The sequence below is a fragment of the Malus sylvestris genome, chromosome 16 (assembly GCF_916048215.2).
Source record: "Malus sylvestris chromosome 16, drMalSylv7.2, whole genome shotgun sequence".
NCBI lineage: Eukaryota > Viridiplantae > Streptophyta > Magnoliopsida > Rosales > Rosaceae > Malus > Malus sylvestris.
Window position 1 is genome coordinate 32,475,742 of NC_062275.1, and position 72,089 is coordinate 32,547,830.

Here is a 72,089-nt window from a genome sequence, read left to right on the forward strand (position 1 = left end):
AATTCCAAAGCTTTACCTACAAAAGCTTCAACACAAAAGCTTCACCTACAAAGCTTCAACTCCAAAGCTTCACCTACAAAGCTTCAACACAAAAGCTTCACCCACAAAAGCTTCACTTACAAAAGCTTCACCCACTACAAAAGCTTCACTCATAAAAGTTTCACCCACAAAAGCTTCACCCACCACAAAAGCTTCACCTACAAAAGCTTCACCCACAAAAGCTTCACCCATAAAAGCTTCACCCATAAAAGCTTCACTAACAAAAGCTTCACCCACCACAAAAGCTTCACCCATAAAAGCTTCACTTACAAAAGTTTCACCTACAAAGCTTCAACACAAAAGCTTCACCTACAAAAGCTTCACACTATCTTGATCAAGAAAGTGTGAAGCAAAATCAATTGATGGTACCCAACAAAGCTTCACCTACAAAGCTTAAAATATATATATATTCGGAAATTCAAAAATTCAAAAATTCAAAAATTTGAAAATTTGAAAATTCTAAAATTCAAAAATTCAAAAAAAAAAATTCAAAAAAAAATAAAAAAAAAATTGCCTAGGCCTCCTTTTCTTTAGGCCTAACAACTTTCATAACAAATATATATGAAGGAGGAGTTTTAGGCTACCACTTAGAAAGGAAATGCCTCATTCGTCAACTCCCTCGACCGGAGATTTGGGGGACTCCTACCATATGCTACTACACCTTGATACTCGGAAGTCTCACGACCACTCAGTGACTTGGATTTTTCAAGTCTCTAACCGAGAAGTTTTCCTCACTCGGGAAATTAAGGGAACACTACCTCAACCTACATGCTTCACTCACAAAGCTTCAACATACAAGCTTCAACAAAAGAAAAAAATCAAAGAACTTAGTGAAGAAGGCTTTGGTGTATTTAACACAATACGCTGAAATGAAGCAAAGCTTATTTATTGATATCTCCGATAAGTTACAAATATATACATATACATGAGTCAAAATAAACAAACAAGAGGGAGCCTTCACAAAGGTTGCTTAGGAGAAGTCTCAGTAGTCGTAAGAGCCCCAGAAAGAGAAGGCACCGGAGGGTGATCATTCGGAGCCTCAGTACTGGGCAGAACCCCAGAAGGAAGAGGCACCGAAAGTTGATCATTTGGAGCTTCAGTATGCAGTACAACCCCAGAAGACAAAGGCAATAAATGCCTTTGGAACAAACTCATAAACCTCTGATGATCAAGTAAAATCTGACTATCAGATTCCTGCAGCTTATCAAGCTTCGTCTTCATGTTTGTAACATAGTCATGTGCAAGCCTGTGCAAATGTTTATTCTCATGCTTGAGCCCTCTGATCTCCTGTTTGAGACTTATCACTTTAGCCGCCAATGATTCAACTTGGCGGGTTTGAGCAAATAGGCGTTTAGCCATATTAGACACAGAATCTGCATATTGAACACTGAGAGCCAGAGAATCCTTAACAGCCAACTCATCAGACCGTTTGGACAGTAGTCTATTATCTTTAGGAGTGAGAATGTTCCTGGCCACCACCACAGCGGTTATATCATTTTTTATCACAGAGTCTCCAACGGTAAGATGACCAGTAAGGGATAAGAAGGATGGGCGCCATATGTTGTCTTGAGGAGACATGGCTACCTCTTCACCAAAGTTCAAGTCAAAATGACGGTCGGATAGGCCAGACATTTTCAGAAATGATGAAGGAGAAATATGGTCCAATAAATCTCTGAAGTACAAAAATAAGGGGAAAATACCCACAAGCAATAACTCTATGAATGTACTTCTTGCACACAATTGTTGCCCTTATAAAAGAAAGGGCAACATGGTCGTTGGTTCAAAAAATCGAAGAGGCACCATTCTTCGGATTTCGAAGAGGCACTACTTTCCACACGCAACATCAGCTCCTCAGGTACCACAGATAACTTTGCCAAAGATCTATGACAAAGTTTAGACACATAAATTTTGAAAGTCCAGCTACCCTACTATTACCCACAAGGGTAAATGAACAGCACCACTGCTTGATAACTGGAAGGTCCTTATGTGTGTCAACCTCCGTGCTCCGTGGCAAGGCAGATTGGCAAAAATGCCTAACCTTTACTCACATTCGAGAAAACACTCCCAACAAGATTGCTTGCTCAAAAATCGAAGAGGCACCGCTCTCCGATTCTTAAGGGCCAGACTCCCAACAGGATTACTTGCTCAAAAATCGAAGAGGCACTGCCCTCCGAATCTCAAGAGCCAAACTCCCAACAGGATTACTTTATCAAAAATTGAAGAGACACCGCTCTCCAAATCTCAAAAGCCAGACTCCCAACATGATTGCTTTCTCAAAAATCGAAGAGGCACCGTTCTTCAAATCTAAAGAGCCAAATCTTCGACAGGATTGCTTGTTCGAAAACCGAAGAGGCACCGCTCTCAGAACTTCGAGAGCCAGATTTCCTTGGATAAAGCTTGTCTGCAATCTTCACACGCAACATCAGCTTTCCAGATACCACAAACCTCTTTTTCAAAGTGCTCTGACAAAGTTAAAACACGTGAAGCTTGAAGCTTCTACTACATTGCTATGACTAAGAAGGGTAAATGAATAGCAATACTACTTGTTGTTAGGGAGACTCCTATATACGTCGACCTCTATCCTCTACGGACAAGTAGATCTGTAAAAATGCTCAACCCTTCCTCATATCTGAGAGGGCACTCCCAACGAAGTCTCTCGAAATACTCAGCTTTCTCCCCCCCCCAATAATACCTATGCAAACCAGCCACACAAGAGCAAGAGTATCTCATATCATCAGGGTTAAAAGCAAGAGTATCCCATATCATGCTTTTTCCCTGTCTTTTCCTTTGGCCTTGTTCTTCCCTACAAGACAAGGAGAAAGAGAGCAATCAGTTCAGCACTTAGAATCAAGCTTCCAGTCAGGAACTGACTGCCTGGAACCCCTTGCCTGATTACTTACCTGGCATTGCTCTCGAGTACTCATCTTCAACATCTTATGCTTCCAGAGAAGATACCACATCTGCCTGATGAATAGATAGGACAAGTGAGAAAGATACAAGGAAGCATGTGGAAACAAGCGTAACAAAACACGTGCCGATACATCCACTACTTTGTCAACAGCAAAAGTATCCCATATCATCAGGGTCGAACGTACTCTAGATTTGATGAACTTGTTTTAACCCTCAAATTCTTGAGTCGGCCTTATACTCTGGAGGAAACCATAAAACCCTCTAGCCCAGTTCAAGAATAAGCTTGTGGAAAGTTACTTCTTCAAAAGCAAAAGTATCTCATATCATCTCTTCTCCATTTGCTTATTCTTATCTGTGTTGTTGTTTACGACACAAGGAGAAGGAGAACAATCAATCGGAAGCCGAAGTTGAACCTCCGATCCAGGTTGCTTGCTTGGAAGTTTGATTGGTTACCTTGTTTGTTACCTCATTCGGTAAATCTCCTAGCTCGATGACTTGGGGGACTCCTACTATAGGGTTTGTATCGCACTTGACCAAGCCCGAAACTACAAGTAAGCTTCAAGTGAAAATGATACATTACCTTGTGCATCTTCATCGATTAGATACCACCCCTGGATAGAGGAAAACTACTTCTAGAGAAGATGCCACATCGACATATGAGACAGATAAGGCAAGTGAAAATGATACCACAATTTGGTACTTAGAAGTTTCATGATTACTCAATGGCTTGGATCTTGCAAGTCCCCAACCGAGGAGCTTTCCTCACTCGGGAACTTAGGGGAGCACTGCTTGTACCAAACTTGACCAATCCCAAAACTACAGAGCACCGGTCAACGTTATACCGTCAAGGACCTAAAAGAGTTTCCCTCAAACCGAAAGGCCAATCACAGCGCGACACGTGTCGACATCAGAAGCCAATCATAGCGCAACACGTGTCAACATCAGAAGCCAATCACAACACGACACGTGTCAATGTCAGAATGAAACTATAAACTCTCTTTCATAAATAGAGATCATTCTCTCACCATATTTCCTAATGTCATTTGTACTAAATCATTCACTAGTACTCACTAAATGAGAGCTTGAACCTATGTACTTATGTAAACCCTTCACAATTAATGAGAACTCCTCTACTACGTGGACGTAGCCAATCTGGGTGAACCACGTACATCTTGTGTTTGCTTCCCTATCTCTATTCATTTACATACTTATCCACACTAATGACCGGAGCAATCTAGCGAATGTCACAAACTTAACACTTTCTGTTCTACCAAAGTCCTTACTGATTTTGTGCATCAACACACCTTGTAAGAGTAATTGCAAAGGCTTATTGGTTTGAATTGCTTCATGTTTTTTGGGTGTAGGACCTTGGGAATTAAAATAATATGCGTTGAATTTATCAGGTTTGGGCAAGCTCCCCTACTAAGGCATTCAACAGCCATCCCCATCACCTTCGAAGAAATAATATCCCAAATATTTTGAAAAAAGACCCCTTGGAACCCATCCGGACCAGGCGCATTCATCCCTCCCATTTCAGCCGAAGCCTCACTGATCTCCTATTCATCCACCGGCTTCCCTAAAGCAACATTCATCTCAGCAGTAACAATTGGGTCAACACATTCCAGAATGTCCCCCCAGCATCGACTCCCCTCCGTTGAGAACAACCGCAAGAAATGGTCGTCAATCATACGCCAGATACTTGAGAGATCATCCGTCCAATTCCCACTTGCATTTTGGAGCCTCCCAATATGGTTTAATCGCCTGCGTTGAACCGCAGATTGGTGGAAGAAAGCAGTGTTTGCATCACCCGCTTGAAGCCACCGAACGTGGGACCTCTGAAGCCAAAATTGTTCTTCATGCTCCTTACGTTTGTTAATCTTCTCTGTGATCTCCTTAATCTCATCCATATTTACCCCCAATTCATTTGCAGCCTTCCTAGATGGTCGGAGAAAGAAGTAATCTCATTCTTCCGGCCTCTAAAAGAGGCAGTGCTCCACCTCTTAAGGTTTCGTTTAGTTGCTTGGATTTTCCTATGCCATTTGTTCAACCACGAAGCTTCAACATCCATGTTCCTGGTTCTTTCAATAGTTTATTTGCACCCCGACTTCTTACACTATAAAGCTTCGAACTTGAACAAGTGCTTGGTCTGCATACCACCTGGGTTAGAATTAATGATTAAGGAGGAATGATCAGAGGCGCAGGCCGTCCCGTGGGTGACGGTGGTGCGAGCCACCAGGCTTGCCAAGTACCGTTCACCAAACCCTTATCCAAACGCTCTTGAACCAGGGAATTGTTACGGGTTCCACGCCAAGTGAATTTCAGACCCATAAATCCCAAATCAATCAGCTCCATGGTGTCCATGAAATCTTGTAGATACTGAGGTCTAGAAATGTTCATAGAGACCCACCTTCCTTCTCGAAATCCCATAGAATTTCATTCAGGTCTCCTCCATAAAACCAAGGCCTTCCCACTGGTTCCAATTCCTGAGAGATCCATCTCCAAAAATCCCTCTTCTCAACCCTATATGGGTTACCATAGACCCAGGACACTACGAATCAATCTGACTCACCCCTAACCCTCAACTTAGAATGGATCAGGTTCTTTGACAAGCTAAGAATGTTGACTTCTATCATTCCATTCCACCATAGACTGAGGCCTCCCGCAGCACCTATAGGGGGAACATCAAAACCATCTTGATAACCCATCCTTCTGTGCACACCTTCAATCCTGTTATTTTTCATTTTAGTTTCTGAGAGAAAAATCATAGAGGGTATATATTGCCTAATCAGCCCATGAAAGGCTCAAACCACTGTGTCCGACCCAAGACCACGACAATTCCACATAAGAAAAATCATGAAGATCTTGCGGCTGTTTCGGGCCAGTCGTCACCGCTACAGTTTGATTCCCCTACGTCAATAGCCTTTTGGTTCCAGTCGACCACATCCTAGATTGAGACCTCCAAAAGATCCTCCTCCGCCACAAGGATACCCACGTTGTGCTGATCCCCCTCCTTGATAGTTGTCCCCCTCGACGATTTCCTCCAACCTTTCCTCCTAACACTACCCGAACTGCAACCTTCGACCTTCGCTTTCTTATTATTCTGCTTTAAGTTAATCCTCAATCCTTCGGTTGCCCGCTTTATTCCCAGCTTCCCAAAGACTGTAGTAAGGTGGTTTTTTCTCCGAACATCCTTCACCTATTTCTGGAATTGAATGATGCAAAGTAGGAAGGCTGCAAACGATAAGGCATGTCCTCGAGATTTGAGACTCCAAAATTGGCTTACTTGGGCTAGTCTTGGTAGTTCCACTAGGTCTAGTCACACCCAACTCCTCACAACTGACATTCCTATTTTGGGCACTCCTGCATCCTCCCATAGATTGCCTAACCTACCCTTGAGACTGTCCATCGCTAATCACTAGTTGAGGCCCAGCAGAATGAGGCAACCCCTACACCTGATGCCCAGCAATGCTAGCAGCGTAGGCCCTGGAAGAGCGTCCCTCTAAGGACATGGCCTGCCTTCTCTCCCTACTCGCTCCAGCACACCTCCTCTAGCCTTGAAAGATCACGTCATGTCTGGTAATGTTCAGCACGTCACGAATAATCTTCGTTCGAGTCTAATCCCCATACCCCGCGGCACTATTCGTATTTGGTTGATAGGAGCATTCAGTACTATCATGCCCGATTCTCCCACACTTATAACAGAAGTTCTGCAGTCTTTCATATCGGAATTCCACCCATGAGTCTCGATCCTCATTCCTAGCCAACCAACACACATGTAGTAACGGGTTAGTGGTATCAACCATTACCCTTACACTAAGGTACTCCCTAGCATGTGTCAAGTCTTCCACCTCTAGGACTTCCCCAATTTTTTCGGCCAAGCGTTGAGCGTTCTCAAAGGAGCTGAGATACATATGGACCCCTCTCATCTGGACCCAAAATGGGACCATATGCATCAGAATTTCCTCTATAGCTAGGTCACAAAGCCATCTCTTCACAGAGAAGTTTTGCTTCATTACAGCCCAAGGAACCTGGTCAAGAATTTTGGATGCCATGTCCTCGTCTCTAGCTATGATGATAAAAGTATTCTTTTTGACCCAGTTTATCTGAATCTCACCAAACTCCTTCCAAACATTTCTTAAGATGTTCCTAACCCCCCACTTGTTAAGGGAGTGGTTGACCAGAGCCTCTCCCATCAGTTTGACCCCTTGCTATATGTTATCCAACTCCATAGCCCCTTCAAGTTGGACGGAGAGCTCCTCAATCTCTGTCTGCACCATGTCGCGGAGCTCAGTTTTTGTCACAGTGAGTTGCGATTCAGCTTCACAAAGTTGCCAAATATTTTGACCCCCTTGAAACAGACTTATGCAGTGAATAAAGCTAACAATGGGCAGAAAGAACTTCTTGCTTATTCTCCAAATGTACTTCGAAACAAACCAATTAGCCATAAATGTTGCCAATATGGAAGTAGACGTATTCGCCATAAAGACTATGTTCAGAACTTTGCTCAACCCTAACCACCCCACCCACCATAGAAGCCTGATGGGGGTTTATATTGACCCCAAGAACCAGATCACGAAATAAAAAACCAAACAAACTAAATCAAGGGATGAAGATTCGCCGCTCAGAAAAGTACCAAAGATTCGTCCCTTAAAGTAAACTGAGCAACAGAGTAGTTAAGTCCCTGACACCCATCTGAGAAAGAGTTTGAAAATACCTGGGAAACAGATCTGACAGATAAAAGCCAAGGGAAGAAGCAAACCACTGCAGCAGGACATTAAGTAGCCACTCGAATTTAGATCTGAGAGATAGATCTCTTTTCCTGGACAAACCATCAAGAAAACCTGCAGATTTGACAGCCAATATCCACCCACCGACCAAAGCAGAGAGTAAATGCAGGGGTGATAGAGAGTTAAGAGAGAGGGAAGACCGAAATCTAATATGGATTCACTGGAAGAAGCACCGAACACAAAAATTAATTGCAATCAGAAGACGGGACACTCACAGATGAGGGAAGAGCTCTCACAGGGGAGAGAACATCTCTCACGGCAGAGAGAAGATCATTAAATAATGATTGCTCACCTTTTCATCAACCAGTATACAGTGTAGACCTGTATATTTATCAGTCGTTTATGGAATTCTCGCTCTCCACATTCTACCCCCTAGTTTAACTAAAGTAATGTTTGGTTTCTTAATTTTGTATCTAATGCTCATCTTAGGATAACATTTGTTTTCTATGATTTTAGAATCAGTGGAGATGTTTTTGTAATGTTTTCCTTATATTAATGAATATTATCGCTAGATAATTGCATGCATGACCAGGTATGCAGACCGTGACAGATATTGCCTTTAGCAATCAACACGTGTCTTTTCAACGCGGCATTGTACAGGAAAACAGAAAAATAACATAATTGTGTAGGATGCAGATTTGTATGTAACATTCTTACTCACAGTCACACACCGCAACCGCAAACTAAGTTCTTATATCGGAGAGAAGATAGCTAGCTACACTCTACAGAGAGAATTGAAATTGATCAACCATGTCGGCTGCTTCCCAAGTCGATCCACACGACAAGATGAGAGCCAGAAATGTGAACAGGGTGGCTCGGGGAGAGCAAGATCCTAGGCCTGCTCACGAATACGGCTCCATCAAGTCAGCACCCTCTCCGCCACCGCCGTCCTCGGCCTCAACAATCAAGGATCACAGCAAAATCGAGGTCTCTTTAATTCTCTTCCTTTCTCCGCATTTGTAATGTAAATACTAATGTTTTTCATCAAAAACATATGTTGTCAAACAAATGCTTATTACGGTTGTCATTTTCAAGGTTCACAGTATGAGAACATAAACATTTTATAACTAAAAATGAAATGCGTGCCCAAGCAGAAAAACTACAAGAGATTATGACTAATTGGCATGAACGCTCCTCAATCGGGTGCCCAAAATTTTTGTTTACGATATAGCTAATAATTATATGGATGCTAATTGTTGCTACTGATAACAACGAATAAAACGATGGTATGTTAATGATGTTGATCATATTGGCAGGTTGAAGATAACCCAACAGCGAGGCACTGTTATGCAAGTTACATACAGTTCCACAAGTGAGTAGTACCAGTGGCGGATCCAGGAAATAATGTTTGGGGGGTCAACAAGGATAGTGCGCGTAGCGTGAAATTTTTTTTTAACAGAAACGGCATGCATATCGTCATTTCATCGGGTCTTGGTAGGATAGCGTGATCAGCCTCTAACCGATAGTTACCATACTAAAAGGTGCCTTCACTGTCCCTGACAACCAAAAATAAACATAAAATTGGGTTGGATGATTCATAATAAACATAAAATTCTGATGTCAATATGGTGGTTCATAATAATATTTTTTAGAGATCATATTAATTTATGTTGAATATAAAGAGAAATAAAGTTGTTAAATATGTGGATGTGGAAAGGGCACACACATCATTACCATTAATTTATGTCAAATATGTGGATGTGGACGCATGGGAACTTTGCAATCTGCACCAAGACTTAATGGTGACATCTTCAACTTGACACACGAACCGAACTGACAGCCTATGGCTTTTTACACAAAGCAAGCAATTTGATGCTAGCTGTACAAATTTGATTGGAGAGAAACTAAGAAAAAAAATTAAATAAGAAGAGTGTGTGGTCACGTGGTGTGAAAGGAAGAGAGAGAACGTCTTCGTCTTCGTCTTCCTCTTCCGCCAAACCGAAGGAAAACCAGAAGAAACCCGGAAAAATGCAGCAGCTCCAAGAGGTCGCACCAGCAGCTTTAAGGGGTCGCACCAGCAGCTCCAAGGGACCTCTAAGGTTATTTCCATGGCTTCCAAGGGGTCGTGCGACCCCATTGACCCCACTGTGGCTCCGCCTCTGAGTAGTACCCCTATATATTAAGCTTTTTATATCTCTGTAAATGTTGATCGTATATTAAGGGAGATTTCTAGTTTAATTATGAAGTTCAAAATAACCTTAAGCTAAAAGTCATATTTTAAGTCCAGGTACGTACTAGATAATTAAAACAGTTAATTAGAATTAGATGCCTCATTTTAGATTTTTCTAAATTAAACATTTGTTACTTTTCAACTTTTGATTAAAGTGCTTTTACTTTTAATTAAACTTTATATTCCAAGTATATTCTTAATTTAAGTATTTTATAAATTCTTTTAAATCCATTTCTATGTTAAAAAAAATGCACTCAATAATATTCATTAATTTATTGTTATTTTTATGGAATCTCATCCCTTCCTCAATTTAAGGATTCAATTATATCTACTGGGGTTCAAGATTAATTGGATGAAATATAGTTTTTCCAATTTCCAACTCAACATTTTATATAGATTATAAAAAAACAAGAGTTCGTTTATATTTAAAATTGAGATGTAGACTAGACTGCCTAATTTTATGCAACTGAAAATAAATTTGAATTTTTTAACAACTACTTGTAGTAGCAACGTGAACTAAGAGTTTTCACTTTTTTATTTTTATTTAAAATGAGTCCTTATTCCAATAATTAATTATTAAGAGTTGACAAAATATTTTTTAGTGCAATGTTTTAATGTGAAAAGTTATCTTTTTTTTGGGTTACACAACTTACACATAACATACCATAAGTTTTGTACGTACCAAAATAAGGATAATATAACGTACTAATAACTTGGTACGTACTAAATAAAGAATTGCATAACGTACCAAAAGCAATATTTATAACGTACCAAAATACTAATACGTATCCAGATTAAATTTATATAACATAACAATAACGTACCAATATGATTGGTACGTTATATTTAATATATCTGTTTAGTACGTTATATTTAATATATGTGCATGTTATATTTCATAATTGTATGTTAATAGGATGTTTATGTGTTTTTAGAATTTAAAACAACAAATTATTTGAATAAGAAAAATTCATTTTAAACGAATTATGATAAGATAAGATAGGAAGTTTGTGGTGATTTTAGAATATTTGTTATATTATTTTCTGAACTAGTTGGTTAATTAAATACAATAAAAATCATAATTTTTAATTAAAAATTAGTAGAAGAATGTTTGATCAAAAGTTTAAAAGTTATAGATGTTTGGTTAAAAAATTTTAAATTTGAGGCATCTATATCAAAATGCCCCTAATTACAATGTCAAACTGATTTGTTAGTTAAAGTGCCCAACAATCACAAGCAGTGGCGGATCCAGGTTTTCAAGATCGGGGGGTCCCAACATAAAAGCTCAAAAATATATATATAAGACTAATTTGGTTCCAAATCACTATTTTCTACTGAATTTGGTTCATTGAATAAATCAAGATTAATCTGAAGGGTAATAAAACCAACAAATTCTCCTCAACAACATAACGCAATTAGTGACTCTACAAAGATAAAATTTGCTAATGTAACACATATCTTATAATTAGGAGTTGGGACTAGAGTCTAAGATTAAAAAACTTATATGAATTTGGAATAAATTAAATTAGGTAGCTAAAGGCGGTGGAACGGCAAATGGTGGTGGGGAATAGGGTAACTTGGGTTTAAAGTTGGAAGGTTGCGACAATTGGGGTTGAGAGTTCTTAAATATAATTTGGGGATATTGGAAAAGACCGGGGTTCTCGGGCTCTGTAGAGAAAACAGAGATATTTTAGTTTTTAAATTTTTTATAATGACCAAGCTAAAAAACGCTGTCGTTTTGGCTTGGTCTTTTAAAACAAAAATTAAAAACCTCTTCTTCTTTGTCATAAGCACTGTGCCTGCACATTCATGGAGGCAACAAGCCTCTCCATTGCACCTGCCCAAATTGTTGGAGGGTCCGGAAGGTCGATCACAAGTGTTTCTTCAAACTTCCGAAGGGTCCTAGGATCCCCGGGTCCCTGCATGGATCCGCCAGTGATCACAAGGTCATATATATTTTTTTCTTTTAAAGTAAATTGAATGAAATAAGTGTCTGAGCCCGGGTTCGAACCGGGACCCCTAATGTGTGAGACTAGCGTGATAACCGACTACACATTAACCTCCCCAAGCCTACCAGTATGCATACGTAATTTGTTTTTAAATAAAACATTTCACTGCAAGTGGGTCTGGTTATTGGTCTTCCTCATCACCATTTAAACCCTTCCCTTTCTTTAGTGTAAGTTAGTGCAAAAAATTTGCTTGCAATAAAAAATAAAACATAAAAAAGTCCACTGCATTAATCAACTATGGAGTATATTCTAATTCACAGATTTTCCTTAGATCTGCACCCCAAGCCATAACTCCTCCCAAAGACCCCAAAACCCTAGATTTGCACCCCAAGCCCTAACTCCTCCCAAAGACATTCTGAAATCCTGAACTCAAATTGATCAACCCTAGACCTTGACCGATCCAAAACAATAAAAGTCAATCACGGACTCTAATGAACCTCTCAAAATCCTAAAACAAATCAACTTGAGTACATGATGGTAATTTTACCCATCTTTTAATTAGTATAGGCCTTCTTGCAATAAAAATTGTGGTCTATTCTAAATATTTAGTTGAGCTTGGTAATTTTCCCTAAGAGTTTTTATTACAAATGGTCATTGAAATTGACCTGTACCGTCAAAATGGTCTCTAAAATTAAAAATCGATCAATATAGTCTGAGAAATAGATGTCTCAAATCAATGTGGTCATTCTCTAACAATTCTATAAAAAAAATTCTATAATATGCTGATGTGATATATAAATGGTCCCACAAGTCTAATTATCAAATTCTTGAAATTGACTTGTACCATCAAGATGCATCTTGATGGCATAGGTCAATTTTGGGACCATTTGTGTTAAAACCCATTAAATCTTGTGGCCCTGTTTATGTGCCACATTAGTACATAACAGAATTTTTGACAGAGTTGTAACGAAATAGCCATATTGTTTGCGACACCTATTTTTAGGGATTACATTGGTCAGTTTTCAATTTCAATGACTATCTTGATAGTGTGAGTCAATTTTTAGGACCATTTGTAATAAAAAAAAAAATTATGCAATTTTTTCTTTAAACCTAAGTTATTTATACAGCCTTCAAGTTATAATTAGGGTATTAAGTAGCTAGTTAAGGAAAAATTAGTCTCGAAGATATATAAATTTTCCCAACCATAAATAATGAGTACCTCACAAGTTAAGGAAAGAAAATAAAATTAAGGGTGTCTTATCACCTAGAGATAGGGATGGGCAAAATACCCATGGGTTTGGGTAATCGCGGTTACTTGCCCATTTAAAGTTAACGGTTATGATTACGGGTAACCGTTTAGATGAACAAACAGTTATGGGTATAACCGTTTATTCGTGAAATTTAAATGGGTGGTTATGGTTATGACCCGCAATTATAACGGGTATCCATCTGTTATGAGAATTACCCACGGTTATAACGGGTGTCCATTTATCTGTAAATTGTAGTTATGGTCCCTTAACTTTAACTCAAATGGAGCAATGGTCCCTTAACTAAAAATTCATTACCATTGGTCCCTCAACTCATCAAAACGTGCAGCTGTGGTCCCTCAACTAAAAATTCATTACCATTCGTCCCTTAACTTTAATTCAACTGGAGAAATGGTTCCTTAACTTTAACCCAATTGTAGCAATGGTCATTCCAACATAACTTGTTTTAACAAAAAAATTTACGTAGTTGACAAAACGGACCATAATTACACATTTTGATAAGTTAAGTTAAAGGACCCTAATTATATAAATGGTTATTCCAACATAACTTATTTTTTGACAAAATTGATTAAAATGACTATACCTACACATTTTGATAAGTTGAGGGACCAATGGTAATGAATTTTTAGTTAAGGGATCATTGCTACAATTTACTTTTTAATTTAATATAGGGTAAATTACATAGTAACCCCTCATGTTTGAGGTCTATTACAACCTCATACAACATCTTTAAAACATTTCACTTTCATATCTCACGTACTATTTTATTTCAATATAATACATCTGTTACATTTTTCATCCATTGATCTGTTAAGTGCTGACGTGGCTGTCAACGTGGCACACCACGTGGTAAAAATTTTGAATCTCCTTTAAAAAAAATAAAAAATAAAAAATTGAACACCACCTCCCGCAACCCCCCACCCTTGCAAAGAAACCCAAAAACATTACCCCTCCCCCCCCCAACCCACCTCCCTCTCCTCCCATCAAAAAACCCAGCAAACCCCCACCCCACCCCCACCTTCATGATCCCTTTCTCCTCTTCACCCTCACCCCTTTTCTTCCTTCTCTCATCTGCAATCCTACCCACCCTTAGCAAACCTAACTCCACCACCAACCAAGCATCGAAAAAATTCAAAATTTGAAGGACAAAATTAAATACATACCTCGTTGTCGGAGTCGACCGACTCACCGACTTGCAGGGTTCGAATGGGAGAGAAAGTGAGTGCGAGCGAGTTGCAGAGAGTAGAAAAGGGTGGGTGAGGTTGTAGATGAGAGAAGGGTAAAGGGAGTGGGGGTCGGGTTGTGGGTGAGCTGGGTCCCGAGGGAGGGGGGAGGGTTAAGGGGAGATGGGTTTCATTTTTTATTTTTTATTTTTTTTATTTAGGGATCTGAGTTTGGTTTGTGGTGGTGGGGAGGGGGGAGGGGGGTATACAGGGAGATGGGATGGGTTTTGGTTTATTTTTTATTTTTTATTTTTTATTTTTTTAGAAAATTCAGGTTTGTTTTTTAAAATATATATTTGCCATCTGGAACACATTTGGCAGACACATGACACAAATGTGGCAGCCACGTCAGCGCTTAACAGATCAATGGATAGAAAATGTAACGGATGTATTATTCTGAAATAAAATAATATGTGAGCTATGTATAGACATCGAAATTTTAGCAAAATAAATGTTGACCAATAAGTTACAATTTCAACGCTCACGTGTCACATAAATTTTACATGTAGCGTGTGACTAAATGAAAATAAAAATAAATCGGAAAAGTCATCAAACAAGACACGTGTCAACACCTGGCAAAAACAACTTATGTCATCTGAATATTATATTCAAAATTAGGCTTTGGAAAATTCTATAAATAGAAGCCATTTCATTCATTTTTTGGGAGGCATGGACATTACACCAAAACGTTGAAGCTTTGAAACTCTAAAACTCCCAAGCAAATCCCGAAGGATCAAAAAAGCTTTCTTCGTTCTTTGTCAAATCCTCTTTCAAAATCAAGCCCCAGAAACCCCTTGAAGATCCGTTCCAAAGACCCTTGAAGATCCGTTCATTAACAGTTTTTCAAGATCAAGCCCAAAACCCCTTGAAGATCCGTTTATCAACTGTCCATCAAGATCAAGCCCCAAAGGCCCTTGAAGATCCGTTCATCAACTGTTCATCAAAATCAAGCCCCAAAAGCCCTCAAAGATCCGTTCATCCTATTTTATTGAGACCTGCAACAACGCGGGGATGGAAGGATACTACCTCGCTAAGCAGTTTGTGTGCTCGCTGAAAGAAAATGCCTTTGAGTGGTACACGGACCTCGAGCCTGAGTCCATAAATAGCTGGGAGCAATTGGAAAAGGAATTCCTCAACCGCTTCTACAGCACCCGTCGCACTGTGAGCATCCTATAGCTGACGAGCACGAAGCAATGGAGGGATGAGCCAGTAGTGGACTACATCAACCGATGGCGCAATCTAAGCCTTGACTGCAAGGACATGCTCTTGGAGATCTCTTCAATTGAGATGTGCGTCCAAGGCATGCAATGGGGGTTACATTATATCTTTCAAGGCATCAAACCACAGACCTTCAAAAAGTTAGCCACCCGTGCTCATGACATGGAGCTAAGCATTGCTTACCATGGAAAAAAAGAGCCAATCACCAACTTCAATAAGGACAAGATGTTGGCCCCAAATGTAGATAAAACTAGAAAGAAGCCCGCTAAGGAAGCGTTCACCGTCAACGCTGCGCCTATCAAGATCTCCTCCAAAACCAAAGCAAATGAGATAAAAAGAGGTAAGCCTCCCGGTACCCAAGACAGGTACAAAAGCACCTTGAGGGAATTAGACCAGAAGGCGTACCCTTTTCCTGACTCAGACATGGATGCAATGTTAGACGACTTGCTAGAAAAGAAGGTAATCGAGCTACCCGAATGCAAGCGGCCTAAAGAGATGAATCGCATAAACGATCCTAAATACTGCAAGTACCATCGAATCGTGAGCCATCATGTTAGCAAGTGCTTCGTCCTTAAATAGCTTATCATGAAGCTAGCAAAACAAGGGCGAATCGAGCTCGACCTCGAAGACACGGTCGCAACACATACTACTACAATTGCATTTGAATCCTTCGATCCCGTGCCTCTCCAAGCGACACCTGACCATTCCTATCAATGCTCAAGTTGCACAATACCTTCTGCGCAACCATCGCCGAGGGCAAACGACCAGGGTGCACTTATCAATGATGAAGAATGATGGACGTTGGTGACCTATAAGAAGACGAGGAAGCCAATACCACAAGCTATAAGGTCAAAAGGAGAGCAAGGGAGAAAGCACCGTCACCGCAATAGTAGGAAGCCTAAAAGAAACGAAAAAGCTGCCAAACCAACGTATGATGGGGAACCTATGGATTAAGAGCCACGCATTCCTGTCTCATTGCACGAGTACTTCCCGAAGGACTTTTCCAACAGTGCACTACCGTCGCCTGTCACATGATTGAAGTAGAGATGGAAGAGCCCTCAAAAGGCAAAGCTATCGTCACCGAGGAAGAAAAAACTCTCACGCTCGAAGAAGGTCTACCAACACACTTTAGCGTCGAGGAAGCGTTACGATTGCTAAAGAAAATACGAAAAGCACTGGTAGCGGTCTTGGAAAGTCCCGACGACCACAAAGTGCAAGAAAGCAAGAACGAAGGCTTGACCGAGCTTCGGCCACATGAATGTGCCATATGTTGTGCCACTGAGGACGCAATCCACTTCACCAACGAAGACTTGCTGCTAGGATCCAAGCCTCACAACCACCCTATCTTCGTCTCTGGGTACGTCAGGGAGCACAAAGTTAACCGCATGCTTGTGGATGGTGGATCAGCCATAAACATCATGCCAAAGTCAACAATGACTACAATCGACATCAAGGCAGATGAACTGTCCCTAATTCGTCTACTAATCCAAGGTTTTAATCAAGGAGGACAAAGAGCAATGGGCATGAGCCGAGTGAAGATGACTATTGGTGAACTCAAGTCAAGCATGATATTCCACGTGATTGATGTGAGAACTTCTTACGGCTTGCTCTTAGGAAAGCCTTGGATCCATGCGAATGGAGTAGTACTATCCACCCTTCACCAATGCTTAAAATTTTACCGAGGAGTGAAGGTGATCTATGGCGACACCAAACCATTCACCGAAGCTGAATCACATTTCGCAAACACCAAGCTCTACATGGATAAAGACATGGTGCCCGAAGCTCTTCCAAAAGAGATTAAATCCACGGGCAAAGCAACACCTAAAAGGCAGGAGTGGCAAGCTATGGACAAGAAGCAAGAATGAGAAGCCATGCCGTCTTCAAGCAAGAACGATGATGAGCTTGCTAAACCTGCAACAACCAAAGGGAGTAGGACGCCCTCAAATAGACCAAACACACCCGTCTTCCGATACATCCTGATGTCAAGAAGAAAGAATGGTCAATCTCCGTTTAAAACTGGAGTAGGCAAAGTCGATGCATAGCGGCACAAGGATAATGTAAAGTTGCTCAAGACGAACGCAATTTTATCTCTGACCCAGCTAAGCGACGCTAAGGTTGCAAGACTACCACAAGGCTTCATAAAAGCTCTACCAAAGGGCGTGGAACTAAGCTTTCTCCCAACCAAGAGGACCGAAGAAGGTTTTGATCTAAACACCTATAAACTCATGTCGAAAGCAGAGTACAACTTTGCTTCTTCTTCAAATCCTGGAAAGAAGGTTTCAAACTCCATCAACAATAAAGAACGTGACCTTACCAAGACTCAAAAGAAGTTGAAGAAGCATGGTTACAGAGTTGACAACAACAAAGCTGGACTTGGCTTCACACTAAATGCACCCGTAAAAATTTCAAGCAAAGCGAAAAACGCTAGCACTCAACACATCAGCGTGAGCATTGAACAAGATCAAAAGGAGCCTAAATCCGCCTCTTAGACGTCAGTCTTCGATAGGACGAATCGTTCAAAACCCAGAACGTCAGCACTTAATCGCATTGGTGGTCAAAACCGAACCTTCGTCTTCAAGAGGCTTAACATGCCAACCTCCTAAAGTTTTGTTTTTGAAAGGTTGTCAAAACCTAAGAAGCAAAATAACACGGCTAGCTCTCCTCCTCGTCGGTCAGCTTTGAAAAAACTTGAAGACAACAGGAAGTTTCCCATAAATAGGAAGACGACGTCAAAGGAAGAAAAGCTCGACAGGCTAGCAGAGAAAGGCGATATTCGAAGCTCAATTCATTCAAGGATGAAGTGTCAAGCGATCTTGAAGGTTGACACAAATGGACCACTGAAAGTAAGAAGGCGCACCATCATCCATACAGGACAATCTTCATGCCAACAAGCCCAAAAGGACGACACTGAAGAGGAAGCCCAAGATGTCTTCCACATCACGATCCAAGAAGGCAAAGAAGACAAAATCCCTGAGGAAGATGTCACTGCTGCGCCACCACAACTTGAGGATAGGGGGCAAGCCACGATTGATGATCTCAAGAAGCTCAACTTAGGCACAAAAGAATAGCAGAAACCTATCTTCGTAAATGCGCTGCTAAGTGTGGATGAGATAGAGGAGTATTACCAACTGCTATCAGAGTACAAAGACGTCTTTGCTTGGAACTTCAAGGAAATGCCCAGCCTTGACCCTGTCATCACTGTGCATCATCTTGCAGTCAAGCCTGGAACGCGACCGATAAAGCAAACTCAAAGACACTATCGATCCGAGCTCATTCCATAAATCAGGGCAGAGATTGACAAGCTAATCGAAGCAGGCTTCATTCGAGAGGTGCAATACCCCAAGTGGATCTCCAACATCGTCATCGTCCTTAAGAAATCTGGACAAATACGTGTTTGTGTAGACTTCTGAGACCTCAACGACGCTTGCCCGAAAGACGACTTCCCGTTGCCAATCATCAAAATCATGGTGGACGCAACCACTGGCCACGAGGCACTGTTATTCATGGACGGCTCTTTTTGATACAATCAAATTTGCATAGCTCTCGAAGACGAGGAACTAATAGGCTTCCGCACTCCAAAAGGTATCTACTGCTACAAGGTGATGCCCTTTGGTCTGAAGAACGCTGGAGCTACATATCAACGTGCAATGCAAAAAATCTTCAATGACATGATACACAAAAACGTAGAATGTTATGTAAACGATGTGGTGGTCAAGACAAAGAAAAGATCAAACCACTTGAAGGATTTGTGAATAATGTTCGAAAGGCTGCGAAAATACAACCTCACGATGAACCTGTTAAAATGCGCGTTTGGCATCACATCCGGAAAGTTCCTTGGCTTCATTGTCAAGCACTGTAGTATTGAAGTGGACCAGTCAAAAATCAAGGCCATTCAAAGCATGCCTGAGCCAAGAAACCTGCACGAGCTGAAAAGTCTGCAAAGACGGCTGGCCTTCATCAGATGCTTCATCTCCAATCTTGCAGGGCGTTGTCAATCGTTCAGCCGACTCATGAAGAAGGATGTTCCGTTCGTATAGGACGAAGCATGCCACAATGCTTTTGAAAGCATAAAAAAATATTTGTCAAACCCACCTGTCTTGGGGGCGCCTATGCCCCGGAAACCACTCATATTGTACATCGCCGCTCAGGAAAGTTCAGTTGGAGCACTCTTGGCCCAAGAGAATGAATCCCATAAAGAATAAGCGCTCTACTACCTTAGCCGAACTCTCACCGGCGCCGAGTTGAACTACTCCCCGATAGAAAAGATATGCCTTGCCTTGGTGTTCGCCATCTAGAAGCTTAGGCATTACATGCATGCTTACACTATCCACTTGGTTGCTAAAGCTGACTTGGTCAAATACGTCATGTCCAAACCAGTCTTGACAGGGCAACTCGCTAAGTGGGCGTTGCTTTTTAAATAGTATGAGATCATCTACATCTCAGCTAAAGTCGTCAAGGGGCAAGCGCTAGCAGACTTTACACCCTACAACTACTTCATGGCCATTCGATTCATAGGGATTGGACGTCGTAGGACCAATTGTTCCAAAGTCATCTACAGGAGAAGCTTACATCCTAGTTGCAACAGATTACTTCCTCCAAGTGGGCTGAAGCCATACCCCTAAAGGAAGTAAAGAAGGAAATTGTCGTCCGCTTCATCAAGGAGCATATCATCCACGGGTAAAATGTGCCTCGCTACATCATCACTGACAACGGAAAACAATTCTCCAACCGACTCGTGGATGAGCTCTGCAAAAAATACAAGTTCAAGCATTACAAGTCTTCCATGTATCATGCTTCGTCCAACAGTCTTACAGAAGCATTCAACAAAACATTGTGAAATCTCCTAAAGAAGGTGATTGGCCGAACAAAGAGAGACTGGCATGAAATAATAAGCGAAGCACTTTGGGCATATCAGACGACACATAGGACTCCTACCCAAGCTACGCCTTATTCTCTGGTATATGGCGTGGAAGCTGTTCTACCAGTCAAAAGTCAAATCCCCTCACTAAGAATGGCTATACAAAAAGGCTTGACTGATGAAGAAAATGAAAAGTTGCGCCTTCAAAAGTTGGAAGCACTCGACGAAAGAAGGCTCGAAGCTCAACAACACTTGGAATGCTACCAAGCACGGCTATCCAAGGCATTCAACAAGAAGGTCCGCCCAAGGTCTTTCCAAACCAGAGATCTCGTCCTCGCATTGCATAGGTCTATCATCACAACTCACAAGACAAAAAGTAAGTTCACATCAAAGTGGGATGGACCATACGTAATACAAGAGGTCTACACCAACAGCGCCTACTTAATCATGGCAGAAGACAACTTGAAGATAGGCCCCATCAATGGTAGATTCTTGAAACGCTACTACCCTAGAACAAATGCTCCACACTCCTGGCCTGCAGGAGCATAAACTGCGTACGGCACACACAAAAAAAAGGAAAAAAATGCATTTGAACTATGTTATGACTTGATCCCTCCTTAACCAAGGGTACGTAGGCAACTTGAAACGTCAAAACTTCAAGTACAATCACACCATCTAAAAAAAAAACTTTGAAGAATGAAGATAAAATTCAAGAAGGTAAATACTTTATTTCTTTAAAAGGAGTCAGCTCCAAAGCCTTATTACAAGAAAAACAAAAGACACTACTTGAAAACTATGTCCCTAAAACTACGAAGGCGATCTTAAAGCAAGCCTTCCAAAGTTTTCAAAGTCTCTACCTCGGTGGGAGACAAGATGGGCAACTTCATAGTCATGCCTTTCTCTCATTCTAGGCGTGAAATCTCCACTTGGTACTGAGAAAGTGTAGTTCCCTGCTCCGCGAGAACACTTTCAAGTTGCGATGCTTCGATTACCAACTGCTCACACTCTCGTAACAACGCATCTAGACGCACCTGGACAGAAATTAGAGAAGTCCCTGTGACTTGATAATCCCCTGAAACAGCTTGCTGAGAAGACTGAACTTGGGCCAGTGACAAGTTTATTGTTGCTAGCTGATCCGCTTTAACATCTGGACTCAACTTCTCCGAGGAAATAGCACGCAAGGAAGAATACTCAGTCGAGGCAGCCATAAGTTCGGCAATCTTGATCTTCAAGGATGAAGAATCAACATTAAGGTTGTCAATCACATAAACAAGCTTCGACAAATCCTCATCGAGCAACGTAAGGTCTTCCAATGGACATTTAGAAATCCTATCCTTAATATGGCTCTTGATATCCCTTGCCGCACCAAGACTGATGCGATGGATGAGTTGCTCAGTATCACTAAGGTTTGGCCCTCTCAAAGAGATCTCAGAGCTAGCTAGCAAAGGTGTTGGACGCATGACGGGTTCTTGCATACCTCGACCTACACATGGCAAACTCGGGAAGTTCGATGGATTTGGAACAAGCTCTGCACCAAGCGGATCCTTGATCTCCATGTCTGTAGGTAGGTCACCTCCAATAGCATCTCCGTATAGGAATAAAACTCTGCAGTTGCCAAATCAAAAGGACCAGAAGGCCCAACCTAAAAAAGATAAAGAAAGGTGTTAGAAACAAAAGCCAAAATGGTGAAAGCAGAAGAAATCGCGAGAGAAAGGAAACACATACATCTCTCTCAAATGACACACGATCATCAAATTGAGGAGGCCTAAACACTTCTTTCTTCTTATGACAAAAATTGACATCGCTGTCAACCTAAGCACCCTTAATTGGTCGCTTATTTGAAACTTGTCGACGCTGATGTAAAATAAATCCATCTTCGTGCGAATCAACTTCATCTCCTACCTCTTCAGAATCATCTGGATGTCGAGGAGACAAGCATGAGTGTTGAAGAGCTAAAGCTACAGGTCTATCTTGTAAAGGAGCCACACTTACACAATCAAGAAGTACCAGTTGCATAGGAACCACAAGACAAGCCCTCTCTCGACATATCATCGCCTCAATGAGAAGAATTGGTACCACTTGCCATCCTCAAGTTTTTATAATGTGCCTTTGACCACCAACGTACGTAAACATGGGTCACTGGATTACTCTTAAACTCGTTCTTGGCTGGCAGCGTGATAACAACATGTGTACATGCACGGGTACAAGACTCCCAATGCATATACACGGTTTGCAAGGTTACCAATTGGTTCTTTTCCTTCAGCTTGCCTAGCTCGTTTTGGACAAAACCAAATTGCCTGCTGAAATGGTGGATACTATATGGCTAAACAATGCATCGGTATTCTTACCGCAAAGAAACAAACCCCGAGCGAAGACTTATAAGATAAGACAAGTCTGAAAAGCGGAGATGTGAATTGTCTACGATGCCTCGCCGCACCGAGCCAACTCTCGCTAAGGGGTCCATCCTCAAATCTTCACAACTTTTAAACAGCGCTCGCGCCTGCAAATCATCAAGGCTCTTCACAGAGAGCACACCAAAATACTTTGTCATCAAGGGCCCCAGCTTGGCTACAGTTGATGAAGAGGGCCTTGACTTGTCTAGAGTCGACGAAGAAAAATGAGTGCCAAAGTATTCACCCAACCAACCATACACATAGTGGTAAGGAAGCACCGCAGCCCAATCTTCAATGCTAGCCGAGTTCGAAACAATGCTCAAGCCATTGTAAATGTTGGCTAAGACCGGAATAACAAGGCTAAAAGACTCACCTGCAACCATCTTGCTAGCAACTTTGAAAACTCCAGGATGAGACGTCGCCTGTTGGGAAAACAAACTTGCAAAGCCAACAAGCTAAGAAAGCAGCTAGGTAAGACTTCTCCATATGCTCTGATGCTATGCCAAGATCCTCAAACGCTCTCAACTCGTCAAAAGAGCGGCGCCTGGTTGAGGCAATAATACCAGACGGGTCTGAGTTCCCCTTTGACCTAGTGGTCTTGTTACGACCATTTCTCTTTAAAGGCTTCTTATACCTCATGGCCTCCCAGTACCAAAATCGGATCCATGAGGAAATCCTCACACCTCATTTACCTGTAGCATCTTGGAAAAGCTTATGATACGCCCAAAACAAACAGCGGCAACTCGCAGGCAATCATCGGCTATTGCAAAGAGAAAGTTCCTCCACGTCGGGAACGACCTCGTCGTAAAACTTACCGTGGATCGGCAAACCTCCGATCCTGTGAAGATTCCAAAGTGAAATTGACATCTCCTCTTGCGCCGTGTGAAGTGTGTTGGTCGCCGAACACCAATGCTTAAAGAACGCACGAATGACGGAAGGATGGCGATCGTAACTAAACAAAGATGTGTACACAGCGTGGTAAAGGCATATCTTTAGATCGGCTTAAGACATCTTCAAGCCACTCCCAATAAAACACATTAAACACGACCTCTCCAGTAGTCGACAGGGTACCATTCCAAGCAATAGCTCCGCTGCGAATATGATCACCAAGAAGCTTAAACGAGGCCGAATGATTGTCACGAGCATGGTGCGAAGGATTCAAGATAAGAACCCTCGATATGCAAGCCTTCTTCTTTGTATTTAGTTGAACAAAGTCTACCACCTCCCAAGATACTTCGGAAGACCATGACTTAATATGCATGGAGTTGTCTTTTGCGGGAAGAGCAAGCGCCTTAGGACCAGTCAGTGGTGCGTAAAGCTTCAACGTTGTTCCCTTATCTTGCGAATCGCCGTCCTTCGCAAGAATGGTGATGGTGTTACTCTTAAAACACTTGAAAAATACCATGACTGCAAAAAGAAAATCAGCCACAAAACTTGAGCAGCACGGCAAATAGGGTAGCTACAAAGCGGTCCTTCATAGCACGCTACACTGGCGAAGAAAACCAAAATGCTACGCAAATCGTACTATGCAATCCCGCTGCAGGCTCTTGCACAGCACCACACGGCAGCGCACCACCGAGGGAAAACTATTATCAAAAGGCACTACACAGCGAAACCCCGTTGCAACCCATTGCACAAGTACTAGGCAGCAGAAAGCATAGGTACATCCACGTCCTGCTCACCCCACCACCAAATACCACATCTCTGAAAGGCTTCATGAGGATCCCGGCATCCTGCTTCGCCCTCTCAAAATTAAAGATTCCTAGTATAAAAAAAAATTCATTAATGGGATACACACATTATATATATATATATATATGCAAACGGCAAGGGGACAACAACCTGCAACATATATATATATATGCACACGGTCAGATGGGACAACCACCTGCCATATATATATATATACACATGATCCTAGAAATCAAAGTCGTCCTCAGCATAAGCCCTACTCATGTAGAGGCTTCACAAAGACACTTTGGACTCATCTTCTTCCTTCACCGCAGCCTCCAAACTGGCTGTGCAGCGAGCAGAGACATTAGTGCAGCGATAAAGTAATGCACACAGTTGTGGTGACAGTCAGCAGCAGCACGGTGTAACAAGGACGTGAGGCAGTGCAGCAAGGATGACAAGGCAGTGTAGATGGCTATGCAATGGTAGTGCAAGGCAGCAAGAATACAGTGGCTGCCCAATGGCTATGAAATGGTTGAGCAATGGCAGTACAAGGCAGCAAGAAGGCAGGGGTTGCGCAAATGGCTACAAAGTGGTTGTGCAATTATGGCGTCCAAAAAAGCAAGCGGACATACACAAATATAAAGCAGCAAGCTTCGGTGCAAATAGAACTACACTTGATAGGTTAAAACTTTCAAGCTAATGGAAACGGAATAAGGATCGAATACCTGTCTAAAAGCCTTACAGGAAGGCTTATTTATACACAAAAGAAATTGAGGAATTTGATCAACGTTATAGAGCACATGCAATGAATGATGGCGCTCACACATGCAAGCAGCCTGCAGAAATCTTTTGGAGCAAGGAAAAGCTTTAACAAACGTGCATAGCATATATTTTCCTGACACTGCAAGCAGGATATTTGGAGAAGAACAAGGATATGCAGCTTTAATTGTATTTTGAGATTATAGTGCAACTATCATTTGCTCAACCCAATGGTTTTCCTCTTTTCTGCCCATCGCCCAGCAAATCAATATAAAGAAACAAAAAAGGGTGAAATCTTGGTGGATCAACACCACCGAAAAGCAAAGGTGCATGTGCACCATTCTGAAAAGAAGAAAAAATAAATATATATAAAAAAAAAGTGGAATATTGGTGGATCAGCACCACCGAAAAGCAAAGGTGCATGTGCACCATTCTGAAAAGAAAAAAATAATAATATATAAAAAAAAAAATATATATATATATATATATATAATAAATTTAAAAAAAAAAGGTGGGATCTTGGTGGATCAGCTGTTGGAAATGTTCCCTAAAACCAATCATATGATGATACTTTACGGACATTTCACATGTTAAACTAATCTAGTTTAATATCAAGGGCAAAGATTATTGTTTGAGCCGTCTCATATAAATGTTATATGCTTAAACGATAAGTCCAAGGAATATGTGATTGGGAGAATGTGATCTAAAGAAGTTAGATTCATGAGACCATTCTTTCATAGACACATCCTAAACGTTCCTGATCATAAGATTGCCAATTGGGCATTGACAGTCCGTTAAGATTAGTACGTGTTGTGTCTTCTCTCAGGGAGAGTGACTAGTCTCGAGTCATTGGTGTGTGTGACATCAAGACAAGTACGTAGGTGCTCAATAGCGAATGAGTTCACTGAACACGATCAACGAAGAGTTCTCATGTTCATGTCACATGAGAACTCATGGTTGGGATAATGCAAAGTAGTCCTTTGACCTGAGGCATCATAGTTGTCTTGTGGTTAGGTCCTTGATCTTTGATTATGTCAAAGTCACTCCATTCGCGGGTGTCCACGGCATAGTTGGGGTTAAGCCACTTAGTCATGGAGGCAAGTGAATGCGCAACAAGGGATCTCTAACCTTCAAACTGTTTGAGGGAGAATACTCTATGATATGATTAAGAATCTCTGGCCAGAGTATGAATGAGATTTAGGAAGTCGTTCCAAATCACATTCAAGGTAATCATATAAGCACACGAATCACATTGGATAGTGGACATGAATAAACTATCAAACCAAACAATGTGGTCAAGAGTATTGTATTAGAGAAAGACCGTATTGCATTTGTAATCCTAAACTGAATAGGTTCTCCACCTCTTCTGATTAGCTTGGGTAACCATGATATGCTGCTAGGTGTCACTCATGGTTTGTGGAAGCCCTAAACATGTATAATCACTAAAGGGAGAATTGAAAGTAAGTTTCAATTCACAATCGATTTGAAATGGTTTTAATCGCCCACTGCCTCGCTAAAAGGAACCTAATGGATCGTACACCGTGTAAGGTGGAGATTGAAGAAACAATGGAGATGAGTAAGAATAATTAAATGGTTTAATTATTTATGGCAAGGATTAATTAATATGTTAATTAATCAAACGAATAAGTTCGTTAAAGACCTCGGGATAGTTTTGGACCTTAAGGCCCAATGGGCTTCGAACGTCAAGCCCATTGACTTAAGTTGTATGACAACTTAATGAATAATGATTCACAAAGGCCCAATTAGCCCAAAAATACCCTAAGGCCGGCCATTTAGAGATGGAGTGAGTTTTGGACTTATTTACAAGTTTGCCACTCCAATGAATTAAGGTATAAATATGACTTTATAGCCAAAATTCATTTAGGGTTTCTTTTAGAGAATTGGAGAGAACATATCTCTCTCTTTTCTCTCTAAGAGGCCGGCCTCCTTGGAGGGTTTAGCTAGCAATCCTTCTACTCCAAGGTCACTCATTTCTTCTCCAATCTAACCTTGGTGAAGAGACTTAGAGGTTCTCAATTTTGGGAACTTGGAGAACCATTTCATCCATCCAAATCCATAGATCTAAGATGCAAGGAATGAAGGCCCTCTCTTTGGGTGATTAGCCTTTGCTTATGCAAAGAGGAATCTACAAAGGTATAATTTCTCAACTAACAAATGTTGTTTTAAGTTGAGTCAAGGTTCACCAATCTACTAGGCTTTGAATTTAATGGGTAATGTTTTGTTTTGAGTGCATGCAAGCATGATTCCGCCTTTTAATTGTTAATTGCATGCTATAGATGTTGCTTAAATGAACATGTTTTTCACAAAATTTCCTTCATCAGCACCATCGAAAAGCAAAGAAAAAAAATATTTATATATATATATAATAAAGTTCTTTGGTGGACGACACCATGTGATATATATATATACATATATAATAAAGTTCTTTGGTGGACGACACCATGTGATATATATATATATATATATATATATATATATATATATGTTAAGAAATCTGGAATGCAGTTATGGCTGCCTTTAATGTATTCTATATCAAAATCAAAAATGCTTAATATGGCCTGCCATCGTGCAAAAATCTGTTTTGATGCAATGTTTTGAACGTCTTTTTGTAAAACATGTTTTGCAGATTTGCAATCGACTCTAACAAGAAATTTTTGATTTAATAAATCATCTTGAAATTTACTAATGCATAATACAATAGATAATATTTCTTTCTTAATAGTACTATAATTAGTTTGTGCAGAATTCCATACTCCTGAATGGAAACGGACAATTTGTTCAGGGGTATCGGAAGAAGTTTTTTGCTTGAGGATACCTCCATAACCGATATCAGATGTATCTGTTTCAACTATCTTAAAAGAGTTGTGAGTTGGAATGCCAAGACAGGGCAATGTCTTAACATGAGTTTTAATCTGTTTGACAATGGAGGTGTGATTTGGAGACCAAGATGGAGGATTATCTTTAAGACGATCAAATAATGGTTTACACTGCTGACGAAGATGAGGATAAAATTCTGATACATAATTTAATGATCCAAGGAATCTTTGGAGTTGGGTTTTTTCAGTAATTTGATCTGGAAATTTTTCTACAAATTGGATAACTCTATCTATGGGTTGGATGGTAGATTGGTGGATATTGTATCCTAAAAATCTAACATTCGTCTAAAACAGTTTAATCTTAGAGGTAGAAACAACTAATCCATTAGACTTAATTATTCTAGCAAACAAATGCAAATGTTTCCAATGTTCGTCTATAGACTTTGAATAAATAAGCACAACATCAATGTAAACAATCGAAAAATGGCTATACTGATTAAAAATTTCATTCATAATATTTTGAAATTCGCTTGGAGCATTTTTCAAACCAAAAGGCATTACATTCCATTCATAATGTCCAAAAGGAGTTACGAAAGCTGTTTTGTATTTATCAGATTCATTTATTTGAATTTGCCAAAAACCTGATTTCATATCAAATTTTGAAAAAATAACTGCTTGAGAAAGTCTTTTGATTAAATCTCTTTTGTTAGGAATTGGATATCTAATCCATTCCAAAACTTCATTCAAAGGTTTATAGTTAATAACTAATATGGGAGTTCCTCTTTCTAAATCTGCCTTTTTCTGAACATAAAATGCAGGACAAGACCATGGTGATTTAATTTTATGGATAATTCCTTTGTTAAGAAGTTCTTGGATTTCTGTTTTACAGAATTCCATGACTTCTTGACTCATCTGGATGGGTCTGGCTTTAGTAGGTATTTTGGACTCATTAAACTCCTTTATATAAGGAAGTTTAACTATGTGTTGCTTACGATGCCAAAAAGCATTGGGGATATCAGAACAGACTTCATTAATAAGTTTCTTTTGAAAATTATTAATAGTTTCTAACAAAGACTTATTTGTTAGCTGTTCTTCAATTCTTTTGTGATTAATTTCTTCTTTTAAGAAATTAATATGTTGTGACTTATTAGTGATAATACTAATAGTTTTTGAAATATTGTTTTTTTGTAAGTGTCTTAGTTTTTTGAGGTCTGTTTCCAGGCAGAACTCAAATGTGACTTTCTGTCCTAAGACTCTGGTGGTAATTTTATTATGATAAACTTTAAAGGGATATACGAGTGCTAAAAATGGAAGTCCTAATATAATTGAATCAGAAATATTTTTTATTAAAACAAATGAGGTTTTGAAACAAACATTATTTTGGCAAACATGCGCTTTAGGTATTTCATATTTCAAATGCATAGGTGATTGATTAGCAGCACTAAGTATTTCTGTTGATTTATGAAAGTATACATATATATATATATATATATATATATGTGTGTGTATATATATATATATACACACACACACACACACACACATATATATATATATATATATAAAGTCCTTTGGTGCTTCTCGCACCATGTAAAAAAAAACAAAAAAACAAAAAAACAAAAAAACAAAAAATGTACACTAAATGAAACAAAGCTCGTTTATTGATTTCTCTGGAAAATTACAAAGGAAACATATACATGAGTGAAAAGAAAAAAGAAAAAAAAAAGGAGAAAGCCTTCACAAAGGTTGCTTACGTGGCACCTCATCACTCGGCAGAACTCCAGGAAGAAGAGGCGTCGGAGGTTGATTGTGTGGAGCCTCAACACTCGGTATAACTCTAGAGGACGAAGGCAATAGATGACTCTAGAGTAAAGTCACAAACATTTGATGGTCACTCTGAATCCAACTTTCAGATTCCTGCAGTTGGTCAAGCTTTCTCTTCATGCTCGTCGAGTAACTATTGGCAAGCATGTGCAACTTTCTATTCTCGTGCCGGAGCCCTCTAATCTCTTGCTTAAGGCTCGCCACCTCAGCCATCAAGGATTCGACCTGGCGAGATTGAGCAAGAAAGCGTTGGCCCATATTTGATACGGAGCCAGCACACTGAACACTTAAAGCTAGAGAGTCCTGAACAGCCAACTCATTAGACCGCTTGGAAAAGATCCTGTTGTCCTTTGTCCTTAGGGGTGAGAAGATTTCTAGCTACCACCATAGCAGTTATGTCGTTCTTAGTCACAGAGTCCCCAACCATAAGATGACCTGTAGGGGATAAGAATAATGGGTGCTATATGTTGTCTGAAAAAGACATATCAACATCTTCCCCAACATTCAAATCAAGACAACGGTCAGATGGGCAAGCCATTTGCAGGAATGATGAAAGAAGAAGAGGTCGTGTAAATCGAGTTCTTAGAAATACAAAAAGAGGGGAATTCCTAAAGGCAACAACTCTCTAAGTGTGTTTTTTTAACACAATTCATGACTCTATAAAAAAGAAGAGGCAACAGGGCCTGTTCAGAAATCGAATAGGCAACAGTGCCTATTCAGAAATCGAATAGGCAATAGGGCCTGTTCAGAAATCGAAGAGGCAATCTGCCGCTTGTTCAGAAATCGAAGAGGCAATCTGCCACTTGTTCAGAAATGGAATATGCACCTCTCCCTGAATTTCAAAAGTTGGGCCTCTTGCTCATAATCAAAAGGGCAACAAAGCCACTTGTTCAGAGAACGAAGAGGCACCACTCTCCGAATTTCAAAAGACCAGCTTTTCCGGATTTGTCGCCACCCTTCACACGCAACCTCAACTTTGCAGAAAGCATAGGCAACTTTGTCAAAGATATTTGACAAATTCGAAAACGCGTGAATCTTACTGTTCCAATTACCCAACAGTTGCCGACAAGAGTAAAGGAATAGTTCCTGATGCGAAATATATAAGCACACAAATTAAACCCTCTTTTTATCAATTGTAGCAAAGTATGTAAATAGGGATCGTTCTAGGCCGGGGATTAGGAGGGATTGCCAAATCACTTGAAAACTGACTCAAAACGTAAAAATAAAGTTTGAAACACTAAACTAGACTCAAAGAATGCAAAACTAAACTATAAAACACCAAAACAAAGCAAAATACTCAAAACAGCAAATAAACACTCAAAACTGCCTTAAAAACACTTTCTGGGCAGTTTTGAACACAAACACAAATTTGGACGAAAATAGGGTATAACTTGACTCAAGACACTTAAAAACACAAACTAAATTGATTTCTAACTAATCTAACACTTCAAAATAAATGGGGATTGAGTTTTGACGAAAATTGAAAACAAAAACAAAACTTTGTAAATTGAACAGATTCCAAAACGAATTTGATAAAAGTGAATGGATGGGAAGCTAGCTAAGGGGTTCTTCTCCACACATGTCACACTTGCATACAAAACGATTTCCAATTGCTTCTCAATAACCCATGAAATCCCAACACCCCAAGTTAATTAGATACGCTTAAATTAACTTTCAGATTTCCCTTAAGTCAATGAATTGGATGGAAAAAGCGCATTGCAACCAAATTATTCCTCAAAAGTTCCCTACATGAAAGCGCATAATAGAGATACAATTAAAGATCATTACGTTCAATGGAAATCATAAGTATTGACGAGGCACTCGTAACTATGAAAGCGCATGCTACTTATGCCAAGAATTTACTTAACACGATTGTGATCAACAACCTTTACTACTTGTGAATATAAGTTCATAACGATTAGGTGAAAATCCCTTACATCCTAGCATTAGATTTATGCATGAAAATTAAGCGTGCACTCTCAATCAACACACACAAATAAGTTTAATTCGAATAGATAAGCAAATTGAATCCACAACTTATGAAATGCAATTAGAAGTAATCAAATCATATAGCAAGCATAAACGTGGTTTCGAATCCCCCCTAGCCAAAGGGGGTTTAATTCATCATACTCGCAAAGCAAAGATACATAAATTTAGACATTAAAATCCAAAGAAAGAAAACACCTAGATGATCAAACTTGGACAGCAGGTGCATCAACGAAGTCTTCCTTCCTCATTGCTGCGGCACTTGGTCTAAGAGCAGGGTTTGGGTGGTATTTGTATGGGAGAATGGGTAGGGAATGGTATGGAAGGGTTTAGGATTGATGGGGGGTGCGTCAAAGGTGTTTAAGGGCAAGAACTATGGCAGATGGTGAGTGAGGGTTGCGGCAGAGAAGGTGAATGAAGTTCTGGAGTGATTTATGAATATGGGAGGTGGTGAATTCGGCCAAGGGGTGATTATGAATATATATATATAGGCACTTAAAACCCTAGGTAAATCAGATATGGACTTGAATAACCTAAATCCACAAGGAAAAAGGCTTAGAAAATCAAAATCCAATAGGAAACAAGTTAAAAGGTGCGGCAGGTTTGATGGGAAAAGGATTGGCCTTCTAGAATGCCTTGCAAGGCAAGGCAAACGGTTCTAGATCAGGTATAGGTGCGGCATGGATTAAGGAATAAGGATAGGGCTTCTAGAAAGCCCAAAACCAAGAGAAAATAAGGCCTAACCCACGGCAAAGATGAGAAAATGTTCTAAAACCTTCCTTTGTGTCTTCCAACGCTTAGGAACCTTCTAATTTTGCTAAAACTTAAGGCTATTTAGGTTTAGGAAAGATCAACCCAAAATAGCAACTTCTAGGCTTAACTTTCCTACTTCAAGTAGGAAACCTTGTTTGAGTAGGAATCTTCATTCTTCTAGGAATCCATCTTCAACTAGGAATCCCTCGTTGATTAGGAATCCTTCTTCAATTAGGACTCCTTCGTTGATTAGGAATCCTTCTTCAATTAGGACTCCTTCGTGGACTAGGATTCCTTCTTGGACTAGGAATCCTCAGATCTTCAAATCTTCAATTTTGTCCAAACCTTTTGTTCCAAGCATGTGCTATTCACTCTAAGCTCACTTTTGCTCCAAAAAGCTCCAATTTGCATCATTTTGTATAATATGCCCTTAAAACCTGAAAACACATAAAACTAGCTTAAAAGACTAATTAAACTAAGAAAACATAACGAAAATGCATAAGAACTAGCTAACTAAGGCGCATAAATATGCTCCTATCAGTTCCACTACTAGCTGTTGGAAAATTCCTATATATGTCGAACTTCGTCCTCTATAGCAAGGCAGACCTGCAAAAAAATGCCCAACCCTTCCTTACTTCCGAAAGTGCACTCCCAGCAGAGCCTCTTGAAATACTCAATTTTCTTCCTCTCCGGGAATACCTCTACAAACAAATGACACCAAAGCAAAAGTATCTCATATCATCAGGGTAGAAAGCAAGAGTATCTCATATCATGCAATCTCCCTGTCTTTTTCTTTGTTCTTGTTCTTACCTGGAAAGACAAAGATAAAGAAAGCAATATGTCGGAACCTCCACTCAAACTCCCAGTCAGGAACCGACTGCTTGGAACCCTTCCCTGATTGCTTACCTAGCACTGCTCTCGAAGTATCCATTGTTTCAACATTTTATGCTTCCAGAGAAAATACCACATCTGCTCAAAGAACAGATAAGGTAAGGGAAAATGATACATTGAAGCATGTGGAGACAAACATAATAAGCACGTGCCGATTCATTCTTATCTCATCAGGGTTGCAATCACTCAGGGTTTGATGGACTTGTTTTGACCCTTAAATTCTTGGGTCGACTTACTAGGTGTTATGAGCTGCATGTGCTGATTCACCACCCTTGAATCAAATCCTTAAAGATCAAGTCACCAACTGGAAGAAGAGCCCATCACTCTTGAAGATCATACCGTTGACCAAACTGCTCAGGTGTGAATTAAAAAGATTGAACAAAGAAACAGGCCGTCACCTTCACCTCGTGCCTGCTTGCCATGTGTTCGAGTCAACCTTCAAGAATCAAGCCTTAACGGCCCTTGAAAAAGCTTCCAACCCAATTCAAGATCAAGCCTCGACGGCCCTTGAAGAAATCACAAGTACGATTCAAAATCAAGTGTCCATCACCCTTGAATCAAATCCAACTCCACATAAAAAATGAGCAAGTTTAGACCTTCGGAGGAAACAAGAGAATCCTCCAACCCAGTTCAAGAATAAGCTGTGGAAAGTCAAACCCTTGGAGGAAACCAGGAAACCCTCCAGTCCAGTACAAGATTAAGCCTGTGGAAAATCAACAGTTGGAGGAAACCGAAAAAATCTTCCAGCCAAGAATTCAAGATCAAGCCCCAACGACCCTTGAAGAAACCTCCAGCCCAATTTAAGATCCAGCCTCGATGGCCCTTAGAGCGACATCTACATTAAGGGACTTCAAAACGCATCGCCTACACGTGACAAGCACATGTATACGACGCGCCTTGAAGTGGGGGCATTTGTAGACATCGAAATTTCGGTGAAATAAATGTTGACCAATAAGTTACAATTTCAACGCTTACGTGTCACATAAATTTTACACGTAGCGTGTGACTAAATGAAAATCAAAATAAATCGGAAAAGTCATCAAACAGGACACATGTCAACACCTGGCAAAAACAACTTATGTCATCTGAATATTATATTCAAAATTAGGCCTTGGAAAATTCTATAAATAGAAGCCATTTCATTCATTTTTTGGGAGGCATGGACATTACACCAAAACCTTGAAGCTTTGAAACTCTAAAGCTCCCAAGCAAATCCCGAAGGATCAAGAAAGCTCTCTTCGTTCTTCGTCAAATCCTCTTTCAAAATCAAGCCCCAGAAACCCTTGAAGATCCGTTCCAGAGACCCTTGAAGATCCGTTCATCAACAGTTTTTCAAGATCAAGCCCAAAACCCCTTGAAGATCCTTTCATCAACTGTCCATCAAGATCAAGCCCCAAAGGTCCTTGAAGATCCGTTCATCAACTGTTCATCAAAATTAAGCCCCAAAAGCACTCGAAGATCCGTTCATCCACTGTTCACCAAGATCAACCCCAAAGACCCTCGAAGATCCGTTCATTAACAATTCTTCAAGATCAAGCCCAAAAGCCCTTGAAGATCCATTCATCCATCAACCTTCAAGATAAAACCCAAAAGGCCCTTGAAGAAACTTTCGACCGTTAATCCAAGATCAAGCCTCGACAGCCCTTGAATCAGCATCATAATCCATAAATCTACTCATCACGGAGATCAAATCAGAGGATCAAATTTGAAAGAGATTGTAACCCCAAAATCATTAATACAAAATATTATTTTGTACACGTGTTCTTGTCTCATTTGCCTCAGGAATTTCTGTGTTTACAGTATGAAAGTGAAATGTTTTAAAGATGTTGTATGAGGTTGTAATCGACCTCAAACCTAAGGGTCTACCATGTAATTTACCCTTTAATATATGTAAACTGAATTTCTTGTTCAATGAATTTTGTATAGGTACTGCTGGCATCATGCAGATTCTTTATGGATATGTTTTTGTTCTGTTGTACTCAAAATCCACAAATTTTATTTGAGAGATCTGTCCTTCTGTTGATTTTTAAATGTCGGTAGGAAGCAAGAGTTACTTACACATAAGGAACGCTACAGTGATGATATTTCAAACAAATATCGCACTGCTAGGTGTTGGACTTGCACACCATGGCAAAGAAGTTCAGCCCTTGAGCTATCCTAAGGGTCAGGTCGGGTTTGATGAGGTCAAGCAACTAACTAAGTAAAATATTTGATGAATCAATTTAATTCGAGAAGTCAATTTGAAGCAATATAAAGACCTCTTCTCATCCATTTGAAGTAATTAAAATTTCATATATGTGTTTAATCGTCAGAAAACGAAAATTATGACAAATTTTTCTTTTGTAATTTTTAAGTTGTTAAAAAAACATATAGACGAGTGAAAAAGGGGTAAATCGGTAAAAAATAATAAACGGGTTCAAAAACGAGTAAATGGTTATGGTTAAATGGGTAAACAGTTATGGTTAAATGGGTACACGGTTATGGTTATGATTAACCATTTATAAACGGTTATGAGTATGAATATGAGTATAACCGTTTATGCAATTACCCAACGATTATGCGGGTATGAACATAAACGGTTATGGGTAAATAACCGCAGTTACCCGCTCGCCATAACCGTTGCCCATCCCTACCTAGGGATCAAATTCTAGTTTTAATCAAAGCAGTTCACAATTCAGAAAGTCTTGCAAATTACCTAATTGAACTTGACACAAATGTTGCAAGTGCAGTTGGTTACGAGCATTCGCCTGTGCACCCGGAGTTCCGTGTTTAAAACCATCTTCTGGTAGTTTAGATGAATTTAGTGTAGATTATTATGTCGTTCGTAAAAAGAAAAAATAACTCAACACAATTGTGATTGTCATCCATATGAGTCAAACTAAAACATTCCATTTACAAGTTTAGATGAATATGGCTACTAGACCACAGTGCTAGTTGGTAAACATTAGTTATAATATCTTTTTCCTTTTAATACACAATGTGTGCGCCATAGTTTGATATGAAACCTATCATATAGGGGAGTAAGACCCCCCATGGAGAAGGAGAAGAATATGACTTAACCATAGTTTCAATGATGCTCATGTGATGTGAAAGTACATAATTTTCATATTTGTCAGTGATATGTGTCGTACAAGTAAAGGGTTTTATTAATATATAGGGTAAATTACATAAAACTACCTCAACTATTGGGTCATTAACAGTTTCATACCTCGTCTTTAAAAAGTTTCAATGCATACCGTATCTTCGAATTTGTTGCAATGTCATACCTTCCGTCAGTTGTCTGTCAATTTCTTTGTTAAATGTTGACGTGTCATGAGGCGAGGCCCACTTTCTATTAAAAAAATTAATAAAATATTAACTAAATATTAAAAAATTAAAAAAATCCAAACCCAGATCCCATCCCTCCCCTCCCACCCCCCCCCTCCGGGCGAAACCCATCCCCCCTTCCCATCTTCCCCATCCATCCCCCTCTTCCAAACCCATAACCCCACCCCCACCTCCTCCGCAACCCCCCTATCTCCCTCTCGAGCCTCCCAACCACCTCCCTCTCCTCCACTCTCTTCACCTCCCCTCCCATTCAAAACTTAAAAAAAAAAATAAATAAAAAAACGAAAAAAAAATAAACAACCGGTTGAGTTGGTCCAACTTCGATGGAAAGGATGAGGTGGTCTGACTTCGATGGGAAGGAAGGGTTGGGTGGGGTGCAATGATCTGGACAATCTAGGTTCAAATTTGTTTCTGATTCTTTATTTTTTATTTTTTTTTTTAAGTGGAGGCTCGAGAGGTGGTTGGGAGGCTCAGGAGGGAGAAATGGGGGGTTGCGGGGGTGGGGTTCTGGGTTTGGAAGGGGGCGGGGACGGATGGGGAAGATGGGAAGGGGGATGGGTTTCTGCCGGGGGAGGGAGGATAGGATCTGGGTTTGGGTTTCTTTCTTTCTTTTTTTTTAATTTTTTTTAATATTTAGTTAATATTTTATTAATTTTTTTAATAGAAAATGGGTCCCGTCTCATGACATGTCAGCATTTAACAGAGGAATTGACAGACAACTGACGGAAGGTATGACATTGCAACAAATTTGAAGATAAGGTATGACATTGCAACATTTTAAAGACGATGTATGAAATTGTTAATAATCCAATAGTTGAGGTAGTTTTATGTAATTTACCGTAATATATATCATATTGTCTTCAGGTGTATCAAGGAAGAAGGCAAGGGCGCACCTAAATGCGAGAGGTTTGAGAAGAATTACAAATCGCTATGTCCCGTTGAATGGGTAAATAGATCTAAACGTTAAGATTAAAAGTCATTACGTCTTGTTTCTAGTTTTATTTTTCTCTTTTTTTCTTTGGACCTTTTATTACAGTTCGATATTGGCTGCTCGGCGCTGTGTGTTTACATTGCAGATTGAGAGATGGGATGAAGAGCAAAAACTTGGAGTGTTTGCCGGTGCAGTTTAGACGTAGTTTCCAACAAAGGAAAAAAGTTAGGTTAATTTGAAAGTTAAATAAATGAGTTCATCTTGAAAACTTGATCAGGTTACAAGATGAATTTGTAAATATTCATCTAGACTGTTTGGTTGTATGAATGAAGCTCATTTTTAGTCCTGATAGGACGATAGTAAATGATGGGCAGGGACCTCTGGTGTAAGAGTGAATGATATTGACTAGAGGTACATGACCTACTCATACAACTATAGACTAACTAATACCATATACTTCTATGCTGTACATGAAATGGTTAATTTCATTTTACGTCAAAAGTAAACAATGTCTGCACAAATTGGTTTACAAGTACTAAATTTGACAGAATGAGAAACCAAATTTGAGAAAAAATGCAGACTGCAAGTTTAAGAAGGGAAATTTTATGGGTTTTTTCATTAAACCCACATAAATATGTATTATTAAATTACTCATGTATATTAACATGAAATGACTATTTAGCCGCAAAAAAATTAAAAGAAATTGAATACACAAATTATTTACTAATGTGAACCCTAACTTTAAATTGGTTGTCTAAACCCAAACCCTAAAATCTTAAAACCCCCAATTGACAAAAACCCCCAAATTGATAGAAACCTAAACCCTAAAAATAAAAATAAAATGTTACAAATTCGTAACCAAACGTACTTCATTATGATTTTGTAAGAACTAAAACATTTTTATTGTTATCAAAATCTATAACTACTCCAAAACAAATTTTCGATTTCTCAAAAAAAAAAAAATCCATTATAATATAAACAAAATTTTCTCTAAGTAGTAAGCTTGGCAGTTGACACTACTTTCTTTTAAGTTTTGTACAATAAAAAAATTGAACCCATTATAATCTTCCCATTATGATTTTGGAAAAAAAAAATTCACGCATATCCTATCATTCTTTTTTGGGTCAAAATTTTGTGAGATTGACTCCAAAGGAGAAATAGAGAGGGATACAAATTTTGAATTTGTGCTCTACCAGTAAAATAAACCAACAATCGAATGTTATGTAGTCGACTTCATAATTAGCATTTACATGTTTAGCGAAAGTCTTGAAATTTGGAGGTGTGGTGAGAATGAACATTGAGAGAATGTTGAATGTATGTGAAGAATGTTGGGTGTATGTAGAAAGTTTGGGATGTGAGGGTAGAATAGGAAAGTATGTGGGGGTGTACTATGATAAATTTTGATTGAAAAAGTAGATGTTGGGTGTATTTAGTATGTGGAGTGTATTCAACAATATGTGAATTGTTTGTTTTACCTTATAACATAATTATCATTAAGTACAAGGTAAAGTTAACAATAAACTAAAATTTATTAATAATCCCCCCCCCCCAAATAATCACACTCCACAATGCTTATCCCACATTCATCCTCCATCAAACTGGTTGTGTGGCAAATGCAACCCCTGAATGCTTGGAAGATGTTGGCATATATTGTCTGGTAAACTGTTGGATATTTAATATTATAATATTTAATATTAGTTTAAATGAAAAAATTAGTTTGTGAAGTGTTTCATGTAGAGAATGCAACACTTGCCGTGTAGTATTCAAAACATAATAGGTGTAACCTTTCCCTAATTTACTTACGGTCATGTCATAGCTAATTGGCTATCATGGTTATAGAAGTGGTGCGAAACGCAAAGCATCTGTATAGAGTTAGTCATGTTGTTTAGAAAAAGGCACTTGGGTTCTATATAAACCCAGTAACACTAAGCCATGAGAGAAGTAGAAAATAATAGAATTAATTACTCTTGAGAAATAGAGTTTCCCCACTCTATTTCTCTCATTCTTCGTTGGTCTTCCGAGTCGTGTCTTGAGAGTACAAAATATATAAAGTTCGCCAGAGTTTGAAGATTGAAGTGTTTTGACTTCGGATTATAGATTGTTGAATCCTGGAAGACGGACGCCTACCGAACTACAAGCACAAGAGTAGGGGTGAAATTTTGTCTTTAGAACATTGCATTTATACAAGTCTCAATCTCCAAGTTTGTCAATTTTTCTAACTTTCTCTCTAGTTGTTTATATTAATTTTGTACACATGTGATGTTGTGAATTTCCTTGTGATTATTATTATTGGGATTCTTGTGTTATTTTCATATTTTCTAATATTGCTCCAACATAAACTACCACTTAAGTTGTTTAGGGTTAGAGCCAAAATAGTCAAAAGAGGACATGTTGAAGACAGCCGGAACATGACCTGTTAAAAGAGCATTAGCCTGCACAAACAACCACTACACCTGATCTTTACTGCCAATCAAGTTTGGAATTTCTGAAAAATCAACACATGCGAATATGTATTGGAAGGGTTCCTTTAAAGATTATTCAAGTCGTTGAACTAAAGCTAATCAACTTCAACCTGTGTAGATGAGACAATTTCGGTGCCAAGGTACCACCAAAATTGTTGTTTTGGAATTCCAGCTCAACAAGAAATGACAGGTTGCCTAGGTGGGGATTTGAGAGCAAGAAAAACAACCTAGTTTGTGCTTAAGTTGACTTGTGCTGCTACTGAACCTGTTTTTAAGATAGGTATGTATATACAAGAGTATTGGACTAGTAGCAACAACATTGTCAACGAGGGGAAACGAGTTGTCGCCAATGTTGTGCGTTGTGAACCAAGAAATCATAAGAAATAGGAACTCAAAGGTAGTATTTTAATCTATTGGGCAAATGAATCTTTAGCCGCAATTACATATTGTCAACCAGGTAAGTTTATAAGTGTATTGAATTTTACGTGGTTTTTAATGTTTCGAATGGGTGCAAAAATGAATTTACATATTGAATTGGGTTATGAGGGTGATTTAGGTAGTAAAGTTGGATTTCAAGAGATATCAATAGTTTAATTAAAAATAATATGGGTGTAGAAATAGGTTATATGGGTTCAAATAAAATTTTCCTTTAACGAATTAAGACTCGTTTAACAATCATTACAATCTTTAGTTTTTTAATTTATTAATAAATTAAAAACTTGGTTGTGTTATAGACCTAATTTAGTTAGGAATGTGATTGTATAAATATTTATAAGATTATGTTGTATCACTTAGATAGTGTATTAATTGAGATGTATTACTTGAACGCAAGGATTCTTTCTTCTTTACTACTATGAATAATGGCACATTACGATAAGAATTCTCTCCTCTCTTTTGCTGCTACACTACCATGTCATATAGGAGTCTTTCATATTCAAGAAAATTTTCATCTTTATCCATACGGTATGCCCCTTGTCCTTTTTCATTGCAGGCTAGTAGCAGAGGAGGACAAATGTGGAGTTGTCATGCAATGCTTTGTGGGTGACCTTCGATTTTAGCTCATCGGAGTGGACTTAAATTGGTTGGAACTCTCAGGTTAACCGTTGAGTTGATCATGACTGTGTGCATTCTGAACTCGTAGGTTGTTGCGATACGTTGTACGTCGTTTGATATGAATTCGGAGCGAGAACCTCAAGAATCTTGCAGAAAATTTCAACATGCGCTATGAGTGGTAAAATGGCAATAACGTCTTCCACGTAACTCGAAATTGAGTTCCGAAAAATTCTATAGGAAGCTACTATTGTATCTTAGCAATGATATATGGTACCAACCCTAGTTTGCTCTGAGCAGGTACAGTTTAACATGGGAAGTCAATAGTGTTGTTGCGATGTGCTGCTTGTATTGGTTTGTTGTTCAGCTGCTTTGTGTGCTAGATTTGAGACCGTTCTTTCTTCTGGAAAATTCTAGAAAAATAAAAATGTGATACCTCGTCCTAAATTTGTCGTATTTTATATTATCGAATGTATGAAATTACCAAATTGCACTTGAAGCATAAACATTGACTTTCGTTGATCGTCTCAACGTAATGCATATTTCTAATTTTCTTAGTTTATTCTTATTGTACTCATTGCCACGAACGTGTAGGCATGAACGGATTTGAATTTGGAGTTATAACGAAGATTTTACGTTACGAAACGTCGAACGTTTTTCGGATATTTCACGTTTCATCTTTAGTGACCTTGTTTTGTGAACCCCTAGGGCCCACATGTTCCCCCTCATCCCCGTGACCCTTTCCTCTCTATTATTTTTGAAATATCTCTCTCTACAAACCTTCTCCCTCACCTTTTGGCCCTTCCCTTTCTTTCTTAAAAACCAACCCTCCTTAAGGGCACCACAAGCAACAACAACCTTGACTACACCACCACCTTCCCTTGTAGTCCCTACGAGTCCTTGAACCAGAAAATAGAAGAAAAACCTTTCGAAAACTCACTTCTCGAGCTGCATTGTTGAAGGAACTTCTTCGGCGATTTCTCACCATTTTCGACAAAGGTAAGCTTCAAAATTGGTCCCTATCATTGTTGATCGTGTTTAGGTTCACGATTAGTAAGTTTTTAGGTGGTCTTGGTGGTGTAGGAACACGGAAAAGCTCAAAGAAAGTCACTGTGCAAATCTAGAAAGTCATTTGGCCATCTTTCAGGCCATTTTTTTGCCAACTCTGGCCACCATTCGGTCCCCACTTGGTATGAATCTCTTCTCCACATTCCTAACTACATTTTGGCTTTTGAATCACTCAATTTGAACTTGTATTGAGCTCGAAATGGGCTTTTGTAGTTGGGGCGGGAATTTTGGGATTTTTCTAGTTTGGAAGGTCGGCGCGTGGGCGCCTACCATGGCCGGCAAGTGGAGCACATGCGCCTAAGTCGAAGGTATTGTGCTTCGCCGCCGTGGACGGCGGCATCGCAAGACTTTTTCAGCAACTAATCTCTGTGCATGGCCGCTCGTGCGACGGTGCGTGGGGGAACCCGAGGTCTCCTTTAGGTTTTTTGACGTCCTGAATCCATTTACAACGTTCATTTTCCCAAATTCAATCATTTTAGTAGAGTTTTATTAATTGGTCCCTTTATGTGCTTAGGTGCGTTTGTTAATGACGTTTCCGTCCTCCCTAATTTGAATGGCTCTTCGACGATGGAGTATCTGTGAGTGGACCCCTTCCAAAATGCATGATTTAATTACTATAAATGCATACATGAAAAGCATGATTTTATGACTACGTTTTATGAGACGTTTATGAGTTATCAGATTTATGCTTTATCGAATTTATGTTTACTGAGATATTTATGAATATGATTTATTGATATGATATTTGAGCTATTAAGCTCCGATGAGATATATTTTTGAAAGTTTATGTTCATGATTTTCTATGCTTACTTAGTGGAGGATTTATATATGTCTTCACGCGGGTGATGAAAGGCCTTCGGGCGAATGATACTTATATATGCCTTTGGGTGGATGATGAAGGGCCTTCGGGCGAATGATATCACTACTAAGCACACTATATATGATATATGTTTTACGAAAGTTTTATGGCATGCTAGGGTTTTCGGAAAACCTATTACTTATTATGTTATATGAGTTTCCTAAAGCTGGGGGTTAGTATGTTGAAGAATAACTATTTTAGTATTACTTATATATAAACTTGGCCCACTCAAGTTTTGTTTTGCGTCCCCTTAAGACTTAGGGACGAGACATATGACCCGAGCTACGAGGCATTCCCATATTAGTGAATTTGTGTCCTATTCTCTACGTAGGACATCTCTTGTGATATCACTTTCTAATATTCCTTCCGCTTGTATTTCGAATTAGTAGTATGCTCTGAACATGTCATGCATTATCACTTTTAAATTGTTGGCAATTGAATATTATATTTTATTAAGGTTTGTACTTGATTACTATATTGAGTTGTTACGTGCGAAATTTATATGCATGTTTTACATGTTCCTAGCATATGCATTCTTGAAATGGCTTGCATCACCCTCGGGTGTCGGCCAGCACCTGGCCATCTCATTGTCATTCGGACTCTGGGATTAGGGCGTGTCAAAAAATATTGTAGCTCGACTTCTTATCTTTTTAGCCACATTTGGCATAATATGCGAAAAAAATCATAAAGGCCTTAAAATCTTTGTTTTCCTATAGCTGCGCAGTTCTGACAGCTTCGACTGTCTTTATACGTAAGACAAGAAAAATTAGCTTTGTCGAAAATTATGAAACTTTGGTACAACAATCTTAGGCATCTAAACTTCCGTCCTCAGCTAGCCTTCTGTCAAAATTCATCTGGGAAGTCAGTCTTTCATTGAAAATCATTCAAGTACGCATAATGGGTTTTAGGCACAATTACATTGCCCCCAGAACATTTGTGAAAGTACATACCCTAGTCGGAGTGTTGCTAGACTCAAACTAAGTTGCGTGTATACTTCAGACGAGAGGTCTACAAGTCAAAATTGCGATGAGGTGTTGGTCTGCATAGGACCAAACTTGTCTTCACTCCCTTGCATAGACACGCCTCTCTTCAAGTATTTTTTGTAATTCTTTGTGCTGTAACATGATTGCCATGTTGCCTTGTAAACCCATCATGATTCATATTTAAGTTCGAAACTTGAGACTTAGTTCCGAAAACTTTTACGCCTTTTCTACGGGTGACTTGCCCCTAATGTACTTCTCCTCATGTTGAGGTCATGCCGTATTCATCATAAATGTTGTGCCGTTGTCGGAATTACTGGCTCCCTTGAAATAATGTTGGAATGAGTTAGCCCAACACCTCAGGATCTGAAAGGAAGAAGGGATGTGCAATCAACACATATCCCCTTTAGAAAAAACAATAACAAATAGTTAGATCGAACTCTTTGTTTCCTTGTAAAGCGATTTAAACTTTTCCAAATAATAAGATATTAGAAAAAAGTAAATAAAGGTATTTGAAACCCTCCATTTTTGTGTTCCTCTAGGAAAATCCAGGTCTTGCGATAAAACTCTACTTACATCATATGGTGTTAGGTTCGTGATTAGTCAATCCACCATGAAGTAACTGTGAACGTCGTCCTTTTTTTATCACTCACATATAGGATTTTTACCATCAAATCAACTCCAATTTGGTCCAAAAATGTCTCTTTTTAAAGCTTAAGATGTCCTCAACAAACCTTCCTCTAAATATGCCATCTTGACCTTCAAAATACACAAAACGCCTAGAAACATCAATCTAGAAAAGTTGCGTGCTCGACCTTCTTTTCTTCGCCATGGTAAAATGGCTTGGAATTAAATTCCGAAATTTAGATACAATTATCTTGAAAGACTCACAAATCCACTCCAATTAAAATTGCTCCAAAAGTCCTTCATTTGTTCACTTTTTGCCCAAAGTAGATTTCCATGTTGATAGAGTGTGTTAAACGGGGGGAATATGCATTTACTCTTAATGAAAGCACCAGTTGTTGAAACCAAATTCGTGCACATCCGCGAATGGAGGCGAAAACCAAGTTGGAATAGCCCATGATCACCGTCAAGGGGAGAATGAGGTTGATTGGGGGTGTGGTCGAATTCGGAAAGGATTGCCTACAGATATCTAGGAATGAGAATCAACCACAGGTGTAGTTCTATGAAAGAATGGCGTTATCCATCCTTGATGAATAACCTATGGCAGGGCATTGCGAGATGAGTTCTCCATGGATGTGTCTACGCGTAGATGGCGGTGTAGGGGCCTCTGTTACGCATAGAGAGAACAAGTGTGTTGTGGTTTTCTAGAGGGAAATATGTGAATGTAGGTGGATATCTATAGTAGTCTTATAATCTTATAGAGAATAAAGTGATCATCCCTTGATAAATACCAGGATAGTGTATTCATAGGGATCTTGAAGGTCCTTGTAGGGAGAGTAATCTTTATCAAATTAGGAAACTATCTAGGAGGAAATCTAGGATACGAACCCAAATTTACTAGAATCTTGATTATGTTGCCTAATCTCTAAGATATCCCAATTTGACTTTAATTAGGGTTTCCTTACTTGAGAGACAAGTAATGTCATCAATGTGCTTAAGCCTAGTCTATCTGTTTATGGTTGTTTGACTTCGCTTGGTATTTTGACTTTGTCTAACTAATACTAGTCCAATCTGACGAAGGCTAGTCCAATCTAACTAAGGCTAGTTCGATCTGACTAAGGCTGACCTGATATGACTAAGAGGCCTATAAAAGTAACCTGTTTTGATCCACATCAGGCATCTCAACTTGTTTGCCTAATTATCACGTCCCATGGGCATTCCGATCTTTCTTGCCACCTAAGGTGCCACATGCCTTGAGTCTAGAAAATCATGGTCCAACATTTATTTTCAAGTTTGCCACTCAATTGTGAGGGGTTATAAAAGTGGAATTATAGCACAAACCTCATTAGCTTTTATTTGAGCTAGAAGAGGGAACTATCACTTTCTCTTTTCTTCTAAGGAGGCTGGCCATCTAGAGTGATTCTACTAGCATTCAATCATCTCCTAGATCATCCATCTCTTCTTCACACATCATCCTTAGTGTGCAGACTAAGAAGCTTTCAACTTTGGAAGCTTTCAAGATTCTATTCACCAAATCCTCAAGGAGCAAAAGAACAAGCAAGGTGCAAATAACCAAGGAGAAAGAAAAGATCCAAGGAGTAAGGAGAGGACTTGAAGGCCATCCACTTGGGTGACTACCTTGCTAACAAAAGAATGAGCTTCAAGGGTATGAAAGCTCAATCATTTTGCAAACAATCTTAGTTTACCACTCACTAGGTCTTGAATTTTATGGGACTTAGATTTGTTTTTGAGTTCATGCTTTCTTTAATTGTTAATATGTATGCATATGTTTCTTACATAATCTTAATATGTCAAAAGTTCTCTTAACCTGACGGTAATTATGCCACCTACGTAAGTCCGAGCGCTTACGTCCTCCTTACTAAAAGGAGAGCACAAGCGGAAGCGAATTCTAACAAAGTACCAAATATCAACTTTGTAGGCTAAAGCGAAGAAACAAATAATCTCAAAATAAGAACACAAAAGATAAATGTGGTTCAGTGTAAAGCCTACGGCTACGGGTGAAGCATGACAAGAAATTTCACTAAACAAAAAGAGAATGGTGTTTAACTCTCACAACCTAAATCCCACAAATTACAAACCCTAAACTAGACGAGTAGAACACCCAAAACCAATAGAGAAGATTCTCTTAAGTTGTTCTCTCTCAAACTCACAAATTGACTTTCACAAGTTTGTCACTCAAATAAACCACATCAAATAACAAACCTTAAGGCCGTATTTATAGTATAGGACTTGTACAGTGAGAATCCTAATAGGAAGTCAAATCCGAATCCTAATAGGCAAGGAATTCAAATCTTTATACTAATCAAATAGGTAAATTATCAAAACCACCAAACAAAGAATCCAAGCAAGAAGTGCGAAACTTGGCCCATATGCGACCCATAAACAAAACAGGAAATAGGAGAGTATTTTGCTACTCCTCTCGGATCGATCGCCCTGATGTCGGTACTCTTCATACACTTGTTCTCTGCTTCTGTCCGATTGTCACCGCTTCTAGATTCATATCCAACACTTTAATTTTGAGTTATTCACGACACTCGTGTGAGGCCATTGGATGTGGTGGCCCATGGTTGTGGTGTGAGAGGGAGTGCTACACAAAATGTGGCCCGTCAACGGGACAAAATCAGGATGGTGAGATAGAAGGTGATTTTTGTCTCTTGATCCGTAGAAAGAGTCGATCCGATTTGGATACTGACGAATTTCTCCTCCAAGAGACTGCACCCAGTCACCTGCCCAATCACAGTGGCGCGTCACAAATATTGCATAAACAGTTTAACCTATGGGGTACTCGCCCAAAAACAGAACTAACAAAACCCCCTCACACGCACTCTCTCTCCCCTCCTCTCTCTCTCTCTCTCTCTCTCTCTCTCCCCCCATGACGTCTACAACCATCACACCTCCCACACTCTCTCCTCTTCCGAAACCTCTTTCTTCTCTCTTCGCATTCGTTTCCTGACCGAACCCTAACCCTAACCCTAACCCCCTCTCACTCTCCTCATCTCTCTTCAATCTTATCAAAACCCTCGACAAATTTCAATTCCACATCCCAACCATGGATTCACAGCCTAACAACCTCTTTGACACGGCGTCGCAGCCCGACACCGCCAATGACGCCTACACCTTCCTCGAATTCAACACCCAAGGCGAGGACCTTGACTACCCGGAGTTCCGCGACCCGATTCGGTCCCCTGTCGCCTGGCCCACCGCTTCAAATTCCTTATCGGAACCCACTGACCGTGACCGTGGCGGGGGTGGAGACCACCAGCCTGATGCATCACCGGTTTCAGCTACCCCGGGCAGCGCCACAAAGGCTAGGGCAGGTGGGTCGGGCAGTAAGGCCGGGAATAATCAGGTGGTTGACGTCCCAACGGCTGGGATGAGTGTGCTTAACTTTGAGGACACTGGGGATGACGACAATTACGAGTTTGGAAAAGGGGATTTCACGGAACATGCGTGCCGGTACTGCGGCGTGTCGAACCCGGCGTGCGTTGTGAGGTGTAATGTGCCTTCGTGTCGAAAATGGTTCTGTAATTCAAGGGGGAACACGTCCGGCTCCCATATTGTGAATCACCTGGTAATTCACCTGGTTCGGAGTGCTATTGTTTCTGCCTTTTTATTTATATTTTGGGTTTTGCGATTATAATTTTCGGGTATGAATCCAATGGGAATTTGGGTAAGAAGTGGAAAGTACTAGTCGCAAAATGGATGCCATTGGAGGAAGTTTAGTAGTAAGAGGATGCAGAGCAATAAGTGTTTTTTGTTTTGAGAGACAAACTTGCTGATACGATGATGGGTATCACGTGTTGGCATTGCTTGTACAAAGATTGAACTTAGTTTTAGGTACATTTAGAGCTGCAATATTATAGCCCCATGATGTTTGGGTTTATTATCCCTGTTTCAAGATGTTTTTAGTTCTACATGTTGGAGTCGATGATGAAATTTTGGTTTAAACATGGTATTGGATGACAAAAGTGCACCGAGAGATAGGAAGCAATCTGGGTAAGGAGAAGGTAGATTCTGATGATTTATCTTTGTCAATTTAGTCTCTGAACACATATAAGCGGACCTTTGTGATGGGTCCAGTCAATTATTAATCATGGCACCTTATACTCATGGACTTTTTTTTTTGTTGGGTTGTAGTTTGGTTGCATGAATGATTTAACAACTTTTTGAGCTATTGAAGATTCATTTGGTTCATGTTGATGTTACAGTTAGGTTTGGCCTCATATTTTAGAATATATAAATATAGGAGTTGATTTAAATAATTTTTTGTAATAACATACGCAGTAATGTGCTCTGATATATCTATGTAAATTTATAGAGATACTTAATTATTGACACGAAAATTTGGAAGTCTTCTACTTCCCACACCACTTATTATTAAACTTCCATTAATGAAAGGCATTTGACCAGAAATTTTGGATCAATATTCCTCTGATTTGTCTGCGTGGACGTCATTGGATCTTACATACGAATGGAGTTAACGATTACATTGGTTTAATATGATTTAAGCAACCATCATTATGCTTCAGATTTTGGTGTTTACAAGACTGCATGATTTGATTTCTGATACTTCTTTTCTGCCAATCATGTGGCCGTTCTTGAGTTGATAGTACTCTTATTATTACATTGTATGATAGAGCATTAGAGTATCATTCATATCCTCCTTCAATTTATGTTAGCTCGAGTGGGATCATGGATGGGCTCCAAATAATTTTTTAAAGTTAAAATCAATGTTTTAAAAGAATGAGCCTTGAGGCGCACCTAGGCGGCCTTCGAGGCGGGGCAGTGAGGAAAACTCCTCTGCCCAGCGGGATTAAGCTTAAACTTGCCTAGGCGTGGTCGAGGTAGGCACGTGAGGTGTGGCAGGGGCCTTTTTGTTTTAAAGGTTAAGGTTTCTCACTTACAGTGAATAAACTTTTTATTTGATTGTTGATTATTCTTCTATAATGTTTGATTTTGACTCAATATGTTTGATTTTGACTCTAGATGTTTGATTTCGACTCTATATGTTTGACTTCAACTCTATTGTCGATTATATTATGTATATTAATAATTTTAGGTCCCGTGAGGCTTCGCCTCATGCCTCAAGGCTTTCGCCTAGGCGGGACTATTCATGAAACGCCTTGGCTTTGCCTTCGCCTTTTAAAATATTGGATAAATTACAAGCTAAATTAAGGAGTCATAGTTTCTATGGTCGAGTTTGATTGAATTGAAGGTTTTAATATCTAGGTGATGCCAGTAAATGTTTTGTATAATTGATGATGGCTTATTTGGGATTGCTTCTGTAGGAACTAGAAGTGCTTACACTAGAAATGCATTGAAATTTCTATTAAATATCCAAGTGCCTCCTCTAAAAGCTGTTGAAAGTGCTTCCTGGAGAAGCATCTAGCAGGTGCTTTTTCAGAAAGCCCTTCTATGATCCAGAAGCACTTCAAACAGTTTTTTTTTCCAAACGCAATCAGAAAGCTCATTTGGCTGTCAGCAAGCGCATTTATCCCGTCCAGAAGCAATCCCAATAGGCCCTAAATTACTTGGGCTTCAATTTCTTCGCTCTAGTGTAATGGGAACTTACCATAAACTGCCTCATTTGACTTCACTTCACATTGAGCAGACATAAATTTTGTAAAAATTGAACTGCTTCTTCCATTCATGTCTTTTAACTTTTTCAATCTTGAAAAATTAATCTTTGTTGATGCTTTGAACAGCCTTTTCACGTGCGAATTTTTAAGGATATGCAACCACAAATTTTCTGTTAAATATAATGAAAGTACCAGCTGTTAGAGCCTCATATCATACATAACTTTTTTTCTCAATAGCGTGCTGATTCTTAGGTGGTTGCATATGGTTGGTTCCCAAATGCAAGCTTGAAGATAAATCTTTCAATTGCTGTATACTATTAGCTGACATTATTAATAAGGGATAGACATTGCATTCTGATAACTCTTATGTTGGGTTTTGTAGGTCCGAGCCAAACACAAGGAAGTCTGTCTTCATAAAGATAGCCCATTGGGAGAAACAATCCTTGAATGCTACAACTGTGGATGTCGTAATGTATTCCTTCTGGGATTTATTTCAGCCAAGACAGAGAGTGTTGTTGTTCTTCTTTGTAGGGAACCCTGCTTAAGTGTTAATGCATTGAAGGATATGAACTGGGATCTGAGCCAGTGGTGTCCCCTGATAGATGATAGGTGTTTCTTGCAGTGGCTTGTTAAGGTTTGGTATTTCACTACTCTATCATTAGGTTAATAGTTATTTTCATCTGAGGCAATTTATGGTTTTCTGTTTAGGGGTTTTAAGATGCTGTGCTTTGCAGGTCCCGTCTGAACAGGAGCAGCTAAGGGCGCGCCAAATCAGTGCTCAACAAATAAATAAAGTAGAAGAACTTTGGAAGACCAATCCTGATGCTTCCCTTGAAGATCTCGAGAAGCCGGGTGTGGACGATGAACCCCAACCTGTGGCCTTGAAGTATGAAGATGCTTACCAGGTGAATCTGTTTGGAATTCATTGTATATGCTTTGAAATTTTGAGAAGGCTGAAATCTTGTTCATTTTATGACATAGGAAGCCTTTGGAGAATTTGCATCTTCTAAATGGATGTTTTGCTGATAAGCTGATGTTTTCCTTGTTTCTGATGCAGTATCAAAATGTGTTTGCACCACTTATTAAACTTGAAGCTGACTATGATAAAGTATGAAGACTAACCTCTGTTTTCCTTTTTCTTTTCAATTCAAAGATTTCTTATGATCCCTGTGGTACAGAACAGGCAAGTTGTTAAGTTCTTATGATCTTATTTCTGTTGTAGATGATGAAAGAATCTCAAAGTAAAGACAATGTCACAATTCGGTGGGATATTGGTCTTAACAAGAAGCGTATTGCTTATTTTGTGTTTACAAAGGTGACTATCTGCAAAAACTTTGTACAGTTTTTTTTTGGTGAATTCTTTTAGTACCATATTCATGGAGTTCGTTCTGTTCATATGTATGTATTTTGAACATTCAGTTTTTGTTTGGTTGCCACAGGAAGACAATGAATTGCGCCTTGTACCTGGTGATGAGTTGCGGCTTCGTTATTCTGGAGATGCAGCTCATCCAGCATGGCAGTCAGTGGGACATGTTGTATGCCTCCTTCCCGAAGCATTAAGATTATATATTGTATATGTGTTTTAGTTTTGTGGCACTTATTCAATAGTACTTATCTGCTGTTTCAGATCAAGTTAACTCCACAAGAAGAGGTTGCACTTGAACTTCGTGCCAGTCAGGTAGTTTTAGTGCAGCGTATATATTGTTATCTAATTCATTAAACTTGGCTGTTACTAATGTGTATTCATGTTGTGTGCAGGGTGTTCCAGTTGATCTGAACCATGGCTTCAGTGTTGACTTTGTCTGGAAGAGTACAAGTTTTGATCGGATGCAGGGAGCTATGAAAGCTTTTGCAGTGGACGAGACAAGTGTTAGTGGGTAGGTTTGCAGTGGTTTTTTTTTTTTTTTCATCCTTTCCTTTTTCCGCATCTTCTTTGCCAGACTTTTAAGTTTTAGAAAGAACAGCCTTTTGTTTCCAAAAAAATAAAAATTTGATAACATGCTTATCGTTATGCGACTTATAAGTGTTGATTCTACTTCTGTGTTATAATTCTTGTATTGCTAAATATTTTATGGAGATGACAAGCATAAATTGGTTTTTAGAGCAGATATTGCATTAGCTGTTTCAGTTTGTATTTTATTCAATGCAAGTATGTTACCTAAAATGAAAGGAAAATAAATCATGTCAGGCTGCAGCGATTTTAATGTTTTGCATTTAACTTAAGTGTTCTTTATACTATTTGTGCAGATATATTTATCATCATTTGTTAGGCCATGAAGTAGAGGTTCAAATGGTCCGTAACACATTGCCTCGCCGTTTTGGTGCACCTGGTCTTCCGGAGCTCAATGCATCTCAAGTATGATATTTTGATTTTACACTTATTGTTATCTTCTATGTTCATGATACATTGAAGAGATTTTTGTTGAAGAGCTCTGTACTTTGCTTTGTTTTCTGGCTTATCCTCTCTTTTTCTATATACTAGTTTTTCACATCAAATGCATCTCTATCCCAAGTATTTTGTAACAGCATTTTCTAGGTCCTTTTCAGGATCCTTTGTTGTAGTTGGTCTAATCTGAGTGTCTTACACTTTTGTATTGATAGGTTTTTGCTGTAAAGAGTGTCCTTCAGAAGCCTATAAGTTTGATCCAGGGTCCACCTGGCACAGGAAAAACTGTGACTTCTGCAGCAATTGTGTATCACATGGCTAAACAAGGCCAGGGACAGGTAAATAACTAACATTTGTTATTTCCTGTCCCTCTCTCTCGCCCGTGTTTTAATCACAATTTCTCTCTTTACCAGGTTTTGGTGTGTGCTCCTAGTAATGTTGCTGTAGACCAACTAGCTGAGAAGATAAGTGCAACTGGGTTGAAGGTAGAGGACTAGTGCTTGGCCTTTGCCTGCAATTATACTGACTCTAAAGTGTGTCCCATTTGTTTTTGTGGCTCTTTGAATGAATATTTAAATATCCCCTTAGTTGTGTACGCAATGTTGTGCAGATACATAAATGGATTCTGTTTCTCTTATATTTTATTAGATTGGAGAGCTTCTTATTTACCTGGGTTAAATGATGGTTTTGTTGCTCGGCTGTTTAGTAGTTTCCTTTTCTCTGAATTTTAGATTGCTCTTCTTTATGATAGATCGGTTGTTCACTGTACATGTTGTTGCTTTTTATATTAAGCTGAAATCTATATCCATCAAAGAAAAGTAATAACAAGCATCAAGAAATCAGAAAATGAGTACCTAAACGTATTTATTTCCATCTTAGAATGACTCCCTCTCAAGTATCACTTGTTCTGCTTTGTAAAGCATAGCAGTGTGTAATCTGATTTCTATTTGTTTGAAACTAGTTGGTTTACAGTTTTGTGCTGTTTATGAGATTCAGGAATTAACTCATTTTTGCATCAAACATTGCAAAAGTTTTTATGTATTATATGTCTCTTTGGTAATGGTAAGTTTCTTATGAATTTGTCCGATTTTTTCTCTTCCTTTTGGTATTTAAGGTTGTTAGACTTTGTGCAAAATCAAGGGAAGCCGTAAGTTCTCCTGTTGAGCATTTAACCCTTCATTACCAGGTTTGTATTGACTTGTTGCCTTAATTAATAATTTTTCATGTCCGGCTTTTCTTTATGTTCACTTATTTAACTGGATGCATACCGACTCTGTTCATCTCAGGTTCGTCATCTTGACATGTCAGAAAAGAGTGAACTTCACAAGCTGCAACAATTGAAGGATGAGCAAGGTCACTTCGCTTTTCTAAAACCTATGTATATTTGTCTTGAGTTGATGCTCATTAGTTCCTGAAATTTTACAGGAGAGTTGTCTAGTAATGATGAGAAAAAATATAAGGCACTGAAGCGGGCAACCGAGAGGGAGATTTCTCAGAGTGCTGATGTCATTTGTTGCACATGTGTTGGTGCTGGAGATCCTCGATTGGCCAATTTTAGGTTCCGTCAGGTTGAAATAAGTCTTAAATTAACAGTTAGTTACTATCTGTCACAACTTAAAAATAGCTTACACAAATCTATCCTCTGCTTGTAGGTACTTATTGATGAGTCGACTCAGGCTACAGAACCTGAATGCCTGATTCCTTTGGTTCTTGGGGCAAAGCAGGTACTTTGAGATCAAATATGTAGACGTTGCTAAATTTTGATTATGAGCTTGATTTTTAACAAGTTGTTGCCCGGAGTCTGATGAGAAATTTCTGTATTAGGTTGTTCTTGTTGGAGATCACTGCCAGCTTGGTCCAGTCATTATGTGCAAGAAAGCAGCTCGTGCTGGGCTTGCCCAGTCTCTTTTTGAACGCCTCGTTATACTTGGTATGAAACCAATTAGATTGCAGGTAATTGGTCCAAAGTTTTCAGTGTCTGTGCATGGGTAGCTGCGCATAGTATCATTGCTAGTGTACATTTACTTGCCTTTTTTTTTACGTTTATTTGTTTGTTTATTTATTCTTTTATGTTGGATAATCAGAGATGAAATCTGAGTTTTGTTATTTGTATCAATGTATTAAAAGGCAGAGGCGTGGGCAAGGCGTTCCATGGATAGCCCCGCCTAGGTGTGAGGCGAAGCCTTACGGGACCTTAAATAATAGGGGACTGCTGAGAAAAACAGGGAAAACAGGGGACTCTTGTGGTTTTAAAAATAAAAGAAAAACAGACTTGGCCAAAATGATGTTGCTTTGGGCCACGTCATTTAAAAAAAAATAAAGACTTGGCCTAAAGTGAACGACATCGTTTTGGACCAAGTCCTTGAAAAAAAAAATCCCTCCTCTTCTTCACGGTCGTCTTCCTCATGAAGACGCTGCACACCCTGCAACCCTAACAGAACCTTCAACTTCGATTTACCCAGACAACAGAGCATTTGACTTCGATTTTGGGTCACGGATGGATCTGGGAACGCCTGCCAACCGCCTTTGGGCGCGCCTTGGCGAGTTTTTGCCCACTCCCACTGGGCAGAGGCGTTATCACTCACATCCTGCCTCCAAAGGCGCTTAGGCGCGCCCTTAAAACACTGTTTTGTATACCCATTCATCAATAGATATGATATTGGTCTTTTCTTCTTAATGTTACAGCATGAACATTCAATTCAATATTAAAGTGTGCCAATGAAGTTGTTGCTTTACTTATCTTTATCTCTTTATTGGAAGCTTATTGCAGTTCTCAATGTATTTGCCCTTAACTCATTGTTTATTGCTTTGGAGTTTAGGTACCTGTATTTATTTTTCCCTTCTTATCACATTTTCCGTAGCTTCTGTGAGCAAATAAACTTTATTATGATTTAATTTGTTTGGATTATTCTCAACATTTAACTTGTTTGGTTCTTTTTTATTTGATTTTAATTCTTTTCTGTCATCAGTCTTGTTTCTGATTCAAATATTAAGTTGCATAGTGTAGCTATCAGTGCACCATTAAGAGGCTTATGACACTTTCTGTCTTGTTGTATGTCGTTCACAGTGAAATTGCTCTTGCTTGCATGTGTTGCAAGACTAACATATTTTGTGTGATTTAATTTTAGGTTCAATACCGAATGCATCCAGCCTTGTCAGAATTTCCATCTAACAGCTTCTACGAGGGCACACTTCAAAATGGAGTTACCATCAATGAAAGGCAATCATCGGGCATTGATTTTCCTTGGCCGGTTCCCAATCGTCCCATGTTCTTTTATGTACAGGTAACAATAAGTGCCAGTCGAATAATTTAAACCATCTAAAAGTTTGTTGCAAAGAGTTACGCTCTGTCTACTAGGTGCTTTTCTGTCGACATTTTTAGATCATATTTTCTCCGAAGACTTGTTCTGGACTCATACAGCTGTGTTATAGATGGGGCAAGAGGAGATAAGTGCTAGTGGAACATCCTATCTGAACAGAACTGAGGCTGCTAACGTTGAAAAGATTGTCACAACATTCTTGAGGAGTGGCGTAGTCCCTAGTCAGGTGAACCTACAACATTCCTTATGGGTTTAGCATTTTATATCTGGATTCCATGTTTCATTAATTTAATAAAAATACACTTTATAGATTGGAGTGATCACACCATATGAGGGACAGAGAGCTTATATTGTGAACCATATGTCGAGAAATGGTGCTCTCAGACAGCAACTTTATAAGGAAATTGAGGTAATATATTCATCACATGTAGAAGCCTTTGCTCTTGACCTATTTTGTCTATATTGCTTCATTGTTTATGTTATTACAGGTTGCCAGCGTAGATTCATTTCAAGGACGGGAAAAGGATTATATCATCCTTTCGTGTGTAAGGAGTAATGAGCATCAGGTGAGTTCATAAAACCACTTGTGTGAAGTATGCACATTTTTCTGTTATCAGTATACATTTGAATTGTTTTGTTGCTATTTCCCTGCTGCGGCGGGGGGTGAGGATTCCTGGCTAATACACCCCTTTTTCAGGGCATCGGATTCCTTAATGATCCTCGCAGGCTCAATGTTGCTCTAACACGTGCTCGATATGGTATTGTCATTCTTGGAAACCCTAAAGTTCTTAGTAAGCAGCCACTGTGGAATAGCCTGTTGACTCATTACAAGGTATTAACTGTTCTCTTTAATTTTGATATTGTTGGTGTGTGTTGACCTGTGCCTTTTGTTTTTTATTCCAGCTAATAGAAAAAGAGTTTTTCTCAAGTATTTTTTGTTATTTAACTTGACCAATTTTTTCTGCTAGATATGTATTTTTCGTTCTCGTCCTGTTTTTCTCAAGTCCTTTTAGGTCCTCTGGTTCATTGTGTTTGTAGTGTGTCCATTTATAGATAAAGTTATGTGTACTACCAAAGCAGTATAGTGAGTCGCTCAATTGTAGTTTCCAAAAGAAAGAAGTCATATTGGGAATGATTGGTGGCAGCTGGCTAATACTTGTACGGCTGGCAGCATATTTGTTACTGCTAATTAATGATGTACTGCGAATTTTGTTTATGTTTTCCTCCTGTTTATTTTATTCACCTTTTCTTCTTTCTTTGATTGTCATGTGCCCATTAAAAATGATTGTTCTGTATGGGTTGATATACAGACTTTAGCATTCCATAGTACTGACATTTTATACACCGTTAGGAACACGAGTGCTTGGTTGAGGGGCCGCTAAATAACCTGAAGCAGAGTATGGTGCAATTTCCAAAGCCTAAAAAGGTATGTCACTAGCAGAGAAGGCAAAAATTAAGTTTTCATGCTTTTTCTTTTGATGTACTCATAATTTTAATCTGTTGTGGGATTTGGATCTTAATTATGAGATCACCAATTTATGATGGATGTAAATTTGTTGTGTTTGCTCTTATGTTGACACAGATCTACAATGATCGTCGCCTATTCTATGGTGGTGGTCCTGGAGTTATCCCCAATGACAGTTATGGGTCTGTTGCCTCAGCTGGCCAAAGTGCTGATAGAAGAAGTAATCGGGGTAGGGGTATGTTAGTACTTTTATCTTTCCCTTTTTACCTTCTTTCTCCAGGAATTGTAGGATGAAGTGCATTGTTTGTTTTCTCCACGCTTTCCATTTTACTCTGATGGTGTTCTTGTTATATTTGTTTTGATATTTCTTTTACTTTTCCTATTCCACCAAATACAAAAGTAGTAGGGATGAAAAAGGGAAGAAATCTAAATGAAAAATTGAAGCCAACACTTTTAACGTAATGGTTATTGATATGTTAGTGTTTAGTATATAAACTTGGGTTCATTTGATATGGTGATTCAAATAAACGGTTTCACATGTGTTGAAATGTTAATTTTTTTCCCTTTAAAAGTTAAAAGTAATTAATCCCACAGACAAGGAAATAGATAAAATAATTAACCCCCGAGTTCTAAGTTTTAATCCAATAAATAAGTAGAAAACCTTAACTGGTCTCGTATTCTAAAATAATGATTTGTCTTTCATCCTTATAAATTGTTTATGCCAAAAGCAGGTTCTTACCTACCTCCTGGCCCACCCAATGGTACCCATAAGCCTGGTGTACATCCGGCTGGATATCCATTACCTCGGGCACCTCTTTCGCCATTTCATGGAGGACCCCTTTCTCAACCGTATGCTATTCCAACTCGTGGAGCTGTGCATGGACCAGTTGGAGCTGTTCCTCATGTCCCTCAACCTGGAAGTCGTGGTTTTGGGGCAGGACGTGGGAATGCCAGTTCTCCAATTGGCAGTCATCTTCCGCACCAGCAAGGCACACAACAAAATGTTGGGAATACGGGGTCTACCTTCAACATTCCTTCTCTTGAAAATCCAAATAGCCAACCATCTGTTGGTGGCCCCTTATCTCAACATGGATTTGTCAATAATGTTTGTACCGGCCCATTTTATCCATCTGTTTTTCTCATGTACCAATTCTCCCCTAGATCTTGTTCCCTCATCCCGCCTGATGCATGTGCTCTTCTTTGTTGTATGCAACAGATGCCAGTTCAAGGGCCAAGCCAAACGTTTCGTGATGGATTTTCCATGGCGGGCATGTCTCAGGTTTTTCTCGTACTAAACATGATGTTCGTAGTAACTTGTCATGTTGATATTCATTTTTTAATTTCATGTTTGATTTTATGTTGCCAGGAATGTTTGGGTGATGACTTTAAAAGTCAGGGATCACATGTTCCGTATAATGTTGCTGACTTCTCCACTCAGGTACGAAGTTGCGGTGCTTTTTCTTTTGTTGTATTTTTAGTGTATGCTGGGCCATACGTTATTTGTTTGTTTCTGCAGTGTATTTCTGGATTTAATTTTTGGGTAAAATATATTTTTGTTCACTGTGTTTTGACTCAAAATCACTTTTGGTCCTGTGGTTTTAAATGTATCAATATAGTCACTGTATTTCAATTTTTGTTAGCAATTTTATCACAATGCAAAGTGGATAAACCCGAGAAGTGTAAGTAGTTTTAGGAGGCATATAGCGTGGTCTTTCAGTCCCTTAGCAACATTTTCTTGAAAACAGACAGATTGTTTTCCAAAATTAAAATCTGGATTCTAACTTGTTAATTACCAGAGTTTCAAAATTGTTTTTAAATTCCTTGCAAAACCAAACACACTGACCGAAAATGAAATAGAGGCAAAGTATAGTGACCAAATATGCATTTTTAGCCTCTTTTTTTGGGCTATGCCTTAAGTGGTTTGTTGAAGGATGTTGGACAATGTTTTTCATTAATTACCTTTTTTCTTTACATTTTCGATGAATTAATTTCACATGGAAGAAGAATTCCTACATCATGCAAAAGAAAAATTGAAAGGAAAAGGTTATTTATAGGAGGATTTTCCCTTGCCCTTTTTGTGTCTGCGCTATTTACTTTCCTAATGTACTATGTTATGTAATTTAAGAACCTCTATTACTTGCAATTGCAGAATTAGTCATGTATTTGAAAAATTAAAACTGACATGATGCTAGCATGCTTGACAGGCTTCTCAAAGTGGATATGGTGTTGATTATGTTACTCAAGGAGCACAAGGTGGGTTTCCAGGGAACTTTCTGAACCAGAACTCTCAAGCTGGATATTCTCGATTTGGTACGGGGAATGACTTCATGTCTCAGGTTTGCTAGTTTCCCTTTGTTGTCGTTAAATTTTTACTGTGCTTTGGGCAATTCTCAATTGCTTTCTTACAGGACTACATGCCTCATGGATCACAAGGCCTATTTACTCAGGTGGGCTTTAATGACCCATCACAGGATGAAGCATCACAGAACCACTATGGAGTTGCAAATGCCAATCAACTTCAGTCTCAGGTTTCATTTTATACCAATGCTATTTAATAGATTGCGACGGGAAGATAAAGAAATGGGAAGTAGACATTTGGCTGTTCCGTAATTAGAAGGTCCTTTCACATTGCTCTTCAACAGAGTTTAGTGGGTTGGGTATATGACGAAAATGTGTACTGCATTCTTCCTCTGTTCTTCTTCAAGTCATATTTAGTCATATTTTGGCTTGGTGGTGGTTATCCTCGCCAGTGCTAATAGCTGATAGGTTCGACATATTTGCAGGGCTTTATGAACTCACTGTACTCTCAGCCTTTTGCCCATTACAACACACAGCCAATGAACTTGCAGGCCCCACAACAACAACAACAGCAGCAACAGCTGCAGGGTCAGACCTCCCAAAATCAGAAAATCCACTACAATGGTTAAGAGACAGTAGGGAATAATGGCTGTGATGGGTTATAGTATTTGCATTCAGCAACTCGGTTTGTGCTCTCTTGTGTGCCCAAATACAACTACCCTAAAATGCGGAAGATTTGTCGGTTGCGATCAGTGTGGCTATCTCCAGAACCTGTAGTTGAGGTGTTCTGGGTTTTGAGAATACTATCAAATAGAGTGGGCAAATGAGAATATGGGGTCTGAGCAAACAAGAGCAGCACATCCGCTGCTGAGAAAGAAAAGGATAACCCCAATATTACCTGCTTGAAGTTTTGTATTGTTCCGAAGAAAGGCAAGAAAAAGATGGTTAAGTGAAATGAGAGCATTACATGGCATGGTTTTTGGCGAAAGGGTTCTGGCACCGGAAGAGACGGAGCGCGCTATATATGCCGACTGACAGGGAAATGACCCAATTTGTTCATATACAGAAGCAGTTTTACCACAAAAAATTTGTACAGCATGCTGGGGAAAAGTCGCCTAACCCTTTCAGCTCCTGACATGTAGTTATACTCTTACATTATAATTTTGCATCGACGATGATGAAATCTGTAGCAAGTGTTTATTCAGTGCCTGTATTGCTTGGCATTGAACCCTTTACCCCGGTCAGGTGGTATATAAAAAGGCTAATGATCGGTTTGTTTCTGTTATCCGGCTTCGTTTCCCCTCGATTCCCTTTTCCCTTTTCATATTTTGTTGACAAGTCTCTGGAAAAACCAAGGAAAAGAACCACTCGACGAAAAACTAGCAAGATTCGCAGCATCCGCCCCGTCTTGTTACTATTAAAGAAAAGGAAAACTAATGAAAAGGGTTTGAAAACTTTGAGTTTTAATGATAAGGACAAAATAAAGGGTAAAGTGAATAGTACCAGAATTGATTTTTTAGTGTAAAAATATGGTTTTTCGTTAAAGTGAACAGTACCGGGTGCTTTTCGTTAAAGTTCCCTTCACTCAGGCACTCGGCGGTCCACGGCCTGAAGTCCGTTGCCGCCCAAACCGTAGTACATCTGCGGCACACACTCTTCAACGTCTCTGCCAAGCCAACCATTTCATCCGGGTTATAGAACACGTACGTCGGACATCAAATTCTCAATGACTCGTCCAATCCCAACACAGTTCCCTCACCTCGACTCGATCCCCGAGTCCGTTGGCCCCCACATTCCTCAATAGCCCTGTGAAGGAGTGGCCCAATATTCGTGAGAGCGACTTAGGCTCGCTCCAAGCCAAGCTGCTGTCAATCCGGGGAGTCCTGTGCCGGCACTGAGCTCGAGTACCGACTTGTCTTGGAAGTGGAAGTGGGCTGGGCCTTGAGTGGCCATCCAATTGGGTAGGACCAGCTACGAGGCCCAAACCCATGAGCTGGTGAGAGCTCGGCTTGTTGTTGAGTTGCTGACATCATCTAGCTCTTGGATAACTTGGGTTTGGTTTGTGCTCTGGATCTGTTTCATGGCCATTATGTTTAGGCCTGACAACTTCTTATACGATTCGTTAACAAGACTCGAAATAACACGAAAATAATGGATTTCGAATCAACACATTAACTAATCGAGTGGTTATTAGTCAAAGGTTAAGAATCTATTAATAATGGGTCCTTAACAAGTTTAATCACGGGTTACCCGTTAAGAAAAAAAAATTATTTTGATGATCTTACACAACTAAAAAAAACTAAATATAAAATACAATAGCCATAGTGTACATATTGCTTATTAAATACTAGCCTTTCTGCACTAACTCATACGCGTGCGAGAAGGCTATTTTACATCACGGTGCGCTACGTGCCGTTTAGAAAGAAAGTTGAGACAGAAACTACAATGTCCATTGTTATGTGTTTGGTTCTCCATTCAAATTGTCTTCAAGGTCATTTAATAGTTGCCTTTCTTCTTGCGTTTCTTTGGTGGAAGCTTGCAAATGCTTCCTTTAATTGGAGAAGAAATTAAAGTAGAGAATTAGCTGATTATGAACTAAAGCAGTAAAATGAAATGAGGCAACACACTCACATTTGAAACATGCCCGACAATTCAGACATGGTGTTAACAAAATTGCGGAGTAAGTTAATTTGCTGCAAGAAGTCCATAAAATTACTAAAAAATGAATTGAATGCAAATATATTATCAAAACTGAAAACATGAATTACAAATCCAATGAAAATTTCCATTTTTGGAAAAGAAGTTGTTCTTAAAGAGATTTAGACCCTAAATTTCATCACCATCTATTTGTATAAACAATAAAAGAAGCGAAACTGAAGAGAGCTGGTTGGATTAATTGGAATACTGCGTCTGCAATTTCATTGATCCTTCTTCCCTACGAAGAAGAAATCAGAGTATTTATAGCTTTAAATTTAAAAGAAAAAGTATTAAAAGGATTATTAAAACTATTAAAGCAAAAAACAACATTAATTTAAATTTTGAAAAACCTGACTTCTGCATTTTCTACATGAGTCAAAATAAACAAACAAGAGGGGGCTTTCACAAAGGTTGCTTAGGAGAAGTCTCAGCAGTCGGTAGAGCCCCAGAAAGAGAAGGCACCAGAGGGTGATCACTTGGAGCCTCAGTACTGGACAGAACCCTAGAAGGAAGAGGCATCGGAGGCTGATCATTTGGAGCTTCATTACGCGGTACAGCCCCAGAAGACGAAGGCAATAAATGCCTTTGGAACAAACCCACAAACCTCTGATGATCAAGTAAAATCTGACCATCAGATTCCTTCACCTGCTCAAGCTTCCTCTTCATGTTTGTAGCATAGTCATGTGCGAGCTTGTGCAACTGTTTATTTTCATGCTTGAGCCCTCTAATCTCCTACTTGAGACTTATCACTTCAGCCGCCAATGATTCAACTTGGCGGGTTCGAGCAAATAGGCGTTGGGCCATATTCGACACAGAACCTGCACATTGAACACTGAGAGCCAGAGAATCCTTAACAGCCAACTCATCAGACCGTTTGGAAAGAAGTCTGTTATCTTTGGGGGTGAGAATGTTCCTAGCCACCACCGCAACGGTCATATCATTTTTCATCACGGAATCCCCAATGGTAAGAAGATCAGTAGGGGATAAGAAGGATGGGCGCCATATGTTGTCTGGAGAAAGCGCGGCTGCCTCTTCACCAAGGTTCAAGTCAAAACGACGGTCGGAAGGGCCAGACATTTTCAAAGGTGTTGAAGAGAGAAGAGGTCGGATAAATCAAGATCTTAGAAGTGCAAGAAGGGAGCTTCTACTGGTGGAGATTCAAGTGTGCTTTGAAACTTAATGCCAGCCTCTATAAAAATCTGCACTCGACGAAGCTTTAGAAATCGAAGAGGCGCCTGCTCAGAAATCGAAGAGGCATTTGTTTTCTCAAAAGCTGGGCTGCTCAGAGACCACGAGGGCCGATCTCAGAGATTGAAGAGGCGTTTGCTTTCTTAAAAGCTGGGCTGCTCAAATACCACGATGGCCGATCTCAAAAATCGAAAAGGCGCTTGCTTTCTCAAAAGCTGGGCTGCTCAGAGACCACGAGGGCCGATCTCAGAAATCGAAGAGGCACCTGCTTTCTTAGCCTTGTCAGCACCTGTCACATGCACACTCAACTTTGCGAAAATTACAGGCAATATGTCGAAGATTTCTGGTGAAGTAGAAAGCACGTGAATCTTACTGTTCAATCATCCACTTTCCACACGCAACATCAGCTCATGGGTACCACAGATAACTTTTCCAAAGATCTCTGACAAAGTTTAGACACGTGAAGCTTGCAGCTCCCACTACATCGCTATGACCAAGAAGGGTAAAAGAATAGCAAAGAAACAGCACTAACAAAATTCAAACACATAAATTTTGAAGGTTTAGCTACCATATTATTACCCACAAAGGTAAAGGAACAGCACCACTGCTGGATAATTGAAAAGTCCCTGTGTGTCAACCTCTGTGCTCCGTGGCAAGGTAGACTAGCAAAAATGTCCAACCTTTACTCACATTCGAGAAAACACTCCCAACAAGATTGCTTGCTCCAAAATCGAAGAGGTACCGCATTCCGAATCTCGAGAGCCAGACTCCCAACAGGATTACTTTCTAAAAAATCGAAGAGACACCGCTCTCCGAATTTCAAGAGCCAGACTCCCAGCAGGATTGCTTTCTCAAAAATCGAAGAGGCACCGTTCTCTGAATCTCGAGAGCCAGATCCCCGACAGGATCGCTTGTTCGAAAACCGAAGAGGCATCGCTTTCTCAACTTCGAGAGCCAGATCTCCTTGGATAAAGCTTGTCTGTAATCTTCACACGCAACATCAGCTTTCCAGATACCATAGACCACTTTTTCAAAGTGGTCTGACAGAGTTTAAACACGTGAAGTTGGCAGCTCGCACTATAGTGCTACGACCAAGAAGGGTAAAAGAATAGCATTACTACTTGTTGTTAGGGAGACTCCTATATATGTCAACCTCCATCCTCAACGGACAGGTAGACCTGTAAAAATGCTCAACCCTTCCTCATATCTGAGAGGGCATTCCCAACGAAGCCTCTCGAAATACTCAGCTTTCTTTCCCCCCGATAATACCTCTACAAACAAGCTACACCAGAGCAAAAATATCTCATATCATCAGGGTTAAAAGCAAGAGTATCCCATATCATGTTTTTTCCCTTTCTTTTCCTTTGGCCTTGTTATTACCTGCAAGACAAGGAGAAAGAGAGCAATCAGTCAGCACTTGGAATCAAGCTTCTAGTCAGGAACTGACTGCCTGGAACCCCTTACCTGATTACTTACCTGGCATTGCTCTCGAGTACTCATCTTCAACATCTTATGCTTCCAGAGAAGATACCACATCTGCCTGAGAAACAGATAGGGCAAGTGAGAAGGATACAAGGAAGCATGTGGAGACAAGCGTAACAGAACACGTGCCAATACTTCCACTACTTTGTCAACAGCAAAAGTATCCCATATCAGCAGGGTCGAACGTACTCTAGATTTGATAGACTTGTTTTGACCCTCAAATTCTTCAATCAGCCTTATACTCTGGAGGTAACCAGAAAACCCTCCAGCCTAGTTCAAGAATAAGCCTGTGGAAAGTTACTTCTTCAAAAGCAAAAGTATCTCATATCATCTATTCTCCTTTTCTTCTCTTTATTCTTCATGCTGCTTGCAAGATAAGGATAATGAGAACAATCAGTCGGAACTCGAAATCAAACTTCTGATCTGGGACTGATTGCTTGGAGCTCTGATTGCTTACCTTGTCTGTCACCTCTTTCAGCAGATCCCCTAGCTCGGCGACTTGGGGGACTTCTACTACATGGTTTGTATCACGCTTGACCAAGCCTGAAACTACAAGTAAGCTTCAAGTGAAATTGATACATTACCTTGTGCATCTCCACCAGTTAAAGATACCACCCCTGGACGGAGGAAGAGTACTTCCAGAGAAGATGCCACATCTACCTATGAGACAGATAAGGCAAGTGAAGACGATACCACACTTCGGTACTTAGAAGTTTCATGATTACTCAGCGGCTTGGATCTTGCAAGTCCCCAATCGAAGAGCTTCCCCTCCAACCAGGAGGCCAATCACAGAGGGGCACGTGTCGACATCAGAAGCCAATAATCGGAAGCCAATCACAACACGACACGTGTCAATGTCAGAAGAAGGCTATAAACTCTCTTCTATAAAAGGAGATCATTCTCCTAAAATATTTCCTAATGCTATTTGTACTAAATCATTCACTTGTACCCACTAAAGGAGAGCTTGAACCTATGTACTTGTGTAAACCCTTCACAATTAATGAGAACTCCTCTACTCCGTGGACGTAGCCAATCTGGGTGAACCACGTACATCTTATGTTTGCTCTCCTGTCTCTATCCTTTTACATACTTATCCACACTAATGACCGGACCAATCTAGCGAAGGTCACAAACTTAATATTTTCTGTTGTACTAAAGTCCTAACTGATTTTGTGCATCAACAATCCTTAAGTCCTTACCTTTTTGCATTGGTAATGGATTAGTTAACAGGACATATTCAAGATGTTATTCCTTGGTGTATGCTTTACGCAGACGATATAGGGTTGATAGATGAAACTCAGGAAGGGGTAAATGCAAAGCTTAACCTTTGGAGAGAAGTGTTGGAATCTAAAGGTCTTCGCCTAAGCCGATCAAAGATAGAATATATGGAATACAAGCGGGATGGATGAAGTGGAAGAGTGCATCCGGCGTGTTGTGTGACCGTCGTATGCCATTGAAGCTCCAGGGAAAATTTTATAGGACGACAATAAGGTTGGCGATGCTGTATGGCACATAATGTTGGGCGGTGAAGCATCAACACGTACACAAAATGGGTGTAGCGGAGATGAGGATGCTTCGTTGGAGGTGTGGGCTTACGAGAAAGGATAAGATTAGGAATGAGTGGGTTGGACATGTGCAAAGAAGGCCTACTGACGCTTCAGTTCGAAGATGTGACTACGGGTCCGAGGTTCAGGGCCGAAGGGGTAGAGGAAGACCTAGGAAAACTTTGGAAGAGACCCTAATAAAAGACTTAGAGTACTTGGATCTAATGGAGGACATGACACAAAACCGAGCGCAATGGCGTTCTAGGATTCACATAGCTGACCCCACTTAGTGGGAAAAGGCTTTGTTGTTGTTGTTGTTGTAGGCCTGCATGTGGAACTGAAACAAACTTGGGCAAACACTAAAAAGAGTTCCAACAGTACCACAGTTTCAGCTCCGATAACAGACTATTAAGTTGTTGCTTTCGTCTGTAATTCCCTTACTAAAAGGTAAGTAAGTAAGGGTGCATTTTTGTTCACCCACATTAACTTTGGTGTTTGCTCACCATACTCCTTATTAGCTGCCATGTGTCCTATCTTTTAACCCTAGTAAACTTGTTAATTAAATATATCTTTTTCAAATTTTGAAACTAATTTTAAGCATTAAAAATAAAAATAAAAATTCAAACCCCTCCAGCGTTTCAACTTCTCCACCCAGCAACCCCATCAACACACACCCACCCATGGCCAAAGATTCGATGATGACAATGAGAACATTTGTTTTTACCTTTTCTTGCAATGTGACTATATGATCGTCGACTTGATAATCGAAGACCATACAACAACAGCTGGAGACAACTACAACAGCTACACCATTGCAGCCATGAAATTCGATAGTGGCCTCACCTAAAGAACCAACTCTTTCTCTTTATTGGCGAGGACATTTCTGTGCACATACATATTTGAAATTTGTTTGCGATTTGGGATATATTTTCTTGGCAAGGACATGTTGTCACGTCCCGGCCCGAGCCTCCACCACATCCTAGGCTCGACTCCATCGTAGCACGATATTGTTCGCTTTGGGCCTCGAACATGCCCTCACGGTTTTGTTTCTAGTAGGTCATCCATCATGGGATTGCTCTCGCATGAACTCGCGTAACTTCGGAGTTCCTATGGAATCCGAAGTCAGTGAGTTCCCAAAAGGCCTCGTGCTAGGTAGAGATGAGAATATACATACAAGGCTTACATGATCCACTCCCATGGGCAATGTGGGATGTTACAATCCACTACCCTTAGGGGCCCAACGTCCTCGTTGGCACACTCGCACCGAACGGCAGAGTGGCTTTGATACCAAATTGTCACTGATAAGCTGATATTTATATATATTTTTCCTCAAATTCACTTGTCTTTTCTTAGTTAGTTCCTTATATTTTTGAGCTATTTACTTTGTTTTTATGTTTTTTGTGATTTGTCAAGCAAAGAAAAGAAAAGTAGCACAAGTGGGATATTAAGTAACAAATTCGTCAAAACTGCCTGTGCAAATTAGTTGACTTTGGAAGCAAGTTGCAAACAGCTCAAAATGAATGAGAGAATGAGCCTTATATGCTTGGAAAGCTATAGATGTCTATTTTCTGGAACAATTCACGGATTTTTAATATCATTTTTCTAGAAGAAGTTATGGGCATTATAACACTGACAGGTTCAGAAAAGGGTTAAGCAGATTTGGCTTATAAAAAGAGAAAGTAAAGGCACATGTTTTGTGTTTTGCTTTGTCATCAACGCTCAGCAGAAAATGGGGTTATGATTGCACTCATTTGCCTTTGGAGCAAGTGGAAATGCACAGCTACAAAAGAAGGGAAAGGCACGGCACAAGGGCAAAAAGAGATGCACAAAAGGTTTTCAATAAGTGACAGCCAACAATGCAACAGAAAACAAAGGAAAAAGAATGGCAGAGAGCACGAGTGCCCACTGTGAAGTGGAACTTTTCATTTAAAAAATGCCAACAACAATCATGAACACAAATGGGTGGAGAATATGGAATTAGCTAGTCTTCCACCAAAGGTCTCTGTGGCTTTGGCAAAGAAAAAGAATCATATAAGACAGCAACATAAGGCACGGCAGGGGGGAGAACAAAAACACACAGCAAAAGAAAGAAAAAAACATACAGAAGAGAGTAAGAGGCACGGCAGAGAGCAAGGAAGGAAAGAAGAAGAGGCTTCACTTGATTTATCTTGGTTTTATCTTCTCAAACCCATGTTTTACTTTTGGTTTAATTTGAGAATTATGTGTAACTAAATTTTAAGTAGTTAGGGGCTGTTTTGAAGCCTCGAATATGATTGCAAGTTTGTTATGACATTTTGTTGAATTGTTTTTATGAATGGATGAAAATTGGTTTACTACTTATGTCAGTGATGAATTCTTTATATGTTTTCTATGGATGCATACTTAGTAAGCATATCTAGGATTCAAATGCTATGAATATGTGTATGTCTGCCCTTGTTGAATGAGGACCTACATATGTTCTAGAGTAGTACTTGTTAATTGCGATTAACATGTGAACAAATTTCTAGGATAAGTAAGACGATGCCAGTACTTACCATGCCTTGTGATGACTCAAACTCTTTTCATTCTTAATGATTTCTACTTGTTAAATCTATGAACACGCCATTCTAGATTGCATGCTAGGAACTAAGTTAAGTTGAAAACGTCATTCTCTTAACATTCTACGTAAGAAAGAGTAATAGGTTGTGTTCTAACATTGAGCCAACTTGAGCATCTTCATCCGGAAATAAAAGGAATTTGAATGAAACATAACATGTTTGCATGATTATTTGGTGGTGGATAGCAATTCCCCTAACTCGTTTTTCTTAAACTTGTGAACTACTCAAAATCTGTTTCTGTACGATTTAATTTAAATAGAAAATCAACTCCAAAACTCCCAAACATTTGTGTGAGTGTCGTGCTGTGTGTCTAGTGTTTGCATATAAAATTTCATAGACTTTAGACCAGTGTAAGTCAGTCTAATAATTATTTTTCGGTGGCTAGTCAGTAGGGATAGCAACCAGTTTTTGTGACATTTTAAGTAGTTAGATAAAACAATCTTCTGCAGGAAAAACCCTTATTTTCATATGTTACAATTGACAAATCTTAGTGTTAATAAGGAAAATTAATAGGATATTTGTGTGCTACTTTGTGGTGTGATTTTATGCCTACCAAATTTTTGGCGCCGTGTTGCCGAGGATTGTTATTTCTAAAATTACTTATTTTCTATTGTTTTATTTTCTTGTCCAATTAGTGTTTTTGTTTTTATTTCTGGTACTCTTTGTAGTACATGCATACTCGAAAGTCTAAGAGCATTGATCTAGCTTCCTACGATCCGGAGATTGAACGAACATTTCGAAAGCTTCAGAGAAAAATCAAGCAGAAGTGTGCATCAGTGTCTTTACCACCATCTTCTCCACCACATTTGAGTTCGGAAGAGGAGGAACCACAAGAAGGCATGGCTGATAACCGTACTTTGCGGGAGTTGGCAATGCCAAATACGGATCAACAACCATTGTGCATCACATATCCAAATGCAGAAGGAGGATTTGAGCTTAAGTTCAGCATGATTCACTACTTGCCTAAGTTCCATGGCTTCTCAACAGAAGATGCCAACAAGCATCTCATGGAGTTTCACATGGTATGCTCGGGAATGAGACCAGCAAATGTGGATGAGGAGCAAGTCAAATTGAGGGCATTCCCATTTACATTAGAAGCTAAGGCAAATGAGTGGCTTTACAATTTATCTCCGGGATCAATGAACACATGGAACCAGGTGAAGCAAGCATTCTTAGAGCAATATTTTCCGGCCACAAAAACTGCAAGCATAAGGAAAGACATATGTGCAATCCGACAACAACATGGAGAGCCATTTGGAGATTACTATGAGTGGTTCATGCATTTGGTTGCATCTTGTCCTAATCATCAAATTTCAGAGCATTTACTAGTACAATACTTTTATGAGGGATTGTGTGGTACTGATCGTGTAATGCTTGATGTAGCAAGTGGAGGAGCATTCATGGACAAGACACCTACTAATGCTAAGGCATTGCTAAAGAACATTGCTGGCAACACACGACAATTTGGAGGGACAAATGAGCTACCTCTTAAGAAAGTTAACGAGGTAAGTGCTAATTCTAGTATTGAATTACAATTAGCTAACTTGACTAATCTTGTGCAACAGGTTATGGTGGCTCCAAAACAGGTGTGTGGTGTATGTTCAATAAAGGGACATGCCACGGACATGTGCCCTTCATTGATGGATCAAGGTGGTCTTGAGCAAGCTAATGTGTTAGGAGGGTTTCAAGGGCAACAAAGGCAAAAGTATGATCCATACTCCAACAACTACAACGCGGGGTGGCATGATCATCCATACTTAAAGTGGAACAATCAAGACAACGGACAACAATGTCCTAACAACTATAACCGTCCACCTGGCTTCTTTCAAACAAGACCGCAATCACCATTTCAGCCTCAACAACAGCAAGCTCCAAGTAAGTCTCTTGAGGATTTAATTGCTTCTTTAGCTAACTCTACTCAAACTCATCAACAGAAAACAGATAAAGCAATTGAAAACCTTGAGCGCCAAATGAGTTAGTTAGCAAGTTTGATAAGGCAACAACACCAACCAGGAAGGTTGCCTAGCCAAGCCGTGGTGTATGAATGCTGTGACTTTAAGAAGTGGAAAAGAAGTTTTTGAGCAGTCGATGATGCAAAAGAGGACTACAAAAGATACAAATGAGCAAGGGGAGCTACAAACCAAAAATCTTGAGTAAAATGAAGCTTCAATAGAAACTGAAAAGTCTTATAAAGCTACAGAACTGAACAAAAAAAATTCTAATAAGGTAAGTAAAGAAGTTCAAAGTTCATTTAAATCATGTGTCCCTGTTCCTTTCCCTCGTAGGTTTATGAAGTCTAAGAAAGAGCAAACTGATAAGGAAATCATGGATACTTTCCGAAAAGTCCAAGTGAACTTACCTCTTTTAGATGCCATAAAATAAGTGCCCAAATAAGCAAAGTTCCTTAAAGAGCTTTGTACGAACAAAAGGAGATTCAATGATCAAGACACTGTGGCATTAAGCGAGGAAGTATCAGCTGTTTTGCAGAGAAAGCTGCCATCGAAGTTGAAGGATGCCAGTAGCTTTACCATTCCATGTGTAATTGGAGGGAACGAGTTTGGGAGAGCATTGTGTGATTTGGGGGCATCCATCAATCTGATGCCTTATTCAGTGTATGAATCATTGAACCTTGGAGAGTTAAAGGAAACAAAGGTAGTAATTTAGTTGGCAGA

General features: G+C 39.5%; 3 protein-coding genes across 7 annotated transcripts; all 3 read left to right on the plus strand.

Annotated features, from left to right (window-relative positions):
• Positions 1 to 8,461: 8,461 nt before the first annotated feature.
• Positions 8,462 to 29,010, plus strand: LOC126606667 (putative cytochrome c oxidase subunit 6b-like). The gene is made up of 3 exons (XM_050274044.1): positions 8,462 to 8,663; positions 8,993 to 9,048; positions 28,904 to 29,010. Exons 1-3 carry the CDS (start codon positions 8,487 to 8,489, stop codon positions 28,917 to 28,919), a joined length of 249 nt encoding a protein of 82 aa, XP_050130001.1. The 5' UTR covers positions 8,462 to 8,486; the 3' UTR covers positions 28,920 to 29,010.
• An 18,582-nt stretch (positions 29,011 to 47,592) lies between these two features.
• LOC126607523 (regulator of nonsense transcripts 1 homolog) lies at positions 47,593 to 61,194 on the plus strand. 5 transcript variants are annotated; one of them, XM_050275136.1, is made up of 29 exons: positions 47,593 to 48,432; positions 50,823 to 51,074; positions 51,175 to 51,345; positions 51,498 to 51,548; positions 51,663 to 51,755; positions 51,880 to 51,975; positions 52,068 to 52,118; positions 52,199 to 52,317; positions 52,688 to 52,796; positions 53,042 to 53,164; positions 53,240 to 53,311; positions 53,941 to 54,012; positions 54,113 to 54,179; positions 54,252 to 54,394; positions 54,479 to 54,550; positions 54,651 to 54,779; positions 55,955 to 56,110; positions 56,259 to 56,372; positions 56,457 to 56,555; positions 56,635 to 56,712; positions 56,844 to 56,978; positions 57,498 to 57,572; positions 57,729 to 57,846; positions 58,340 to 58,716; positions 58,828 to 58,890; positions 58,978 to 59,049; positions 59,816 to 59,947; positions 60,020 to 60,139; positions 60,395 to 61,194. In XM_050275136.1, the coding sequence occupies exons 1-29, from the start codon at positions 47,911 to 47,913 to the stop codon at positions 60,536 to 60,538; spliced, it is 3,825 nt and encodes a 1,274-aa protein (XP_050131093.1). In that variant the 5' UTR covers positions 47,593 to 47,910; the 3' UTR covers positions 60,539 to 61,194. The 5 variants fall into 5 exon arrangements, with proteins under 5 accessions (XP_050131093.1, XP_050131095.1, XP_050131096.1 ...); XM_050275138.1 differs by having other exon boundaries at positions 57,729 to 57,840; XM_050275139.1 differs by having other exon boundaries at positions 47,594 to 48,432; positions 57,729 to 57,840; positions 58,343 to 58,716.
• An 8,894-nt stretch (positions 61,195 to 70,088) lies between these two features.
• LOC126609297 (uncharacterized) lies at positions 70,089 to 71,396 on the plus strand. Its single transcript, XM_050277247.1, has one exon. The coding sequence runs from the start codon at positions 70,089 to 70,091 to the stop codon at positions 71,394 to 71,396; it is 1,308 nt and encodes a 435-aa protein (XP_050133204.1).
• Positions 71,397 to 72,089: the final 693 nt, after the last annotated feature.

Bases quoted from the DNA above. Each gene is read 5' to 3' on its own strand.
- LOC126606667 (XM_050274044.1), top strand. From the start codon at position 8,487: ATGTCGGCTGCTTCCCAAGTCGATCCACACGACAAGATGAGAGCCAGA. The intron at 8,664-8,992 runs GTCTCTTTAATT...TCATATTGGCAG, and splicing joins AGGATCACAGCAAAATCGAG to GTTGAAGATAACCCAACAGC.
- LOC126609297 (XM_050277247.1), top strand. From the start codon at position 70,089: ATGCATACTCGAAAGTCTAAGAGCATTGATCTAGCTTCCTACGATCCG.
- LOC126607523 (XM_050275136.1), top strand. From the start codon at position 47,911: ATGGATTCACAGCCTAACAACCTCTTTGACACGGCGTCGCAGCCCGAC. The intron at 56,373-56,456 runs GTGAACCTACAA...TACACTTTATAG, and splicing joins GTGGCGTAGTCCCTAGTCAG to ATTGGAGTGATCACACCATA. The intron at 58,891-58,977 runs GTTTTTCTCGTA...TTATGTTGCCAG, and splicing joins CCATGGCGGGCATGTCTCAG to GAATGTTTGGGTGATGACTT.